Genomic DNA, 70,792 nt, shown 5'->3' with positions numbered 1-70,792 from the left:
ATTGCTCATCATTTAAAATAATTGAACCGGCTTATTAGAATAATCAATTAAAAAAAGAGAGACAATTGAATTCTTTAATTGGTGTAAGGAAAAAAAATTGAGGTCAATGAAATACAAATTAAATGAGATATTATTGGAATTAATGGAAATTATTAAAATAGTAGCAACAATGAGGGTACCATAATAATAAGAGATAATAGGAAGGTTATATTTATATTGGATTCCAAAGAGAGAGCGTGTGAGAGAGAGGTCTTGTACTTTAATAATTAATGTCGTGGATCATGTTTTACCAATTTCTTTTTATATAATATTAATAAAAATATTATTTATATATTAAAATTAGTTATTAATGTATTTATATATAAATATATATTATTTAATTTATTCTTAATATTTAACATATATTTTATACTAATAATTAATTTTAGTGACTAATTTTAATGTATATCTAATGCAGTTGTAATATTAACTATGCTGATTTTCAGATTTTGATGCATAAATTCAGTTAGAAAATTTCATGCACGGAGTTAAAAAGAAATTATTAAATAGTACTTAAAATTACATTAAATTGATGGTGTATTATATATAAGAGGAAGGATACATAAGCAGAAGTACCACCACACTACTCATAAGATGAACAGCACCACCTTAATAATAATAACCTTGTTTTGTGTCTTTCCCTTGGTCTTAGGAGAATTAAGGTTGGGATTCTATAGCTTGAGCTGTCCAAGAGCGGAGGCAATTGTTCGTGATGTTGTGCAAAGGCGTTTCAACACTGACAAATCCATAACCGCCGCCTTGCTTCGCATGCACTTTCACGATTGTTTTGTTAGAGTATAAACCTACTATTTAATTGCATTTTTTTTCCTAATCTTTATTTAGTTTTAATTCTTCTGAAAGAAAAATATAAATGCATGTTTAATATTTCTTACATAGATTCATAAATCTCAATTAATATAAATAGGTATAGGTATTTTAGTATTAAGGTGCATTCAATTTGCGTTTTTACATAAATCTAAATGTTTGAGGAGAAGGACTCCTCACATAAAGTTGATAATTGAAAATTCTTAAGATTTTTCATTATCAATTTCATATGAAATTAATTGCACATAAGTTTTTATTTTTTATTTTTTTCTAAAATTTTTGATATGCTGATTGCTTCTCTGTTACCAGGGCTGTGATGCGTCCTTGCTACTCGATCCAACTGAAAACAGAACATCGGAGAAAGACGCAGGGCTAAACCAATCCGTACGAGGATTCGACATAATTGATGAGGCTAAAAGTGCTTTGGAACAAGCTTGTCCTTCAACAGTGTCATGTGCCGATATCATATCACTGGCAACGAGAGATGCGGTGGCTTTGGCGGGTGGACCAAGCTACAATGTGGGAACAGGAAGAAGGGACGGGCTTGTATCAGACCCAAGAGAAGTGAAACTTCCCTTACCATCAATGTCGGTGTTCGAGGCTCTGCATTTCTTCACCGCCAGGGGCTTTACACTCTTTGAAATGGTGACACTCGTCGGAGGAGGACATTCTCTTGGCTCCACCCATTGTAGCAATTTTCGCAGCAGACTTTCGAGCTTTCGAGGAAGCCTTGATCCCACCATGGATCCTAATATGGATGCAGAATTGGGGAAGGTACCAAAGTATCTTAATTTATTAACGGTAGAAACACAGTTAACTTTATATGAAGTTGTTAATTAAGAATAAGTAGATAATAATTTAGTCAAATCTGTCAAATTATTTAACAACTCTTAGTTATCAACTTCACATAAAATTAACTGCACATGAAATTTCATCTTTATTAAAGGTATTTAAATTTTTGTAGTTATTTTAACGTGAGGTTGATATTTAAAAATCGATAAAATATTTAATAAATTTAACTAAATTATCATATAATGATTTTTAACTATCACTTTTATATAAAAATAACTTTAAGTGAGTCTTTATTACCTTCAAATAAAATTGCTCATCTAATTTAAATTATATTAAATTCTATTTTTTACAAACCGCATGAATTGAATTGAATTTTAGATTCACTTTTAAAAAACTAAACCAATTGTAAAATATAATAAGATATTATTATTTTGTTAGTAAATTTAAATTTGCATATAATATGTTTAGTTTGTTAAAGAAAAATTCATATATTATTATTTCGTAAAATTACTTCTATTTTTTAATAATAGAAGTAATAATAATAAAATTTGTGATGATATTTTAGGTATGTGGATCGGCAAAGCAGCCAGCAACAAGCGATCCAAGTGTGTATTTGGACCAAATCACGCCTTTGGCATTTGATAATCGCTTTTTCAACCAAATTCTTGCGAAAAGAGGCATACTTAACCTGGATCAACAGCTGGCTTTGGACCCATTATCAAGTCACATGGTGTCGGGTTTTGCGGCGGATGGTGAAAGCTTGTTACAAAGCTTTGCAAGTGCAATGATAAAAATGTCTTCCATTAATGTTACACTTGGAAATGAAGGAGAGATTCGAAGGAACTGTAGGGCTGTTAATCATCCTTTATAGAACCGTTATATATTATTAATTAAACGTGTCTCACTCTCCCAAATATGCATGTTATTATCTTTTAAGAAAGTATTGCATATTACTTAAAATAAGATTGACAAAATCATATTGTATTGGATAAAGCTATGACTAGAGGATCACTATAATTTATTATTATTACTTAGTCATTAATTTAATTGTTTTAGTATATATAATTTTTTTTAGTTTAATAATTTAACAATATATTTTATTTTAAATTTTTAAATATTAATAATTAACTAATAATTAAAAATAATAAATTTTAATGATCTTATAGTATTTTTCATTTCAGATTATGGTTTGTAACTACTTGTAACTACTCTATTGTGATCTAATATATATATCAAATATTGGACCTTATTAGAACAGATGTTGTTTGCAGCTTTCTTTATTCCTGTATTTTAGCTTAAAATGATTTGGAAGTCCTTAGCAAAGAGATGTCTCTCCTCAAATTCAAACTCAATACCTTCCTATACTTAAAATTCTTAATTTAATTCTAAAAATTAATATATAGTTATCTTTATATAAAATTAAAAATTTAAAAATTTTAAATATATCAAATTATTTAACGATTATATTTTTAATTATTAATTTTATAATAAAATAACTGTGCTTGAGTTCAACTTTGTTTTAAGTTTTAACACCCAAACAAAGTATTATTGGCAATAATATATAGATTAAAAATATTTTTCCACAACAACAAAATTTACGGAGGAAAACGTTCAAGGGTAACACAAAAATGAACCAAGTTCAGATGATGAATAATGGTGGCAACGTGAATAAGTTATGACTTCTGATAGACCACGCTATCGTGTAGTGTAAATGCAAAATAATGATACCCCCATCCATAAATGTGGCTTTGCAATGTATTTAATTTTTTAAAAATATATATACAAAAATTCAGTCATTAAATTAACTCAATTACAATCTATTTGTATATATATACATAGAATTATTGAATTTTTAAATAGTGTTGACAATAGTCTTCTTGAAATTCCACAAAAAGTTAAGAATCACCACCCTGAATTTACGATCACCGTTACTTTGGGCGTCAAACTCATTATAGTTTTCTTGTTTGATTCTCTTAATATCTATTTTGAATATGACGTTATCCTCACGAGTCATGACTAGCTAGATAGAATTACCTGAAATTGACCATAAGACTTTAAATTAAAATAACCCTTTTTTATATTAGAAGTTTGGAACCAACTAAAAAAGGTCCTTTAATTTTGCTTATAGTATTGGTGAAGAGTAGTGTTAAAGTAAAATAATATTTATAGAATTTAGTTAATAATAATGGTCACGCAATAACACAAAATTAAATACTGATTTTGATCCAGAGATTCGGGGAGAAAATTCCACCGAGTAAACTTCTACTAAATATACTAGTTAATGTTACATTAACATGATGCTGTTTTTGGTAAAAACTCAGATGAAGTCGACTTCAGGTCAAGTGAAGTCGATTGCACTTGAATTCTCACCTTGTCTTTCATATATAATAAGACTAAGGAAACAGAAGGAGCAGTAGCACCACACTACGCTGAAAATGAAGATCACCATCCTAATAATAATAACCTCCTGTTGTGTCTTCCCTTTAGTCTTTGCAAACCTAAGGCTTGGCTTCTATGGTGTCAGTTGTCCAAAAGCGGAGGCAATTGTTCGTGATGTTGTTCAGAGGCATTTCAACAAAGACAGATCCATAACCGCCGCCTTGCTTCGCATGCACTTTCATGATTGTTTTGTTCGAGTATAAAATAAGCTATCCTTTTAATATTATACTAATAAATAATATAGATATTATTGAATCAACTACTTTCATAAGTCTACGAAAAAGTTTAAAATTTAAAATTCTATTAGTTTGTTAGCGTAGTTTAAAATTTAAAATTCTGTTAATTTATTTTGCATTTGTCTCCAGGGTTGTGATGCGTCATTGCTAATAGATCCAACGGGGAACCGGTCATCGGAGAAAGATGCAGTGCCGAACCGAACCGTTCGAGGATACGACATCATTGACGACGCTAAGAGTATTTTGGAACGAGCTTGCCCTGAAACGGTGTCGTGTGCAGATATCATATCACTGGCGACGAGAGACGCAGTGGCTCTAGCCGGCGGACCAAGTTACAATGTCCCGACGGGAAGAAGAGACGGGTTAGTTTCGAACCCAAAAGAAGTGAGGCTTCCGTCGCCGACACTGTCGGTGTCGGAAGCTATGCAGTCGTTCGGCGCAAAGGGGTTTTCGCTGATGGAAATGGTGACGCTGGTGGGAGGAGGACACTCAGTTGGAGTGGCGCATTGTAGCATGTTTCGCGAGAGGCTTTCGAGCTTTCGAGGAGGAAGTGTTGATCCCACCATGGATCCTAATTTGGATGCAAGGTTGGTGGAGTTATGTGGATCGTCGAACCGGCCGGCCACGAACGATCCGACGGTGTTTTTGGACCTAAACACGCCGTTTGCGTTTGATAATAGATTTTATAATCAAATTCTTGAGAGGAGAGGCATACTTCACTTCGATCAGCAGCTCGCTATGGACGAATCATCCAGAGACATGGTTTCGCGTTTTGCGACGGATGGTGATATCTTGTTTCAGGATTTTGCAAATGCGATGATAAAATTGTCTGCTGTTAATGTTTGGCTTGATAATGAAGGAGAGATTCGAAGGAATTGCAGGGCTTTTAATTAATTACTTAATTAATTAATTTCCCCTTTATAGAATGAATGAATGAGTGTATATTGTATAATAATTGTGCCTTCAAGCTAAGATGAATACTAATACTAATGTTGACTATTTGTAATTCCATATTATTGAAAGAAAAAATCTACAGACTAACAATTTTATTAAATTCTAACCACATAAAAAAGTAAGTAATTTTATATTATTAGATAAAATTTTTTATCATTAAAAATTATTTATAATTATTCGATGATTGTAAATCACAAAAATTACTAATTCCTATCACTTCTCTTATTGAAATATATATGCGATGATAAACATCAAGTTCGCTATGCATATCAAACCTTGCCGCTAGGGGCAGACATGGTTTAGATTTTAAAAAAGAAGAATGTTAGGGTCATTAATTTTTGTGATTTGTAGTCATTAAATAACTATCAATAATGAATTTAGTGGTATGAGATTGGCGTGAGATTTTATTCAATAGCTCATTTTTTTGCTAGTCAAAATTTAATAAAGTTGCTGGCCCTTAAACTTTTCCTTTTAAAAATACAAATTACATCCATCTCAAAACCAAATTTATAAAGTGAATTTTATCCAATTTTTTTAAATAATATATAATTTATCTTCTTTAATATGCTAACTTTTTATTGGTTGATATTTTAATTAACTATACTAATAACTTAAAATTTACTCCTCTCTCATGAATTTCACTCCATTTTGACATCATTTTCAGTCATAAATTTTTATTGTTGTAAAAGTTAAAACTTACACTTACTGTTACAAGATTATTAAATTGAAAAGAGATGTACTTTAAATATGATATTGTACCAAATATTGTTATAATAACAATTTTTTATACATATGAATGATGAATTATTTCTTTTCTTAAAAATATTTTTTTTTATTTGGGACTATTTTTTTTTTATCAAATCGAAATCTTCAAAAGTCTCTAAAACTGTACCTAAATACCTTATGTTAAGATGGATTTCTTATGCTTTAATTTGTTCTAGCTATAGAGTCTAATTAATTGTTAATTAGAATCAATGTTTAAGTTAATAAATTTGTAATAGTTCTTCAATAATTTCTTCCATCGATATTATTCCAACAGTTTTTTTTCTTCGACGAAAAATATTTAGAAAAGAGTTTTATTATTAATATTTTAAAAATTATATCATGATTTATTTTGAATAATAATTTAATAAAAAATAATCTCTATCATAATTAAAATATTAATTTTAGTTAAATTTAAGTAATTTAAATTACTAATATAATTAGTAATTAAATTAAAATATCAACTAATCAAAAGTTGACACATTATAAAAGGTTAGTTACATGTTATTTTAGAAAAAGTTGTGTTAAATTTATCATTTTATAATGATAAAAATTTTTGTATAGTTATCTTTATATAAAGTTGTTAGTTAAGTATCATAATTTAATATGTTTGACAAAATTATTATCTAACGATTTTTAATTAGCAATTTTAAATAAAAACAACTGCATGTGAGTTTCTACTTTTTATAGTTTATAAAATTAAATTGGAATTGGATTGAAAAGACTAAAAGAGAATCAATTCTAAATCAGTTTTATTGAATAAAAATTGATTTAAATTCCGAAAACAAGCCTTCGATAACAAAATTAAAAAGAAATGTCACCTTTTTTATTTTACTAAAAATATTCGTGTCTTAATTTTTTATTTTTAGTAGGAGAGTTTTTTTATATATATAAAAAATAAAGATACTTAAATTTACAATCTCTTCAAGTAAATATAGAAAGATTATGCCATTTAAACTATAATCCATTAGTTTAGTAAGAGAGTTGTTTATTTTTAAATTTGTTTGTAGTCTAATAAATTAATGGATAATCTTAGATAAAAGTCTGAGACAGTTAGCTTTTTTTATATATCATATTATCTCCTAATTAATTATTAAGTAATATTAGATAATTGATTTGTTAACTAATATTAATCAATTTTTTTAAATTATTTTTATCATCTTAAATTCTAAATTTCAAATTATAAACCATTAACTCTATATTCTAATTTATAAATACTAAACCAAAAAATTAAGTAGTATTAACATGTGTTTTAAATTACATAATAAATTTATTATTAATAAAAAATTTTAATTTATAATTTTAACATGTGACTTTAGAATATAAAATAAATAAATTTTTAACTAATTAAAAAAAATAATACTACATGTATAAATATTTTATATCTAAGTTCAATTAAGTTAATGCAAAATTTGGCAAAAAAAAGTAAAAAATAAAAAATACATGCATATGTTATTACTCTTTTTTTTTTGTGATTTGTGCAGCACACGCACTTTTATGTGAGAGCACACAAACTTATTAATATAGCCCGCGAATTTTTGAAGCATAGCACAAAAAATTTGATACATAACACAAATTTATCGATATAATATACAAATTTTTGAATATGTCACACAAATTTTTATTGCAAATATATTTTGTTAGTTGGGTGAGTAAATATTTTAGATATGTAATCCTTTAAAAATTTTTATGCTGTACATCAAAATTTTTATACTATGTACTAAAATTTTGTATTGTACGCTAAAAGTTGTGTTGTATACATTTTATTGGTATAGTATACAAATTTTTATATATATCACATAAATACTTGCACATAATTTTTGCTGTAAATTTGTTAGTTAGATAAGTCAATATTTTTTATAAGTAATTTTTAAAAAATTTTAGACTGTATATCAAAATTTATATATCATATACTAAGATTTTTGTGTTATACACTAAAATTTTATGTGTTAGGTATATTTTGTTAGTATAATACATAAATTTTTTCATATAATACATAAATTTTTACTATAATTATATTTTATTATTTGGGTACTACGTGCATTTCCTTGGTTAGGGAAAAAAAAAAGGATGAAAACTATCACGAATATGATGATAAGTTGATAACATACTAAAAGAAAAAAAAAAAATATAATAATAACATCAACAAGCAGAGAAAGAAATGTGCCTATCTGAATCCGGAGAAAAAAAGAAAGAAAGCATGAACGAAGACTTAATTAAAAATTTAATTCAAAATATGTTTGCCGCTTAGTACTTTTAAATTAGAAACTAATTTTTTATATTCTCCTCTTAGTCATTTAATTCCACTTCCTCCTTAACATTTTGTTTCTTCCCTAGTTTATTACATCAGCAAAAAGTTCTCTGTATACCACCTACTCCAACAAATTCAATGAATGACATGTTTGCGTCACCACGCACGTTTTCAGCTTCTTTGCCGGCGGCTGACCCGTTTACCAAAGGGTTTGCATTAAAATGACACAATGGGCTCTTCAATGGGCTCAGGCCCAGGCCCATTAGCATTGTTCCGACAACAAAAATGCTTTTCCTACCAAAATTCTCCAATGTCACTCGGGTTCCTATGAACAAACCTATACAATCCCCAGCCGAGACTTAGTTAAAAACTTAAAATAGCATATTAGCATACTTCTTAATATGTTGCATTTGAGTTCGAATGTTAATAATATTAAATAATAGATAAAAATTCTTAAAAATGTTAGATGTGTGAATATGTAATGGGTATGAGTTTGTATATACGGTCCAAATAAATGTAATTAAACTATATAATAAGAAGATAAGTTAAGTTTGTTTTTTTTTTACTGAAAAAAAAATTCAGTTTTTAACCTATTTGCATAAATTTTATAAAATAATAAAAAAATAATCTGTTTTTAGCATTTTAAAAAGAAAAAAAAACTAAATAGAGTAAAAGAGCTTCTGTAATAAAGTGAACCAAATGCATCCTAAATTCCGTCGAATTCACAAAGATTAATTACCTATTGTTGATCCATGACTTGAGTGATTCCTAATTAGCATGATGGGCATGAATCCCACTAGAGAGTCAATGGAATATTTGTACAATGTGTATAATAAGTTATTTATTTGGCTCAATATAAATTAAAAAATAAACATTTAAGATAAAATACTATTAATTTCTCAAACACAATACACCTATACTATTCAGAATAACGATCCAGATATCAGGAATAATAAACATTTGATATCCTACTGAATCGAACATTCCTAAACGGCTAAACTCCCATTGTACACATTATATATATTGGCTCCCTATACTTCTTCTATGGATATTTACCAAAATTTTATTATTATTATTATTATTATTATCCTTTATTTGTATTAGTATTGTATTTTTCACAAACTAATATTTAGTGAGATTGTGAAACACACAAAAATAGACTAAAAATAAAAATAGAAGCCCGATTCCATAGTTAGACCCTATTCCCACTCTCCATTCCTATTTTCTTTCCAACTCATTTCATATGTGTCTCTCTTTTTCCAACAACCACTGATATCACACTATGATGTTACTATGTTAACCACCTCGAATCTGTAGTTTGTTCTAATTTTTGTTGAAGTCTTTTCCCCCTTCATCTTTTTAATGCTTTGTCCCCCTTAAAGGAAACATCGATAATCAAGTTTTCCGGAATTGTCACTATTTAGATCTATATGCACACTCATATATTGCAAACTCTAATGTTCTTGAGTTTCTAACACTGCTATTTTAACAATGAAACAGAATTATTTAACGATTAGATATTTTTGTCAAATGTCTGTAGCTCGTATTTGAGTAAATTCTTGGAACATTATTATCAAAATGATTGAGAAAAATGTGTCCTCAATTAATGTCATTGTTTCTAGAAAGTCATTACTTTTGTTATTCACAATGACATCAACCTTATTTCTAATGTCTTGGTTCTTTGTTTTGGGTTCCACAAGTCAACCTCAATCCATTGACATCGAGTTAATACCCAATTCGAGACGTTTCTCGAATAATAACAACGACTATGCTACGTGGACACCAGAAAAATATGTCGAGCCCTCGGTCGGAAACCGGGCAATCCTTGTGAATAGTAAAGATGCATCATCATCATCATCACAAGATTCATATGATGAAGGTAAATGCAACAAAAATAATGAGGAAGTTGTTATCAAGATTTTCATGTATGATTTACCATCAAAGTTCCACTTTGGACTCTTGGATTGGAAAGAGAAGAATAGTGTTTGGCCTGATATTAGAGGAGCAATACCTGGTTACCCAGGAGGATTGAATTTGCAACATAGTATAGAGTTTTGGCTGACATTGGATCTACTAGCTTCGGAAATTCCTAATGCTCCAAAGGCTAGTTCTGCTGTTCGAGTTCATAATTCAAGTGAAGCTGATATCATATTTGTGCCCTTCTTTTCATCTCTAAGCTATAATCGCTACTCCAAGATCAATCAACATGGACAAAAGAGTAGGAATAAGGTACAAATTAAATTAGTTTATATATGCATTGTACTCTTTTTTTTTTAATTGGATTTTTCACCATGGAATTTTTTTGTAAAAAAATAAAATAGCAACTTTTATTTGTACTTATTTAAGCGCCATTAAATAAAAAAAATATTTTTTTAATAAATTTTTTTAGTGTATTTGACAAATTTTTAATAGCAATAAAAGTAAAAGAATTAGAAAAATTATAAAAAAATATTTTTTTGAGAAGTTACAATTTATATTTTTTTAATTTTTTATTTTTGTAAAAAAAAGATATGTTTTACATAATAAACAAATAAAAAAGTATTTTTATCTTATTTTAACTAAATCTAATTGATAAATAAAAATTTTTTTTTATATGAAATATCTAAACATAAAATTACTTTTATTTTTTAAAAGATTTTTAAAAAAAATATTATTAAAAAAAGATTTTTTTTGAGAATGAGAATGGTATCCAAACAAACACTTTGTCTAGTAAATACTCAAATTCTTCCCAATGAATTTTAGGTTGAACATTTTGGTTTCCTAATAAGTTTTATTACTTGAAAAATCTTTAAAAATTACTTCGGTTAAGATATTGGCCGCGCTTTTAATAAAGATTTTAATATGTGTATTGGACAAATAAATCATTAACAAATTTATTATAAGACACTTTGGGTCTAAAAAATATTATTATACGGAAAATTAGCTCTTTATACATAAGATTAATCTATCTCGAAGACGGCTAAAGACATAAAATTTTATGTGCGGTCAAATATCTGATTTAAAATTTATTTAAAATTAATTGTGTTTATTCTTAAATATTTTAGTAGATAATTTTTTTTCTAGAAGTTATTTAATGCTTAGATTGATAATTTAAGAAGTAATAATAATTATTAAAATCTCTTGTCTTGTGCTTTTTTCTAAAATGCATTGTCATTAAAAAAAAAGGATCTTTTTGTTTTTTATTTTTTAACTTCAAAAGCCAATAATCCAAACATACTCTCACTCTATATATAAACTTGATTTTATTTTGTTAAATTTCAGTGAAATTTACTTACTAGTAATATCATTTTTTCTTCTTGTTCTTACCTAAATTTATTGCAAAGTGATTTTTATATTATTTTAAATGTGTAACACACACAAACTAACAAAGGAAAAGAATGAAAAAGGTACTACAAGAAGAGCTAGTGGAGTATCTGGCAGGGCAAGAACTTTGGAAGAGATCAGGGGGAAAAGATCATTTGATTTTGGCCCACCATCCCAATAGTATGTTGGATGCAAGAGTGAAATTGTGGCCTGCAACTTTCATACTTTCAGATTTTGGAAGATATCCTCCAAACATAGCCAATGTTGACAAGGATGTCATTGCACCCTATAAACATGTTATCAATTCCTATGTCAATGATACTTCCACCTTTGATTCTCGTCCAACGTTACTCTATTTTCAAGGAGCAATATATAGAAAAGATGTATGTATGCCTCTCTTTCTCTTCAATATCTTTGTTTTATTTTCATTTTTTTGTTATTCAAAGAATTTTTACATTTTAGTTTAAATAGTCCGTCAATAACTCAATATATAATTTTATTAACTTTTTTAACGATTTTTTTGTAGCTTAAAATTTTATAATTAAATTTTTTAGATAAAATTTTTGGTTAAATTCCTACTAACCAATGCTATTAAAAAATTCGAAACATTTTGTTCTAAATGTAAATTTTCTAAACATGTTTGATTTTTTTTTAAAAGTAAGTATAATAAAAAACTAATTTTTAATTAGTTAGTACTAATTGGTTTTTTATTTTAATTTTTTAATTTTTATTTTTTAGCATTTAGAATTTAAGGTTATCCGAATCCGGATTTATCCTTATTCAAACCTGGTCCTAAATATATACTAGGTCTATTTTTTTAGACCCTAATCCGACCTTAAACCTGATGAAACCTAAATATTTTTAGGTCACAATTATATCGAGTGCTTTAACAATAATTTATAAAAAAAAATTTATTTATGATGCACTTATTTATAAAGAAGAAGCTTGTTACAAAAAAGTTGATATCCATATTTGAATTTGAATTTGTCCATAAATTCTAATTTGATGCTTTTTTGATCTATTTTTTAATTTAGCAAGTGTGATTAAAAATAAAACAATAAACTTATAATTAATACAACATAATATTAAAATTAATTTAAAACATATATATCTTTTCTAGTTTTCTTAGAGTAGACATGGGCTAGGTAAAGCCGGGTTTGCCTTGATCCGAACCCAACCTTAAATAATTACCAGTCTATTTTTGAGATTCTTATTCGACTCTAAATCTGGTAAAATCACACTAAATTAGTCTCTAAAATGTTCAGGACCGAATCGAACCATGTACACCTCTTTTTTTAACCGTTGATTTTAGTGTATACATAGCATTTTTGTTTTTGTTGTTAATAACAATGATGAAATTAGTAGATCTGTAAACTTTTTTTTTTATCTAATATAAAGATTCAATTAGAGACACTCTTAAAAATTATAATCACTCAACTAATTATTAATAAAGTAAAAATTCATATGCAATTATTTTCATGTGAAATCATGTAACAATTCTTAAGTAACATCTTCACATGAATACATTTACATGAGTTTTCACCTATCAATAGTTTGTCATGTATTGTTTGTTTAATGGTAGAGACTCATACGCAATTGCTTTCATATATAAAGTTGTTAATCGAAAAATATTAGACATGTTTGATAAACGATTTTTAATTAGCAACTTCTTATAAAAACATCTGCAACTAAATTTTCGCCTTATTTACTTGATGGTGATTAGGGAGGCGTTGCACGGCAAGAGCTATTTTATCTCTTAAAAGATGAAAAGGACGTACACTTCTCATTTGGAAGCGTTCAGAAAGATGGAATTCAGAAAGCCACCCAAGGCATGAGATCTTCAAAGTTTTGCCTCAACATCGCCGGCGACACTCCTTCCTCCAACCGCTTGTTCGACGCCATTGCCAGCCACTGTGTCCCCGTCATCATCAGCGACGCAATCGAGCTCCCATACGAGGATGTTCTCGACTACTCCGACTTTTGCTTGTTCGTTCCCACAAGAGATGCTATTCAGGGAAACTATCTCATAAATTTGATCAGGAATGTTACCAAAGATGAGTGGACCAGAATGTGGAACGGGTTGAAAGAAGTGGAAGCGTTCTTTGAGTTTCAGTTTCCATCAAAGGAGGGTGATGCTGTTCAAATGATTTGGCAAGCAGTTGCACGTAGAGTTCCTGCTGTAAGATTGAAGATGAACAAGTCTAAGAGATTTTCTCGCTGTCCTTCTACTACTACCTCTGATATAGTGGAAAAGTCCATACATGTACCAAGTAATTTTTGGTGAGAAATATTAATAATATATCTATTTTTCGATGTTGCTTGTAAGAGTTTAGAAGGTATTTAGATTTTTTATGTTATATTTAAATAAAAAATCGAAATCAATTAATATAAGGCTAATTGGTTAGCTAAAGAAAATTAAATTAATATATATGAAATATTAAATAAAATATTTTAATCATTTAAAATATAAATTAATAAAATACTAAATAATATTTGCATTGTTTTATTTTCATTACAATAAGTTATGAACATTTCTCCTTGTGTCACGATACCGAAACTTGCAAGCAAAAGTAATATTGTATTGTAACTTTGTAAGTTATTGAAGTAATTATTTTATCTCCTGAAACACTTATAATACATGGAATATTCAAAATGGAATCAAGAGTCAAGACTCTTTAGTATTTACTACTACAACTTTTAAGCTAACTCTTCTAAATCTTTCAAATTTTAATCGAGTCAAAGATAATTTTCTTAATTATTTTGAGTACTAATTAATTAATTAAGGAAACGAATAAAATATACTATACGAAAGAATTGTTAAATAATAGTACTTTAAAATGTCCGATCTTAAACTTTTCCTCAACTTCTTTTATTGTTTTGAATATTGATATGCGCCTACGACAATCTCTTGAGTTTGAATTTGTATTTTATTTTATTTATTTGTGTTGAGTATTTCTGAACCGAAGAATGCTCTGCCAATATTGCCATTTACTTAGGAAGTGATGGAATGCAAATTGTGAGCATTATGATTAGCTGTGTCATTGTCTAAGGGATTGGATTTGTGTCTGAGCAATCAAAACTTACTTGTGTCATTATGAAAGGTTTAATTATTTGTATGGGGTAAAGAAAAACAAAGAATTCATCTTTTTTTGGGAATATTTATTTGTCCAAGAAAGATGCAGACCCCAAAACACAAAAAATGGACAAAAAGGTAAATTAATCTGAATTAATAACAAACTACATCGCTGTCACATATCAGAGACAGACCAAAGATATGCTTCTCTATCTCGAGCTTGCCTCTCATTTGATCTCTTGAACATTTCCTTCTCAAAACCTACAACAAGAGAAAAGCTTAAGTCAATCATTCAACACTAGCGAATAAAATTGTCTATAATCCCCCTATAATAATGAAAGGTAAAAGCCAGGTACAAAAACTAATGGCAAAATGAACCAACCATTACTACGATCAACTCCATCCCAATGTCGTCCCGGCCTTATCCCATAGCGATTTGGTGCAGCATCTAAACCTCTTTTCAACCAGCTGTGATCTGGAATATCTTGCGGAACAACAAAACCTGATTCTTTCATCTTCTCACCTTCTCCCAAATCCGGAAGAACAGGCTCTGGATATTTTTTCTTTACCAAATGTGCCATAGGATCACCCCATCTTAATCTATCCTTGAGCATGTTGTCAAGTTCTGGATCGTCCCTGAAAGAAAACAAACCATATTTAGTTATTTACAGCATCGAAGATGGGCAAAAACAGCAAAAGGATTCATCTTTTCAACAGCAATTTGATGAAAACAACATTACATATCAAGGATAGCTTATGACCTGTTAAAAACTAGGTAGTTATAATGTACATAAAGAGCCAAACAATAAAGGTAAAAAGCCATCATGTAGAGCTGACTATTAGCAAACAACGCATAGCAGGTTCAAAGCTATGCTTGTAGGTATTAAGTTTTGCTCATTTCTCCAGGTTGAGTAAGAAGATTTTTTTTTTAACAAAAGAGGAAGTATTGATGCCAACAAACATAAAAGAGTATGAATAACTAACTATAAATGTAAACCATGATAGATGCACATAATCTGCTTGACAGGTAAAACTATTAAGGACATAGTAAATTAGCTCATCATGTCTCTTGAGTCAAAGTAAAATGAATTAAGAAAACCCTACTCAAGATACAGGATGCCTGCTGACAAGAGAATCAATTAGCAGTTGCTAGATTCCCTGGTAGTACTTGGGAGAAAAATATGAACCCCTCATGAAACATATAAAGCAGCTTACAGCTGAAGTGTAGGCATCAAAATTTACTGAGTGAATGATTGCTTGTTCAAATGAAGTTCTATTTGTTTGAGGCTATCTATTTAGATTTTATGGGACATTATAAACCCAATTACTAAAAATCTATAGAATGTTGAATTATAGCAAACAGTCTACCCCAAGAGATTAAATAAATGACAATCATATTCAAAATGATAGGTCACTATAATAATACAATAACAAAGGTAGAACAATATACAATCAAGTTTCTAAATATTGGATTTGGATCCTCTAAAGTTTGAATTTCACTTTAGAGAGTAAAGTATGATCTCTCACCATTGATTGCATAGGCGGGACCAAAAATAAATATGAAAGAGAAACTATTCAAGGGTAGAAGATCATACTTTATTCTCTAAGGTGAAATTCAAACTTTAGAGGATCCAAATCCCTAAATATTTATTGTAAAGAAATTTTTCATGTACCACTCTTTTTGTGCACAACCCACTATACACCTCTCTAGCAAATACATTTTGTATGGAAAAGTAAATATTAAGTATAGAGAAAAGCATGCATGATCTATAAAAATAAACAACACTTATGTGTTATTATTATTAAAAAGTGTAAAATGAAAAATAGAGATTCACCTATCCAGCGAAATAAATATGCAAAACTACTAAAAGCAAATAGAATAAAAATATTTTTTTAAGTTATACATGCTTTTCTCTATAATGGATGTTTATTTTTCTATATAAAATGTTACTAGAGGTGCATAAAAAGTGTACACAAAAAACAGGAATCCATGTTAAACTATTCTTTTTTGTATACCTGCTGCGTGAAAAAGGCTTGTCCTTCTCGGTTTCTAGTTCCTTCATCCTAGCCTCAGCTTCCCTCTTCTGAGCCAAGCCCTTGCCCCATTCTATTTCCTTCTCCTGAAAATCATGATGGTGGCTAAGAATCAAACTAAATTTTCACACCCTAACATCTTTTGGCTTATAAAATACATAAAATCCTGCAGTATACCTTTGGCTTTTCTTCTACTTTCTGTTTTGACTTCACGTATTCTTCCTTGGAAATGCGTACTCCTGCAGAATTCAGAATTCAAATTAATTCACCAATTCATATTCATTGAAAACATCAAATAGACTAAATAGAAACATCAACAAAAAATTAATTTCAATTCCTTACCTTTTACTTTATCACGATATACTGGTTCAGCACCACGCCCACTGATTGAAGGATCCATCATTTTAAATCTGCATAAAGGAAGATCACAATTCATGACATGTTTAAACTTACACAGCAGATTCTAAATGCAAAACCACTGCCCCCTAAAATCTGAAGCCTTTTTGGCTTGTAGCATGACTTAAGGTAGATATAACTATCCCAATATTCCAAACATCCAGTCAGGTAAAAATGTTTCAAAACTAACAAAGAAAAAGAACCTACAGACATAAGCATGGAAAATAGCAAATAGTTGTACATGTAAAACAGACTGAAAATTATATATAATTGAAAGATTACCTCATCAAATCATCCTTCTTCTTTTTGTCAATCTCTTCTCTGATATCTTTACCAGAAATCAAACCTGTTTTTCTGTCACTGACAGGTGCTGCATTGGACTTTTGGTGTTTCCGTGGTGGAGATAAGTCTGGAGACAAAGTTGGATGTGAAACATTTTCAGAAAGGCTAGGTGAATGACGGTGAGAACGACCAGCCAAACTCCCTCTTGCAACATCCTTCTGCCGTTTCCTTGGGGGTGAAAGGTCTGATTCCTCATATCCATGCGAAGGGTCTTTCATTGGAGAATCATGACGACGACCACGAGGTGGAGAAATATCTTGCAAATCAGAAGTCTTATAATTCTTATTTTTGTCATCATATATTTGGCGCTGAGAACGGCGAGGGGGAGAAATGTCAGGACTCAGGTTATGATGACCTCTGCGAGGCTGTCGTGGAGGTGATAAATCAGCATCTTCAAGATCTGGATCCAATGACCTTGGCTGACGTGCAGGTGAAGGAGTGTCATTTCGAACCCTTTGTTTACGGGGTGGAGACATATCATCGTTTACATTAGAAGGATCAACAGGCTGAGAAGAAAGTGAAATCCAACCACTTCCATCCTCAGATATAGCATGATAAGGACGTCTAGCCCTCAACTGCTCAAGCCTCTTCATACGCTTCACTTCAATGTCTTCATCAACAATTGGCTTCTCCTCATCTACATATACATTTAGATTACGGTTATTGTGAAACATAAAAAACAAAACATTGGAAATAGTATAAAAAACATGAAAAGATATCAATGTTTGTTATTTACCAGACGATTTCTCATCATTTTCTTCCCCGAGATCTACGGGTTTCTGCCAGGTGGGATCTTCATCCACAACTAACAAGCCACTAGGTTTTGGCTGACTTTTCTGCTTCTGCTTCTTCTTCTTTTTACTTTTCTTCTCATCTTCAGTGTTACTTTGATACCTTTTCAAATAATCCTTCAGTGAGTTGGACTGCATTCTTTCAGCCAACAATGGCCGATGCTTCAATCTTTGTACCTACCTACAATAATGCTAAGTTCAATTAGGTGATGATGCTTCAACGATAGAAAGATTTCAGCAGTAAAATCAAAACAGCTTTCGTTACAATTTTATCCAGAGAGTTGGGGTTTTGGTTCGGAGTTCATGCCAATGATGATGACAAGAGGGATGAATCCGTGAATCAGTAATATAGGCAGTGCAAATTTTAACAAAGCTCATCACAATGATTAACAACAACAAAAGGCACTGAAGGAACAGTGAATCAGTAATATAGGCAGTGCAAATTTTAACAAAGCTCATCACAATGATTAACAACAACAAAAAGCACTGAAAGAACAGTGAATCAGTAACATAGGCAGTGCAAATTTAAAATTTAAAAGTTATCAATTTAAAATTTATCATCAAATACAATCAGTGAGCAAAACCAATCAATCAAGCACTGACTGAGCATTCTGTTCTGATTCCGTGACTGGGAAGCAACAAATTTAGCAACAAATTCAAGTTACACCAACAAATTTAACAAATCCTAGTAAAGTCCCGATTTACAGCAAAAAGGCAAATTTATTGATTACCAATTCAGCAACACGCAAAAATACAGGGAGAAGGGAAATCTGAAAAAGAGAGAACACTAAACCAAAACATTAAACAATAATCACAAAACACTAAACCTTCACCCAGCAATTACAAAAAAGTCAGCAATTACAAACATTAGCACATTATAAAACATTCCAAAACACTAAACCTTCACCCAGCAAAACCAGCAACTACAAACAAAGCCATCAGTAAATTTGAACAAAAAAATTAAGAGCCATCATCAACTAACAGAGCCATCGAGCCATCAGTAACAGAGCAAAGAATTGAAAGCAACAGACTAACAGAGCCATCAGTAAATTTGAAAAAAATTTACAGCCATCAGCAACCAGCAAATACAAGACAGATCCATCAGCAGCAGACAATTACAATTTACAAAACATTACAAGAAAAATGGAACAAAAATTGAACTAGGTCCTGCTTTTTTTTTTTTTCAAATAAACAAAACGGCGTCGTTTTATTCGAACCGGCGAGTTACCGATCCGATCCAACCGGCCAGTAACCGTCCGGTTCGACATTTTTTCAAGAAGTTTTCTCTTTAACGAATATAAATATTAGATCGGACCATTTTTATTGTCAGTTTTCAGTTGAACCAATTCGACAGGCTAATCTAATCCGATTTTTAGAATCACATGATTTTATCCTCTCATCATGAATTGGAGGAACCTTTGAGGTTATTTGTAATTTCACCATTACTTTTGTGAGTTTTATTTATTTGGAGAAGTCTTTTACAAATACATAAATAATGAATAAATCTAGAAAATTAACATTTTATTATCTAACATTAATAATTTTTTATAATTAAATTTATTATTTTAATTCTAATTTTTTGAAAGATTTGAAATTTTTTAAAATTAAGATCTAGATTTTAGAAATTAAAATTTAAAATTTAAAAAGATAAGATTAAAAAAAATTGACTCCTAATTAAACTTGATAAAAGATTAACAACATTCTATAAGTTTTTCATTTAGAAAATTCATTTGTCATTGACAACTATGTACATAGACTAGCTCCTCAACTAATAACATCTTAGATTGATGGAATTAGTTCAACCAAAATCAATTATAGCTATATATGCACATACTCTTGGCCATAATAAAAAATCTTGATTACAATGGAAAAGAATGATAATATTAAGGAATATTATGAGTCATTTTATAAATTTTATATTTCTTTATTCTTAAATAAATTTTATTAGGTCTATAAGAATTTTAGTTTAATTGGTCCTTTTGAATAATTAACATGTGCCAATGGTCGTTTATGATAATTTTCTCTTTTTTTTTTTAAGTTGAATATAATTTTCATGTAAATTAAAACAAAAAATGAGAAGGCGTTTTAATTTGGCTAATAAATGGAAGAGTATATTTTCAAATAGTACTAACAATTTTGCGTCAAACTATTTAGTCTTTAAAATTTTTAGGTATTAAATTGATAATTAACTCTTTTTATACATGTGATTGTAATCAAATGAGTCTGATGCATTGGATAAATGAACACTAGCAACAATATGGTTTGATAGCAAAAATAAATATAAGACTTGTTATTGGTATTTTTTTTTTCGTGTTTAAGGGAAGTTGAAATTAATAAAAAATTTAATTTAATGGTTCTTGTTTTTAAATAGAAGTTCATAATTTTTTATTTAAAATAAACTGAAATAAGTGTAGATATTATTCATTTTTTACATCTACATCATTGTGCGTTTTTCACTTAGCTTGTCATGCCAAGGCAAACCTACTTGAAGCAAAAAGTCTTCCAATTAAAAATTTAGAGCACAATCTAAATGTTTATGTTTAAATTCTAAGGAACTAAATTTGTGTTTATAAAATTTTTGTACGTCATATAATGGTGTCAGATATGATCTAAAATTATCACGTCAGTTTTTAAATGATAAAAATATACGAAAGAATTAAATTGAGTCATAACTCAAAAATTAAAGAATAAAATATAAATTGAATCCATTAAAAATTTAAGATAATTATTTATCTTAATTTCTGATAATTTTATTAAAAGACTACGATATTTAAAAAATAAAAACATTTTCGTCCTTAATAATTAATTTCATAAGATTTCTTTAGTCTTTTTATCAATGATTTAAAATGCTTATATGATATATTAATCATTAATATTTTTTTATTTAATTTTTATAAATAAAAATAATTTAAAAATACTAACAAATTTTAATTCAAACGACATAATTTTCTATACTCATATAGAGGTTGTGGTTTTGAATGATAAAAGAAAAATTTTAAAATGACTAATATTGTATTTAATCAATTATTTTTAATAGATAACAAAAATTCTAATAAATTTTTTTTGTCAATTTTAATTAATTTTTAATAGATAAATCAACAATTTAATATATTATATAGATTTATTTTATTAATACAAAAAAATATTAACAAAAAATTAATCAATTTTATAAAAATAAAGTTCAAATTTCGAAAACTAATAAAAATATTCTTTCTATGAAAAATCTCATTATTTTTTAAGATAATTATCAGAAACGTTTGAAATTTTTTATGCAAAAATTTAAAAGTTAAATTGAATCGGATCAAATTTTAGGAGAATTTTGGGTATTAAATCACTGATTATTACGCTAAATTAATTCTTGTTTCGGCGGGTGAAAAAAAAAATCTACTAAAATCTAAAATACCTAAACTGTCCTTGCTCCTCAAAACCATTCGCACCACCGCACTGATGCTAATGTCTCTGCAACATCACACAAAGAGCCTGTACGGCTCTACCCTTCGCCACCAGCCCAACACCTCCGCCGGCGGATCCACCATCTCTGCTCACCGCCGCGCCACCTACCTTTTCAGGTCCGAAGGACCGCCATCTCCATACATCCTGTGATTTATCGTTAACCCACTCTTCAAGTTAATCCTCCTCTTCCTCTCTCGAATTATTCTCTCATCTTCCTTATTTCTCGTCGATTTCAAAAACCACCTCTTCTCGCCGGTTTTATCTGTTGAACACGATGAATGCTTGATTTCCACTGTCTTCTCTTCTAGCCTGAAACATGGTACTCTTCTTCTTAAAGCTGGCAACTTTATTGTTGTGTTGAATTGCACACATAAAAGTTTACAACTTGCGTCGTTTTTTTCAGGAAAAACCCAGTGGAGGTGCTGATAAGTATAATGTTGAAGCCGCGGAAATTTTGGCAAACGAGGCCCAGGTTTGAAGTCTGCTCTTATTTTTTCTCTTTCCTTAATTCTTTACTCGTTTGTGATGTTTTTACTTTCTATCTGTTCCTTAGCATTTGCCTATTGCGGAGGCCACACCCATATACGAGCAGCTTCTACTGTTGTTTCCAACATCTGTGAGTGTTCCTGTTCAGTGCTTGTGTGAATTTATTATGTTGTATTCTTTCATGAGTAAGGATCAAATAACACTGGTGTAAGTTATGAACAGTTAAGCTTATACCTTATATATCATTTATAGAAAATTTCATGATAATCCAAGATTGTTTGCTATACCTTTTTTATACTTGAAAATCAACTTAACATGTTCAGTTCAAAATACGCATAAACACAAGTTCTTCAATTATTACGTTATTTCAGTGTAGATGATCTTCACTATGCTGTAAGTTAACAAGATTTAGTGTTAATAGATCTCTTTTGTGTTGGATTGATAAAATTCGTAATGCATGAGAAGTTACTTCACCAGCACCTTGTATAAGTGGATTACTACTGTCTGTTCTGTGATGAATTACTTCTTTCTCTCTGATATTGTGGTACTGATTGATACCGGATGATGCTTACTTTTGGTGCTTGTGTTACAGGCTAAGTTTTGGAGGCAGTATGTGGAGGCACATATGGCTGTAAATAATGACGAAGCTGTCAAGCAAATTTTTAGTCGGTGTTTGTTGAATTGCCTTCAGATTCCTCTCTGGTATGGTTTTTGTTTAGTGCTCTTGCTGTTTGTTAAACTTCCATTCATGTTACTACTTGGTGTAATTTGTGTCGAATTGTCAATATGCTGTTGTGAACCTTTATTGTTTCTTATGTTAGTGTTCTATTCTGTTGGATCCTTCGACCAACAGTGCATTGCATGGCATTGGATGGGAGGTAGGGCTCTAAATTGCAGTCTGCAAACATTGTGACAGCAATTGTATTCCCACAAGTTTCTGCAATTATAGTAATTGCTATGTAATTTCCCGTGAGTGCAAGCCTAATTTAAAACAGCTTCTGCAATAAACTCATCCCTCCAAGAACTAGTACAGAGTTTCTTGTTGGTAGGTCACTGAGTAGGTTTTGATATGGCTGCTTTAGCTGGTTCAATAGGAGGTTTGTGCAAAAGGATGGGCTACCAGACACACATATGTAGTATACCAATGACATCACAACAATATATATGATATTACAGACAAAAAAATTATTGATAATTGGGATAAAAAGATAAATTAGATCAAATCTGTTTAAAATTTAAAGTTCCCCAATTTGGGGTTAATCGGGGCTTTGAGGGGTTAATAAAATTCTTAAAACTCTTCTCTTCCAAATAATAAAACTTGTGAACAAGATCCACCTTTATAAATAAAAGATGTAGCAGAGTCTTAGTTGTTAATACATCAGTTATGTTGTATTCTATGGTGTCTTTTCTATCCTGGGTTACTTCTATTTATTATCTTTACTAGATTGTTTTTGAAGATGGACGAAATATCATACTTTGTGGCTCTCGCGGTAAATGCAAACTGTGTTGTTGTTGTTTGTGTTTTTCTTATCAAATATTTCATCTTGTTCTTATCTTTATCTTTGCAGGCGCTGTTACATTAGATTCATTAGAAAGGTCAATGACAAGAAGGGCATGGAAGGTCAAGAAGAAACAAGAAAAGCATTTGATTTTATGCTAAATTATGTTGGTAAGTTATTTCCTTCTTGTTTAGACAACAAATTGGAATGTGATTATCTTCTTAGAAGATTCCTTTGTGTTTCTTAAATTAGATTTTTAGAACTTTCTTTCTTCCTATGCAGAAAGACGGTTTTTCATGTTACATGGCTGAATTTATTAGGGACTACATCATTGCTTGTTTTTTTTGAAGGATATTCTTGCTCTTTAAAATTTCTCTTCCCAGTTTGCATAGTGGTTTAGTATTCATGGCGTGCAATGATGTGTGTCTGTAAGTATATATGAAATTAATGTATGTATTCATTAACAGTTATTTCCGATGATTTGCTAACAGGAGCTGACATAGCATCTGGCCCTGTGTGGATGGAGTATATATCTTTCCTGAAGTCCTTGCCGGTTTGTTTCTTTTATCCTTTGTGTTCTCTGCAGTCTTGGTACATAATGTACAATTTATTTCCCAGCCTTTATATATATAAAAAAACCTTATTTCAGGCTATAAATGCTCAAGAAGAATCACATCGGATGACTGCTGTGAGGAAAGTCTATCAGAAAGCTATTGTCACTCCTACCCATCACATCGAACAACTTTGGAAAGATTATGAAAATTTTGAAAATTCTGTTAGCCGTCAGTTGGTAATACATTGGTCTTATATTTGTGGTTAATCTGATAGTGTTCATATTTCAGCTTAGTTTTTTCTTCTGTGGCACTTAATAAGAATTTTATGAAGGCACGGAATTTTATGTTAAGGTGTTTTGCAGGCTAAAGGTCTGATATCTGAATATCAACCAAAATACAATAGTGCCAGAGCAGTTTACAGAGAGCGGAAGAAGTATGTTGATGAAATTGATTGGAATATGCTTGCTGTACCACCAAGTGGATCATGCAAGGTATCTTGTTCTTTGCAAATTTTGCTTATTGGCATTAGCTATTTCATCCTTTCAGGTCTATGTTATATCTTCTGTATCCAAGTGATGTTGTTTTATCCTCTTTTGACCATTCTTTGTTATTCCAACTAGTCTTTGCACCCATCCAATAGATTGGGTGACCATAATTTTCTTCCCACACTAGTTATTAAATTTTAAAATTAGAAGTAATAAAATCATGACATCAATTTAAACATGAAATGAAAAGATCCAACTGGAAAGACTAAGCTATGTAGCACAGTCACATCACACATCATCTGAATTTAAATCTCTTACCAATCACGAGTGAGTCTAAATGAGCACCCTGTTAACATTATTTATAGTTCTATCAATTCTTCCTCCTATATTCTTTAACCTGTTGTTATATTCTTTAGAATTTCCTAAATGTGTGCTGAGTCTGTTGATTAAACATAAAAGAAATAAATAAATAAATAAAAATGAAATAACAATTTAAGATCAGATGGAAGTGGTAACATTCTTGTGTCTGACAGTGCATTCTAGCTTTGGTTAATCAGACAATAAGCTAATTATGGCAAGCATGTGTGTGACAGCTAAGAGAAATAGAAAATATAAAAGAAAATGATAATGCAAACCATAATAATATAATAATGAGAGAAGAATAGTAATTTGGCTAAATGCCGTGAAAATGGGAGGGAAACTGAGACTGTTGCCAGAGCTCTCCTTTTATAGTAAAAAAAAGGTTTATCTTTCTCTCGTAAGAAAGGATTTAACTGTTGGGTTGCATGGTTTATCCATATAGGACTTGGTTGTTTTTTGTTTCTTTGTGGGGATGTCTAATTCTCTTTTGTACTTTTAGATCTGAATTTGAAAGAGTACTTCTATACTTTTACACATTGTTCATAGAGATTGGGGGGTCCTATCTATGGAGTACTATGTTTTAATTACATGTTGTGACAGGTGGTAATTTGCTTATGACTTCTAACAGGAAGAAATGCAGTGGATCGCATGGAAGAAGCTGTTATCCTTTGAAAAGTGAGAAGCTTGAATCTACCCATAGGCTTAAGCTTTTGTGGGATAGCTCACTATATGATCTAAATAAATATTAAATTTTAGTACAAAGATAGGACAGTTCTGATTTTTGTGTTGTTAATACTTTTTACCTATTTTATTCATTTTGCATCAGAGGAAATCCACAGAGAATAGATGCTGCATCCTCCAACAAACGAGTATATATATATATATTGAGAGGAGAGGTTCCCTATAAAGATCACGAGCTTTACACCAAAGACATGCTAGGCGTATCCTTTCCCCTAGAACATGTTTGTTAGAAAATCTGTCATTGAAAGTGCTTGCATTATGCTCCAACCAAATAGTCCAGATAGTGCTACAAAGATTTTGCCTCTTGCAGCTAAAACCTACAAACCTGGTCAATAGAAGCTGATCTAGGGTTGCAGGGCACAGCCAACATTCATCAAAGATGCTAAACAATTGTTCCATTAAATCACATCCATCAGGCAACGCATAAAGATGTGAATTGATTCTGAATTTTTATTGAACAAACATAGCCATTGGGAAATGCATAAAATAGATGTCAAGGTTCTGAGTTTTGCCCCACACATACCACACACATTAGGGCAGATAGCCTTATGTGACTTTCAAACCTGCAACATGTCATTGGTATTAATCCTGTTAAGCACAACTGTCCAGAAAGAAGATTTTATTTTAGAGGGAGTTTTGGACTTTCAAATGGGTTTGTAGATGGAAAGAGGTTGCATTGGAGGATTTATTTAGAAATGGGAAGGATTTACACCTAAAACTGCAAGAGGACAAGAGACCATATCCTTTTTAAGGGTTAGAAGACAACGAAAAATCATCGAGACCTAAGTGCAAAAGTTTAGAGGATTCCATATCATTTAGGTTATGAAAGAAGTAGAAGTCCCAAGAGAAAGAAGAACCCTGTGTAGTGTAAATGGATCGAATAGGAGAATTATGCAAGAAAATAGATGATAAAGACGAGGAAAGACTAGGTTAAAAAGAGGTATCTCCTATCCAATGGTCTTCCCAAAAGTTGAAACGTGACCCATCCTACCCATCCTACCTTAAAGGAAAGCAAGGGTTTAAAAGTAGTGTAACATTGAGAAATGTACTTCCAAGGGCTAGAATGAGTAGCATGGATAGCAGCATAAGTATCCCAACATTGTTTATAATATTTACCTCTGATAACTTGATGCCATAGAGAGTGAGATGCTAAAGGAAAGCACCATAGTTTTTTTCCTACCAAAGAATGTTTAGACACAATATTGCCAAGACCCAGTGCTCCTTCCTTTTCAGATGACATCAAATGAAACATGTACCTCTTAAAATGTTCATATCCATGTGGTGATCCCGTCTAATGGGATAAGACATAGTTATTCTTCTTGATGTGTAGATGTCAAAGTAATTACATTGTCATTCTTATTAATGTTTGTGAAATTTCTTATGCATTGTATTGGTATTCAGTGTCTGATGTATATGTACCATTATCCTGATGTATGGTATGACTATGCTACTTGGCATGCAAAAGGTGGTTCAATAGACACTGCAATCAAAGTATTTCAGAGGTCACTGAAGGCTCTTCCTGGTTTGTAGTATTTTTTGTTCTTTTAATTCTATATAACTGATGTATGTGATAATTCTTGTCCCATGGATTAGCTTGTTACTGGGGATGATATATTGAAGTTATGATAAGGATGCCTTTTCAAATATCCTTTCACAAATTTTTGAGTTATCTCCTAAGTTGAAGATTGATGGTCCAAAAACTGATTTATGTTGCAACATTGTCGTTTGTCAATCCCCCTTTTCTATTGCTTCTTTGGTAATTTATAAAGTTTTGGAGTGACCTTTTGTTTATTTGGGTGTCCCCTTTTAGTGGTACTCGTAGCTTAGATATATGTTATTTTAGGATTTTTTGGTGGAGATCTCTAAGTTCCTTGTAACCTGGAAAAGGGGCTTATTTTTCTTTAGGTGGTTGAACTCCAATAAGCCTCTTTCATACTTTTCTAAATAGCATCCATTTGGAATTCTTATCTTTGTTTTGCCTACCATAATGGTGGCTAATATAAAACATAATGAGGGACTTTGTTTGTTAGGTGGGTTAGTGAGTGTTACTCTCCTGAAAAAGAAGGGGGTTGGGTCTTGGAAATTTGGTGTCTAAAAATATTGTCATGATGGCTAATTGGTTATAGCGTGGATTGATGCACCTAATTGGCTCTCTCTTGTTTAATTGTGTTTTATGATTCATCTTTTTCCTCTCCGAACAGATTCAGAAATGCTACGATATGCTTACGCGGAGTTGGAGGAGTCACGTGGAGCAATTCAGGTACACAATGTTGAATATAGGCTTCAACATTTATTCTTTGTTTTGTATTTAACTCTACATTTGAACTTGTAACAGGCAGCAAAGAAAATCTATGAAAGCATTTTGGGAGATGGTGTAAATGCAACATCGCTTGCACATATTCAAGTATGTGAAATACTTTGTTGACATTTTTGTAGTTTAACTACTTTTTGAATTGCTATAGTTTCATCCAAAATTCAAATAAGCATATTTTGAAATATGAGATGCTTCTAAAAAGATACTCGTAATAGTATATTATAAACCTTGAATAATATATTTATGATCCTATTCTTATATTGTATGCATTTGGAATGAATTTTAGAAATAATTTTGCTTGAAAAATTTAGAAATTCTAATTGTGCAATATGAATGGGTACAAAGTTTGCGTGGGGATTTTACAGGAAATAGTTATTTAATATAGTGTATATGATTTTTGTTTGAGAATTTGCATTAATTCTTTTAAGATCAATCACTTCTGAATTCAGTCAAAACCAAGTGTGCATCTAACCTTGTAAAATCATTTGAAGAATTGAGGGTTCACTGATCTTTTTAGATCTTAGTTAAACTAGTACAAATTTATCATAAAAGACTGTGTGTGTGCATTAGCTTGTATTTTGAGTTAGTAAGTGTAAACTTGTGAAAGCTCAGAGATAATAGATAGTTTAACAATTGAATTTTGGTGAAACTACAAGGACTTACTGAGTAATTTTACATAATTTTAGTGCTCCATACATTTTGGTTAAGGATGATTTCCAAGTATGTTCATTATTCCCATCTTTTTATGAATTGAAAATCATTGATCAAATTTTAGAACATTTCCTGCATCAGAATTTCAAGTTTAGATGCTTTGTTCTGCGTCTTATTTGAAAGAACTCTATTCTTGCCCATATGTTTTGTCTACTGTATTTGATGATGGATTCCAAACACATTTCACTGTCATTTAGATTTACTTGTGGAAGTCATATTTGTGCTGAAAAGAATAAAACTCACATTTTATTCTCTGCAATAAGTTCATTTAAGAAAAATGAAGTTATTTTGTGTAGAGCATTATATTCTTTTTGTCTCCCCGCTAGTTATCCTTGCAAAAGAACTGACATCTCTTTAATGGTACAGTTCATTCGTTTTCTACGAAGAACCGAAGGTGTTGAAGCAGCCCGGAAGTACTTTCTGGATGCACGCAAATCTCCAAGTTGCACATATCATGTTTATGTTGCTTATGCTACAATGGCCTTTTGTCTTGACAAAGACCCAAAGGTCCTACCTGTTTCCTTTTATTTATGTCTTTTGCTTTGTGTATTTATAAAGTTAGTAGATTATTATATGTATTGCATACATTCATGTGCTTTACAATAACTATTCTTCTGGATGAATGCCTTCTAGCGAAGAAGATGAGACTCATTAGTTAAAGGCTAAATGATAATATGATTACTTTTCCGGCTTTTCCGTGCAGATGGCACATAATGTTTTTGAAGCTGGACTAAAACGCTTTATGCATGAGCCTGTTTACATTCTTGAGTGAGTTATATTCCCTCCTATCATTGAGTCAACCTAATCATAAACAACAATCTAATCATAATGATTAAATCAACCTAAGATCAAATTAAATCAACATACCTGGATATTACATCACTTCAACATATCGTTAGTATGTTCTACTAGCTTGCTCTCTTAATATTTGGATCTTTGTAAACATACATCCACTAATGTTGGTTTATGTGCCTCTTATTGTTATGTCTTTGCTGTCTCTGAATAAAAATTGTACTAGTTCTTTTGATCTTGTACTACCTCTTTTTCCCTGAGTTAGATGATATCTTATTGCCTCACTGGTTGTGCATGTCGTCATTTCTATTAAAAATATTTCCTTTCATATTCAAAATATTATTGACGGAGTATTAAGAATGTTTTCATGATGCTTTAGATATGCTGATTTCTTGACACGTTTGAATGATGACCAAAATATACGAGCTTTATTTGAGAGGGCATTAAGTACACTTAAACCTGAGGAATCGGTTGAGGTAGGCCATTTTTTTTTACTTCCCTGTTTCCTTGTTCTTTTGGAGGGAAAAATGAAAACACATCTTTTAAGTACTTCGTTATATGATCTGGCTTATGCTCTATTTTGAGAACAGTTGCATGACGACAGATTTTATATCTTTCTTGAACCATTAACCATGCATGTTGTACACTAGTATTTGCTTGGACTCTATAGAATAAATCTTCTCATTTGCACTTAATAATTCTGTCACATTTGGGCTCTTTACATCAAATATTTGTTTGAATGCTACTTCTCTTTTATGGGGAAAAAACCATCTTAAAAGTGATTTAGGTTTTTTCCTTTTCCCCCTAAACACAACAACTCCTAATGGAAGTCTAGTGGTTCTGCATTCCACCACATGGCTGTTTCCAACAATTCAAATGGAGAAATTGCGTTAAAACAAGTATTTGTAATGCAGAACATCATTGTATTCCTGTGAACTGATTTAAGTGGAGTGCATAACTTAATTCTATTCATTTTGTGACACATTTCAACTTTTCCTTAAACAGATAAAATTAAAAGGTTTTTATTTGTGTTACCATGAAAGAGTTAGCACCTTGAAAAAATTCTTAAAGAGAAGGCCTTTCCATATTGACGAAAGGAAAACAAATAATTCAAGTTTTTCAATGTAATGAATTTTAAACTTCATGTGGTAAATCTACTATCCTTGATTTTTTTTTGTTATATATTGACGAAAGGCTGCATATTGTTTTAGTGATTCTTTGGGCAGGTCTTGAGAACTAATACATTATTTTAGTTTGGTTTGGACAGAGCACAATGGCGTCGTTTGATTCATGTAGCCGACCCCACTTAGTGGGATAAGGCTTTGTTGTTGTTGGTTTGGCATTTCTTTAATATTAAACTTTTGGATTGAAGGCCTTAGCAGAAATCATAGAATAGTAGGATCTTATGAGTTGACATGAACTCATCATTTTTAGGAACTATTGAACATCATTTATGTAAATCTGTGATTCTTTTATTTGAAAAAAAAAAAATCATTTTTAGAAGGATCTGTTCTAAGCGGTGAAAGTTAAAACCATGGTGAAAGGGTACATGAGTTCAAATGAGGGCCAAAGTCGACAAAAAAGATTGAAATGAATATTTTATTGTGTTCTTGGAAATATTTGTGATGATTTTTCCATAATACTCGGTACTTTTGACCTTGTATTAATTTATGTACTTATTTAGGCGGGTATGTTTAATGTGTTGTTGCTCTTTCGTAGATTTGGAAAAAGTTCACTCAGTTTGAGCAAACTTACGGGGATCTTGCTAGCATGCTGAAGGTAGCAACTTTGTTTCTATGCAGCATTTACCCATTTATCTCTAGTTTGCACTGCACCATGGTTTTTTTTCTTATTATTATTTTTCTTTCTTTGTTGAATCATTATCATTTGATAAGAAGAGTCTTGATGGAAAATAATAGGATAGTTGAATTTTGGATAATATGTTGTGCGCTTTGCAATTTGCATGGATTAGTGTTTAGTGATCAGTTGGCATTGATGGGAAGAGGATGATGGCTAAACTTCTCATACATGGGTGATACGTGCAGATAATTATTTAAGTGCTGTAATGGGTAGAGATTCCATGTCATCATTCTCTTTTGTAATTTAATTTATGGATAACAATGTTATGTGCTACAAACAAGAAATAGTAGGGAAAAACAGGATAAACTTTGATTTTCTTTGACAATATTGGGAAACATCTTGAGTGATGGCAAGAAAATGCATTAAAATGATGTTATTTAATAAAAAGGGCACCCAGTATAAACCGTCTCTTGTTATGGGTTCAGGGAAGGACTACACCCAAAGGATTTAATGTAGGCAATCTAATAAGATGCATTCATCGGTAGTTGATTCCACAACTTGAACATGTGATTGTTACCTTAAGGTTATATGGAGATATCTCAACCATTAGCTCCAGGGCTCTAAAATAATGTTACTTATAATAAGTTCAATTTTAAAACCTTTTGTTTCTATGAAGTGCAATCTTATAGTTGTTGCATATGAGCATATTGCACTAGTGTGGGTTGCTTGGATCATTTATCCATGTATAATATACAGGTTGAGCAAAGAAGAAAAGAAGCACTTTTTGGAGCAGGTGAAGATGGAACAGCAGCGTCAGAGAGTAATTTGCAAGATGTTGTGTCACGATACAGTTACATGGATCTGTGGCCGTGCACCTCTAATGATCTTGATCATTTATCTCGGCAAGAGGTACATGTTATTTTATGTTTAAGATGAATATTGAACATATTTCTTAGCACCTATGGACTATGGTGTTGTTTTTTCATTGGATTACTTTTCCCGTCTTGATGATATTATTTCTGTTATATATACTAACTCAATGTTCATTTTTACCCCTCCAGTGGCTTTCCAAAAGTTTAAATAACAAATTGGAGAAGTCTGCTCTACCTAATGGAATGGCTCGTTTAGGTATTAATATTTATATTCTTTCTTATCTCTTGCTTCCTTAGGATTTCAGTTTGTGGTAAATGTTACTTTGTTAATGCAGATAAAGCATCTACACAAAGCGTCTCATCTACCTCAACAAAGGTTGTTTATCCTGATACTTCAAAGATGGTAGTATATGATCCGAAGCATAATCCTGGTATTACTCTTTTCTTTATCTAAATAAAAGTCTTTTTAAGAGGTTTTTCATCTTTCTCAAGTAATAAAGAAGGCATGGTAAAACTCATTTGGATAACACTTTCATCATCCAATACTATAGGGACAGTTCTGAAAAGCTTAATCGAAGGAACCATTAGCTCCGTTTTCTTTTCTATACAAGTTATGATTAAGTGATGTGTTATTGTTAAATTTGTAGGGAAGTTGTAAGACATGGAGCATAAGACACTAGAACTACCAGTTTGGAAGAAATGCTTAGAATCAATATGCTTTCATGTAATAGTGACTAGCAGCACTATGTAAATATTACTAAGAAGTAGGAAATAAATGCATTTCATAGTTACAAATATATGATTAATACTCGGCTATTTCAGAGGGCACACATGTTAATCACATGTAGCATTTCTAGCACTTATTATTCTTTCCAGATCCAACTACATCTGGATTTATTTTAATCTTGGAGTTTATCTGATTCACTTTCCAGCAGCAGGTGCTGGAACAAATGCGTTTGATGAAATTCTGAAAGCTGCACCCCCTGCTTTGGTTGCATTCTTAGCTAACCTACCTGCTGTTGAGGGTAATTTTCAAAAATACTATACGATGATTACTTATGCATTATTGAGTGTCCTTTTTATACCCTTTTTTTTACATGCAATATGGGAATATGGTTACTGATTCAAGCCGTAGTACAACAATTTAATTATCTTCATGTGACCATAAGGTTACGGGTTCAAGCCCTAGGCTGCCTACATTTACACTCTTTGGATGCGGACATTTCTCCCGACCTTGCCTAATGTTGGATGCTTTCTAATGGGCTTCCTTTTTCGGTGGTTATTGTTGTTGGAAGAACAGGGTAGAAATGTTCAAATTCATGACCACTAGGTCAGAGGCGTTGATACCATGTGGTGCATGTCAATTGCCAGCTCTCCTTAATGATTAGACTGTGTTGGGTTAAAGGATGATGTAATGATTTTTTTGTTTTACATACCTATTTGCGACTACAACTTTTTTTTGAAATTTCCAGGCCCAACGCCAAATGTGGATATTGTGCTCTCAATTTGCTTGCAGAGTGACCAGTTACCAGGACAAAGTGGAAAAGGTGGGAATCCAACACCATTGCAAAGTGGTAAAGCAGGGATTCCAGCACAATTGCCATCTGGTCCTGCTACAAGCGAACTTTCTGGTTCAAGCAAGCCTCACCCAGTTCCAAGTGGCTTATCTTTGAAGCCAACCAGTAATCGAAATTATGGGAAGCGGAAAGAATTTGACAGTATGTGCATCATCCATTTCATGCTTTGCATTTTCCATTTTCTGCATGCGCATATTTAAATGGGATAGGATGGTCAGTTTAATCACACTTGAGACATCATTTCTTTTATGCTTGTAATTAGGCATTGTTATTACAAATGATTCTTTGTCAAAATTAGGCATGTGGTCATAGTTTCAAACAGTAGAATCAACCACTGATGCTTGCATTAGGTGAGATTGCCTACATTATACCATTTGTATGCAGCTCTTTCATGAACTTTGCATAATGCAGGATACTTATCCTACATACTTGTGTTTTCGATTTGCCTGCATCAATGTGCCTGTGCTTTGAACTGTTATCCTAATTTTTTTTGCAAGTGCTTACATTTATTGTTAGCTTTCTTCTTTATGCTTTGACATGCTTTGTAACTTTATGTGTAATACTTTTGTTGTTACATAATCTTCAGGACAAGAGGATGATGATACCACGACTGTCCAGAGCCAGCCATTACCTCGAGATGCTTTTCGGATACGACAGTATCAGAAAGCCCGAGCTAGCAGTACTTCACAAACAGGATCGGTTTCATATGGAAGTGGGTTTTCTGGCGATTTATCCGGTAGCACTGGTTGACTCGATATTTTGAACCATGCTTCCCTAGGCCTCTGTAATTTTAATGTCCCCTCATGTAGCATTAGCCTCTCTTTTTTATTTCTTTTCTTAATTTTATTTTATTTTTAAATTTATTGTGTACTAATTTAAGTACTAAATGTGCAAGTACATAAACCCTTCTAAGCAGTTGTTGTCCTCTATAGCTTGGTCAGTTCCCTATTATTAAATTGATATACCTAAAGAAACGACTGTCATGTATTCGTGTATCAATTATAATGTTATTTTTGCCACTCTTTTGCTCTTTTAAAAAGATTTTTATGTTAGTATTATGAATGCAGCATGTAAGTTCCATGATAGCATCTGAAGAACACTTTTCAGCTAGATTTTGTGTGTAGTTGTGTACTGTGTTGTGTTGTCTTCATACTTCATTACTGCCGCAAGCAACTATCTAAGGAGGATCAAATTTTCTATGGGATAATAATCAAATTAATTTTTGAAAAATAATGTATTTTTTAAATTTTTTCTAAAAGATTTTTTCAATCAAATTAGTCATTCAAAAATTATGTATTAATTATATTTGTTTTTTAGTGACCGCATTAACAATTTTTGTCGACAATTGATAACGTAAAATATTAACTAATAGGATATATGGTACTTAACATGTCCAATTGGACGCTGACCATATATTTATGAAAATTTATTAATTTAGTTGTTAAGTTATATTAGGAATATAGAGTCAAATAAATAGGATTAATTTGTAATCTTTGAAAGATCAATTTGATTGAAAAATTCTTTTAAGGATGAATTTGAAGAATATCTCATTTTTCAGGAACTAATTTGATTATTAACCCAATTTTCCATCGTGAATATTGAATAACATATTATTATCTAGATTAGAATGAGATGTGTGGGACGGTATATTTGTTAAATTGAATAATTAAATAAATGAATTAATTTTTGAGAGACTTATTAGTTATGAAATACCCATAAGTCAGCTGTGCGAATTCTTCAGTTTGTGGATTGATGTAAATTTTTGTACTTAAAGTTGTGCTAAAAAAAAGCAAAGGATACATTTTTATTCTATGATGTAGTCAAGGAAGAATAATAAATTAAAAAAAATGAGTTGACTCTCAAATCTAGACTCATGAACTAAAAAAAACACCATATATAGCCTTTATTAGAACAAAAATAATTATATAAATTAGTTATTATTAAATTAATTTTTTATTATTTACGTTGTACATCATATATTTGTCATGATTGAATAAGCTATTATCATATCATATACATTTTTATCATGATTAGAATCATAAATTTTTGTTTTAATTTTTTAAGGTAGATATCAACATCAATTTGCTGAAAATTACGATTAATTTAAAATTATATTACAATAATTGAAAATTAAAATTATTGACAATTAACATAATTATGTATTAAATACTGATTTGATGTATAATTATAAAAAAAGTTATTAATAATTAACATAATTATATATATATTAAATGCTAATTTGATGTATAACGATTGACAATTAATATAATTATGTAGAAAATAAAACATAACAACTAAAATTAAATTTGTTAACTAATTGAAGTTAGGTAGACAATATTTGGTAATTATTTTAGCATTTAATTATTATTATTATTATTATTATTGTTGTTGTTGTTATCAATATAAATGGGTTGTCATTAACGTAACAACTTGCCACTAATAAAATTATTGCATAATGAATGAGAATTAGAATTGTATCAATATAATTAAAATAATTAAAAATATTCATGATTGATAATTAATTTAATAATGTATTAAATATTAATTTTATATAATTATAATAAAGATTTTTTTTAAATTAGTATAATTATGTATTCTTTATTAAATGTATTTATTTTGGAAGGAAAATGAATTTATGCACTTTTATTTAAGAAGAAAAAAGAGTTCATAAAAAAATTGACACCTCATTTTTATTAATTGAAAAAAGAATTTAATTTTAATATATTAAATAAAAAAATATATTCAAGATGATATTTTTAGCTATTATTTGAATTTGAAAAGAAATATTAAAATATAATTAAGATTAAAATTAATTAACATTAATTATAATTATTTAGCATTTATTGTAAAATATTACGTTTTAATTGTCTTAATTATTCTAGCACAGTAGCACCTACTTATACCCTGTATGTACGTTTTATCACTCTTCACTTACTCAATAATACACCTGTATACTCTTGCCATGGGCAGCGATGATCCAGAAACGGTGTTGTCAATCCCACTGAAGAAGACTGATCTGGTGGAGTTGTACCTGCTGTTACGTAAGTTGGTAGCCTCAAAATACTCGGAGAGCGATGCACAAAAAGTTGAAAGCGTTTTGGAAACCTTAAACAAATGCCGCAGGGACATGGTGGAGCGTAGAAGGGACCTCTCCCTTCCGATGCAACGTGACTGCCTCATCCACTTTCCATGGTTGAGCCACTCTTCTCCTCTCTCTCCTCCGACGCCGACCCCATCATCTTTGTCTGGTACGACGCCTTGAACCCTGAGCATGAGAATGGGGTCTCCTCACAGCGCAACGGCATCCAATTGGAGAAGGCCGCTGTTCTCTTCAACCTTGGAGCCATCTGCAGCCAGATTGCTGCCTCTTGCGACCGTACCACCGCCCTTGGCCGTCACCTTGCAATGGAAGCCTTCAAAGTTGCCGCCAATTTCTTCTTCCAACTCTGGAAGGTTTTCGCTAAGGACGTGGTCTCCGCCACCCTCGATTTGACTCTCCTCTTCGTGGAGTTTCTGCACGTCCTCTTCGCCGCTCAGGCTTCCGAGCTCGAATTACAGCAACAACTGAACAACAACGACGCCAGTTACGCTCTCCAACAACACCGATGTGCCCTATCATTTTCATCGGTCAGTCTTCACTCTTCATTGATTTTACATTTAGAATAAATTATTATTTGTACCCATATAAAAATAAAACGATAATTGTAAACATAGAACATGAAAGATGGTTTTCGTATGCCAAAAGTACCAGATATTGATTAAGTAATTAGTCCGTTAGAATATTCTTAGCACACAGAAACTATTTTCTGTGGTTATAATTGTCGTTTTATTCTTGTATAAGTATATTTATCCGCTTTTGTATCTTATATGGGTACAAGTGGTAATTTATTTTTTCATTTTAATGATGATAATGTAGGTTCATTCGCTTTATCTTAGAGCATATTTACTGATACTTACGGTTTCGGGTGCGGCTGCACGGAAACATGTCTACTCTTTTGACCAAACATGGGTAACTCATCTTCACCAGAAGCTGACATTCTTTAAGGCGGAGGCACCTGAAGTATACGCATCGGTCAAATCTTGTGGTCTTGATCATGATGCAGAATGCGTGACTGAGATATTAGTTAGAGGGATTTGAGGGAAACCCAACCTACAACAGATATACGTTGACCTCATCCTCTCCGAGTGCGATCCTTTCAAGATTGTCAAGGATGGAAAGCTGGTGGCTTACCCGTGGGACATGCCTCCTCCTTATCCAACAAATTCGGCAATCCTCTCATCTTCTTTGTCTTCGCGGTTTTCATATATTCTTGCATTCCTTCCTTTGAAGAAGAGTGAGCCCTTGAATCTCTATGAGTCCCTGCGCAATTACTTTGTCCTCAAATACTCTGAGAGCGTGGCAAAGAGAGTAGAAGGCCTTCTAGAAATGCTACACAAATTGCGCAATGAGATGCTGCGTGATGACCTTCTTGGTACAATTGATTGATGTCGGTCTTTATTTGTTAAATTGTTTGATTGAGATGATGCAGGCTTCAGCTTATGTTCAATCCTCAACACCTCAATATCGTGAGTATCTTGAGTCGAAGAGGAAAACCATAAATGTTGAAATAAGTCCGAGTGATGTAAGTCATGTAACTGAACAATTTCTTTTAGGGTATTGCAAGTCTCACGCCCTGCTTCAAGAGGTGTGTCAACCACTATGCTTGGACCTTCTCTCTGAGGCTAGCCCTGTCAAGATTAAGGATGGAAATCTTGTGGCCAATGCAACCTTGGAGGCACCGCATTTGGCATTGGAGAACATGAGCTTGCAGGAGACACTACAGTAACATTACCTTAGAGAAAAACTAAACAAGATTTAGGAATGAACTTGGAACTTTGTTTGTTGATGCTACTAGAATACTTTGTGTGATTTTGTTTGTTGATGTATGCCACTTTCTTTTATTTTCTCAGGAAATATTCTGCATCAATCTTATATTGAAGATGATTTGCGTGGCATTTTCTCCACACAAGGATGAAGTTTGGTTGAATGCATGGATATCAAGATACAAATCCTTGCGATTTTTGGATTTGAGTGATTCTAACCAAACTATCAGGGAATGATATCAGGGAAGACAAAAAATAATAGAAACTATCCAAACTGACGTAAGGTGTTAATGAACAACGAAGGACACAATAAACCTGAGAAAAAGAATAACAAATATAATAACAATAGCTGAACAATCATGAAGTAGAGAGGTTATTATAGAAAAAAGAATTGTCAGATGCAAATACTAATTCTAGTTCCGTTCATGACATACATTTTATTCAAAATTACCATCACAAATTACAAATCATTAAGAAGAAACAATTTTTGGGTCAAATAACATTGCAGAAGTGAAGAATATGATACCCCATTATTTGAAAAGTTTAGAAACCGCAAAACGCACAAAGCACCAAAGAGGCCAGTTTTTGAAAAGAAAAAATGAGAGGTGAGAATTTGCTAATACAAAAAATGTGATTGGAGATGGAGAGTGAAGATGTACCCGAGGAACTTAACCTTGGTTCTTTCCTTTCACAACCTGCATATTTCAGCATCAATCAATAATCATGCCATCAAGAAACTATAAAGCTATAAATCAAAAGGTAAAAATTTTGGCATATTCAAGGTTTCTACTTTCAAATGCAAAGGGATTTTTCTCTTTAAACATACTTGGGTATGTAAAAAATCACAATCCACATGCCTGAATTTACTTTGTTGTTGTAGGAAACAGAAACAAAACATACAAAAGCAAGACTTATGGGGCATTCTATTTCATTATATCCTCCAAATATTAAAATACTGCATGGAACAAACACAAAATACATGCATGAGTTGTATGTTCAGAATAATTACATCATACATAATCAAGAATCATCACTATATTATTTGTTTATTTTTACCCTCAGATATATAAGAGCATAAATCAATCAACAAACTTCAATCACGATTTCAAAAGTCAGAAAGGAAGGCACCGTGCAAAGGTGGAAGAGGACTCTGAGGAGTAATGATTTGAAAACAGAAGTTGATTTTCTAGCAAAATTGATTTCGATATCAACTTGGGATACAAATAATAGCATTAATTTTAAAATGCTAAACCGTAAGCAAAAATGTCATTTAACAATGACGAGATTGCTTGTCCACTCAAATGTATATTGGTCAATAGAGTATTGTTACATTGGATATGAAAACAATTCATTATATGATTAATTTTTTTCTTTTGGGAAATTTTGTTATAGTCTCTGAGATAGAAGTCTAAGCACACATATTATGGAATGTAATGTTATGACGTCCGAAATTCCAGATAAAAAATAAAATGGAAGCAGATACAAGTAGAACACTGTCTATTTTAGAGTCCTCTTTAGTCATTCTAAAAAATGAGCATTGCATAAATTTGTTAACCTTAATATCAGTTTTAGATTTTAATTCAATTCATATATGTTAAGCGTTGGAACTCCATAGTCTTTCTCTCTCTCTCTCTCTCTCTAGAATTTTTTTTCCTTCTGTTTTAAACTTTTATACCACTGCCTTTTAGTTCCACCATGATGCAATTGATGCATTGTACAATAAAATTAGATGAACCAATTTCTTATGGACACATTACTTATTTTGGAAGTTTGAAATCATAGCGTGTTTATTAGGCTACACTCACACAAACTTGTATTTGATAGATAAGACATGGATAAAAATATTATGTTTAGAGATATTAAATTAGTGTGTTTTGTGTGACACTAACAAGAGACACAACTTAGTTTTCATTTTTTTCATTATTCTTATTAATTTTTCATAATTATATTTTTTATTATTATATTTTTTCTTCTTAAATTCTTTGAATGAAAATAAATTAGATTACCTAGGATTGCACATGGATCGGATAATATCCGCATATCCGCGGTAATTATCCGCATCCGATCCGAATTTTACAGATATCATCTAATCCGCAGATCCGCATATTCGCACGTCTCATATAAATAGCATAGTTTAAGAAAGTAAACCCTAATATGATATAAATTTTAGTGTGTTGTTTTATGAATTTTATGATATCTTGTTTTTAATTTTTTATGTTATACTTTAACTTAGAATAATTAAACATAGATTTTGTGTTATTATTTTTCTTTTGTTATTTAAGAGAACTTTTATTAATAATATTTTAGGAGTAAATAGACTTAAATAGGTAAAAAAATAGATTTTCTAGAGTCAAGAAGGGCCTTAAAACAAATCTTTTGAATTATGCGGATATACCCGATATCCGATCTGATCCTATGAGTGCAGATCGAATAGAATTATAAGCTATATCCGATCCGATTAGATCCATGTGCAACCCTAAGATTACCATAATTTGTTCTACTTTACTATCAAACAAAATATAAGAACACTAAATTTTGTGTCTTTATCCTTTATATCTTGTTTTTAATGTCTTATCTTATCCTATTCTCAAAAATAAACGCATCCTTAAAGCTGTTGTAATTAGATGTTGGTAGCTTCCATGCATTCTGTCTCCAAATTGTTGCTGAGTGAAGGTGAAATGGACTTTGGTGACTGCTAGTAAAGTGTTTCCTATTAATGAGAGCATAAGAGGCAAATTAATGGTCCTATTTTACTTGTTCAAGGACCAGCAATTTTATTTTTTGTTTTAATTTGTTACTTATATTTTGTATTTATCTCTAGTTTTCTATGTTCGCTGAGAATTTCCAAGAGTCAGACATCACTCAATCAATGAGAATTTCATTTGGAATTAGAATCATAGAATAGTAAGCAAGAGTACCAGCAAAAGAAGAATAAATAATTTACAGATTTTATGTCAACTTTACATATAAGACAAGTAGTTTAATTTTAACGAGGGTTAACAATATTATTCTGGATAACCTTTTTCGTGTATTAAAGTAGCCTTTGAATATAGACAAACCGTAATATTTTTTTTCTCTCTTTAAGTGGTGCAATCCTTTTTCTAAATTTGTTATGCTTTCATCAATATCTCTTCAAAAATAACATAAAAATAACTATTACCCATTTTTTAAAAAAATAAAATAAAATTGATTATATTATATAATAAGATAAATATAGTTTTTTCTAAATAATTAAATAAAATTTTAGTTGACCTAATAATAGCAATAAAATAACATAAAAATATCAACAATATTTAATGTGTGTGTGAGAGTGATCAAACAGTGTAAATTTTATCTTGTAATTTATTATTTGTACATTTAAATTTGAGGATACAAAATGAAATAGATAAAATTAAATGAGAATTATAATTTAATTAATAATGGTAAATAAAAATAAATAAATAAAAATACCAACTCTTGAATTCCAGGACATCATTTATGAATTGTAAAAGGCACGGAACTCCTTTTGTGATCGGCCAATTTTATGGTACTTTTTGTTTGGTGTCTAATTTTTGTCTAAATTATTTTTTATAGTAATTTTAAAATATTTAAATTTTTTAATTTTTACACTTTTAAATTTAGAATTAATTATTTTACCTATTTTAATAATTAGGCAATACTTTTTAGGCACTATAGCAAACACCTTTATAATAAGTAAATAGTAGTAACATTAAATAGTACATAGGTTAATTACGATTTTAGTCTCTAAAGTATAGGTCGAAAATATTTTTCGTTTCTAACTTTTTTTTGCATTTAAAATCGTTCTTTTTACTTAAATATTACAATTTTGGACTAAATTACCCATAGCAAAAAATTATAAAATAAAAAAAGAAAAAATAAGAGAAACTGCGAAGGGAGTAGGGAAGAAAAAGAAGCGGTCTACAATTCACCTCTGTCTTCGCTCCTGACACCACTTCTATACGATTTTGGTCCCTAAGATAAGGAAGATTTTAAAATTAAGTTAAACCTTAAAGACGATTTTGTATAAAAAAAAGTTCATAACAAAAAAATTTTTCAACTTATACCTTAAGAACCAAAATCGTAATTAACCCATTTTACATCGACCAAGCTGAAATTCTCGGAAGTAGTAGACACTAACAAAATAATTTAGTATTCAAAAGTAAAATCAAAGCCCAATGTTTCCTATGATCAAATAGAGAGAAAATGGACAAAATCTATCTCCAAGTAAAATTGGAAAATTCCATATTCCTTACCACCTTAGCAAGAGCCATACACATGAATTGTCTAAGAAGCATTATTATGCAATGAATGAATGCATGTTCATCAGTAACAATGTTAATGGTGACCCACCATGCTTCTACTTCCCAAATCAATCAACCTCTGATGCAATTGTTTGTTGGGGAAACCTATGCGACACTTCTTGTGATCAGGAGTTAGGAACCGACCTTTTCAACATCATAAGGAACTAGGATATTTTCTATATTCAATTTGCTTCATTTCATATATAATTTTTCATTTTCCATCATATATTCATATGCAGGGCATGTGAATTATTATTTCTTCATTTATTTATTCATATTTGAACACTTTATTATACATACTGAGTTTAGTAGCCAGGGAAAAACAAAACTCAATACGTTCACAAATTAAAGGAGTAAATAATTAACTTGATTTCTCAAATTTTATGTGCAAGTCAAATTGATCTTTCAATTTAACTAAAATTCATTGTATTAGGTAACGTTTGTTTTGAGGTATTGAGATAGAGATTTGGAGACTAATATTCAGTATCATATTTGTTGATTTAGAGACTGGTACTAAAATTTTTATCTCTATTTCTAAAATTTCAGTATTTCAGTACCTCTAAAAAAATAGAAATACAGGGGACTAAAATTTTTAGAAATGGAGATTTAAACTTTAATAACATTTTATACCTAAAATATCCTCATTTTAATTATTTAATTCCAATTTTACCCTTTGTACAAATTAAATTAGAATTTCATTCCTGTTTCAATTTTTGTCTTTTACTTTGTACCAAACAGAATACTGAAATTTATTTCAATCTCTATCTCTTAGTATCTGTCTTTTAGTCTAAGTCTTTCCGTCTCTGTCTCTTCACCGTCTAACTTATTTTTCATTGTTTTTTAACGTCGATTTTTCATCATTCACCATCAACATCGTAAACAACATCTTTTTATAGAAAGGAGAACAAATGACAATATAACATCAATGTTTATGCATAAACGATAATGTTCGAAAGATTAAAAAAAACTGACAGAACTTATTTTGTTTAATATTTATTAATTATTGTAATAATTAATAAATATTAAATAACATAAATTTTAGCTGTTTTTGACTTTTTTTTTTTTGTTAACAAATATTTTTGATATACAAAATGGACCCTTTTTTTTTGCACTTTCATACATTGGATGATTGTAATGTTTGTGTATCAAATGGGACTTCCCCCCCTTCCTGATTTCTTGAATAAAAAACAAGACAATGCAAGAATTATAAGGCAGCCACGTGAATAGAAAACTCAGTTAGAAAGGATAAAGGGTGAGGAATGGTCAATTCTAGAGTTTGGAAGCCACCCCTTTAAGGGGGGAAATTAAAGTAGTCTACTACTATTTCACACAGTTATCTTATTTGGATACAAGTCTAGAAGATGCCAAACCAGCTTTCGGTTTTCTTTTCTTTACATCAAAAAACTGTTTTGGGTTTTGGCATAATCAAATAATGTTAGAACAATAAGGCTTTGAGCACAGTGATATAGACATATTTCCATCTCATGAGGAATTTCGGTTTTACTTAGAGAAGGGAATTAGTTAATTAAACCTAAAATAGTAGTTAGTCCAAAAGCGTCTCTCTCTTAGAAATATGTCTGATCCATAAAGAATATAATCCTGATCATATCATAGAGATTATTTGTGCTCTTAATTTTTTGAGAAAATGGTTTTATATTCAGAGAATTTTTTTATAGTCCAATTTTTAGATTGGGCTTAATACAATAGCTGAATAAAAAAATAGTTAAATTATACGATTAGTCCCTACACTTTTAGTGAAATTACAAATTGGTTCCTACATTTTAAAAGTTTGTAATTGGGTCCCTAAAGAGAATTAAAATTACAATTTAGTCCCTGTCAGTCAAAAAGTGTTGATTTAACCGAATATTTTTAAAATATGCTAAGAATATTCTATTAAATCCAACTCTTTTTGAACAACAGGGATTAAATTGTAAATTTTAATTATCTTTAAAAATATAATTACAAATTTTTAAAATATAAGGACTAATTTATAATTTTATTAAAAATGTAGAGACCAACTATGTAATTATGATCATATTCACGCAGAATCTTGCGTATATCCAATATGAACTTATCTATATATATTTTGCAAATATTCCACTTCAAATACTATAAATAAAAATTTAACACACATTCAAAATATGTTACTTACTCTTAATCTTTATATATCTTAGATTAAAACAGACTTACGTCAAAATTTGTTACAAAGTAGATAAAAATTTAACAAATAATAAAAGATATTTTTTTTACCACCTTTTTAGGCTCTCTATTTGGCTTGGCGTTATTCTGCTCCCTCAACCTACTGCTTTGCTTTGAGCTGAAAATTAAAGGCATATTCAAGTTTGTTTCAATAATTGATGAGACAGCTGCCAACAACATGTATATGGCAAAGCTGCAACCAAAAACTATGAAATACAAGATAAGTAAATAAAAAATCCCCACCATCATTATACTTGCATTGATATCGTAAGGTAGATAGGAGAAAATGCTGAGAGGTATGTTCATAGGTTTGGCAAATGTTTCAATAAAGATGAAAATTATTAGTTCAGGAGTGGAAAGTGGCATGATTAGTATTTAGCTTTTAGAGGTACTATTTGAACATTCATTTTGAAGACAAGCCATGAGGCACTTTCTTTCTTTCTTTCTTTTCTATATCTATGGTCTTTTAGGAATAATATTGGGACAAGTATAAGGAAGTAATAATACTAAACTAATATGAATTTTAGATATGTAGTTTTTAAATTTTGGAAATATAATTTTTTTTAACTTTTGAATAAACAAATTTTTTTTTTAGCTAACTTTTATTGTTTTTTTCTGAACTCTTTTTTTTAGTTGTATTTTCCTTCGTAAGATTTTTTATTTTCAAAGTAAATTTTTCTTAGAAATGATATTTAAATCTATTTGTGGTAAACCAAATTATGAATAGAAAAGAAATACAAGCTTAGTTTTGATGAGAAAAACAAATTTCTTCCTTCTAAAATGCCTAAATGATATTTTTATTTTTTTCTTCTATTTATAAAATATATTCTCTTATTTATGAGATTAAAATAAAATAGACTAAAATATATGTTACTTTAACAGCAGAAAGATGTAAAATTAAAGATATGGTAGAAATTCACGTACATCTTCATGTGAAGTTACTAATTAAGAATTGTTAGATAATGAAAATTCAATGCAGTCGACTTTACGTGAAGTTGATAGTTGAAGTTGATAGTTGAGAGCTATTAGATAAAAAATTAGTCAAATCAGTCAAATTATCTAACGATTCTCAGTTATCAACTTCATGTGAAGTTGACTATATGAATGATATTTTTGTTTTGGGTTTGATTGGTTTGTGATTGACGAGAAGACAAATTAGCAAACAGTGGCAGTGGCACATACAAGCATCTACAAATATGAATCACAAGTTCAGAACAGCTCCAATCCGATCCTGAGTCTTAATTTGTCAGTTACACTTTCAACATCCCTGAGAAAAGAAAAACAGTGTCTGCAAAATGGAAAGAGGAAAAGTGACCAACACCTCTCATCATCATAACCCAAAGTCACCACCCACCACTACCTTGCCACATAATAACAACAATAATAATTCACCTCATCACCTTAACAAATGCCAACACCACCAAACTATTACACCTCATAATCTTCATTCAAACTCTGCACTCACCATTTTTAATTCTCAAACCTACTTCAAAGAAGTCACCACCACCACCACCACCAGTAGCAATAACAATACAAGAGTTTCTCCTGTTGTTGCTACCATGAATTCCCAACACAAGAATAATAATAATGCAGAGCTCTCAAAGACAACCATGAAGACGACGAAGACGACGACGGAGCTTGATAATCGTCCACCGAGAACCGCGGTTTCTGTCTCCGCCTTGAGCAATAACCGTTTTAACAAACCGAAGGCGGCGAAAAACAGAGCTTCGTATTGTCCAAATTCAAAACCCGCATGGCTTTTACGAAAATGCCCCTGCTTCTGTAAAACGTCTGTGCAAGTTAAACAACCCACGCCAAATCCCAAATCCAAGACTCCATTTACCAAAATACCCCCAACATCTCAATCTCAACCGCAACCGCAACAGCAGCAACAGAAATCAGTTACGATTTCCGTAACAGAAAATTCCGAAGAATTGCAACCCGATATGGACACGGTTCTTGGAAAACCAACCACCGAAGGCTTCACTTTTCCTTCACTGGCAGCAGCAACACCAACCGCCACTTCCTGCCATGGCAAAAAGCAGGTTCTAAACGTAGTTCACGAGGAATATCCAATTCCGCCACGTCACTCGATGGAAGTTTTCCAACCAATAATAACCGTCGATAGAGAAAGAGAAAGAGAAAACAATAATAATAATCGTCGTCGGAACTTGGCGTCGCCGCCGAGTCCATTGTCACGTGACGCCGACGACGCGAGCGATGCGAGTTCTGATCTTTTCGAGATCGAGAGCTTCTCCCTTCAAGCAGTAGCAGCACTCCTCACGTGTCCACAGCCGGTTGTCACCATGGCACCCACAGGTTCAGAGGTCAACAACGACGATAATAATAAAACTTCGGCCTTTGACTTGAGCTTGGTCTCCGGCGCCGGAAAGAGCAGCGGCTCTGAGTTTTTGGCCGCGGCTGCAGAGCAACAGCGACAAGGGGCCGCAAATAATAACAGTACAAAGAATGCTGAGGATACTGCAAAATGAAGGCTATAAAGTTACAGATTCCTTATTTGTACATAAGAGTTTTTATTGCTGTATTTTTTAATAATTTTTGTATGAAATATTAATGAGTTTAATTTTGAAGAAGTTTAATTTTGATGCATTTTAAAATGCTCTACGCAGACAGTGATACAATCACAATTATTTTTTTATAGGAATTTATACAGTTAATAAAAAAATAATTATTTTTATTAATATGACGTTATATAATTAGATCTACGTATAAAATAACAATGTATTAAAATTAATTTTTTTATTTTGATGTACCCATAAATAAAATGATGGTGAAGACTCAATTATTACATAAATTTAAAATCGTTAGATAATTATTTAGTCAAACTTATTAAATTATTTAATAATTTTTAAATATTAATTTCATATAAAGACAATTACATGTAAATTTCTACTTAAAATGATTTCCATTATTACATTGTTAGATTTATGGGTTTAGACTTTAGATAACACATTTTAATAGGAAATGTTAAAACTAGTTTATAAAATATGAATTAAAAATGCAGTAGTAGCATGAAAATTTTAATTTTTTGATGCAACAAAGAATAATTTTCCATGTGTATTTAATTAATTATATGCAATATGTTTGTAAAGATAATTACTTTTTATATTAATTATAAAATAATTATCTAAAAAAATAAATATAATTTAGTGACTGTATAAAATAATTTTATTATTAGTGTATTAAAATTAAATTCATGAATTAGATTAATGAACTCTTATATCTTTTTATTAAACCAGTGCACAAATATTTGAATTTCATTGTAAGAGATTTAACAAATTACTGTTCTAAAAAATTTTAAAAAAAAATTTAGTGTGTGTTTTTAAGTTTAACTTTGATGCATTATGATAAAAAAATGAATTTAATTTTAATTTTAAAATCACTTTTGTTATAAAACTAATTTCTTTTAATTAACAATAAGCTAATAAAATAGTGCACTCGTAAATATTAAGAGTTTAAATTGTTATTGTAGGGAGACGAAGAGAAAAGTTAAAGAAAAAAATGTTTAATAATCTTTGGTCCAAAATAAATTGGCTTTTTGCTCATGTAGATGCTATATATATATTAAAAAAATAGATGCACATAAAAAATAGTTATTAAATTAGTTATTTTTATAAAATATATTAAAATATAAAGTGCATATTATAAAGGAGTTAACCAACATATACATATATACACAAAATCATAATATATATTAAAATTATTTTTTTATTTTATTTCCAAAATTTAAATTCAATATCATATATAAATTAGACATTCATTTGATGCTATATGAATTTGTTTCTTAAAATATTTACTTAAAAATTATTTATTCGCATTTTTATTAATGATGAAGTTATAAAAATATTATCGGGTATCAACTAATATTTTTAAAAATACCATATCCTATATTCTGACTTTACTCATGGAATGGGTAGAGAAAATAAATATTTTTCTCATATTATATACATTTTTTTTTGAGAATCTAAAAAGTAGTTTGTGTGTGCATATGTCTGAATAATTTAATCATTTCCCCTATTCATATATGAGTCTATGTAATAATTAATACTAGACACTACTCTTTTAGTAAATATATGTAGGCTACTTTTTGTCTTAATAATCTTTGTCACTTATTATTTGTAGATAAAAATTTATATACAGTTGTATTTATGTGAAATTAATAGTTAAAATTTATTAAATGATAATTTAATAATTAATAATTTTTAATTATTAACTCCATATAAATATAATTACATATAAGTTTTTACATTATTTTCAACAAATATGTAAATATCAACTACATATGTTACTTAAGAAAACTAAGGATCATTTATAGTGGAGTCAAATTCTTTCTTTCTTTTTTTTTTTTTTTTCACAATAGGGAGTTAGAGTAGACCCTACTTGCTTCTTGGAAGGGTGTCTCAGTAGCTTGGCTTGCGTGTCTCTTTTTATTGCAACATAGGGGATAGATTGGTTACTTTATGTTAATTCCAGCTATGCTTAGATTGGATTCATGCATGTCTTCATGTATGGTCTTGCTCGTTGCTAACACGTTTAGTCACTTTAAATTAAATTATAAGGCACCAAAAATCAACGTCAATACAATCCTCATCATGCCTCATCCATTATTGTTCTTTCTTTCTTCAGTTTCTGACGATTTAATTTTTTTTACAAAAATAATTTTTTTTTCCTTGTTCGTATCTTTGCCAAGATTACAAGTTTATGGAATTTTGAGTCCCTAACTTAGATTATGTTGACACTGGAAGAATAATCTATCAAGACATTCTAATGTTAAAATTAGTAGCTTTTTTTAGTAGTTGTAGTGAATTATATCTTACTTCATGAGTTTTTTTTTTATTATTATTACACATCTCTGATATAACTGTTAGGTATTTATTGTCTTTAAAATACGTTTTAATGTCATAAGATAATAGTTTTGCGAGATAATAATTTTATGAAAAAATATTGGTAAATAACTCTTAACCAACCTATTTTAAACAATTACAATTAATAATCATTAATTTTATATTTTTTAAAAAAATTTAAATAATTACTAATTAATGACAATTAATTCATTAATTAGTATGGAGTACAATAAAAAAATATTTATTAATTTATTATTGATTAGATTTTTGTTAGTTACCTAACAGGATTGTAATTTTGTTCATTTTAATGATTTATCAGTTGACTAACGAGCCAATAACATGATATTCTCACTTAATCGAATTCTCAAAATGTTATTCTTGTCCAGAGCATTACTAATAATCAGTTAATAAAAATAATAATTTCTATAACCAGCAACATTGAAAAGTGATTAAAAATCACAAATTATATTTAAAAATGGTCGAATAATAACTAAATTTACTCATCTCGCCTTGACATAAAATTGTTTCTCACTTTTTCTAGGATATATTTCACATAATTTTTGGGGGCCAAATTAGGAGATTTGGAAGATAATCTCAATTTGGAAGTGGATCAACTTTCATGAAAATCAAAGCCTTTCTTCATTATATAATAACTTTCAGTCATTTTAGCATATTCATGGGATAATACTTTAGAATTACCCCATGCATGCATGGACCATAATATATTCTATTGAGTTGAACTGGGATATAATAATATTCTTTCAACAAAGATAATTTATTTTTCTATATAGAAATTCAAATTAAACCCAAAATATTGATCACTTTTAACCCACCCAAAATATCATACTACTTTATCATATCCTTTTTGAGATGAATATATGGGAACCTCGACCTGGTTGTTAATTATCCATATTTATTTGACATGATGTGGACATGCATGAGCATAATAAACAAGTCTATGTATTATAGATTTATAGGCATAGCTCAACAAAGTGTGAATTGGGGTGTGGAAATGGTGAAATTCTAAATCAAGTACCTATTAATTAAAAGGTGATTGACCTATATGGAACACAATCATGCATCTCAACTATTTCGAAGTACGATACAAAACCATAAAAGCAGACAAAGACTTTGGGTTTAAAGTGAAAAGGACATAATGAGTGACCTCAATCAGGTTTGGCTAGAAAAAAAAAATTTAACCAACAATTAAATAATAAATAATAAAATTAGATAAAGTATAGGGAGTTAATAGAATGTTTGTACAATGTGTACAGTGGAGGTTTAGAGAGTTTTAGAGATATAACCATTAGTTGAAGCTTTTGGGATGAGTGGTATCATGACATGGTATTAGAATTCTAGATCTGAAAGGTCAAGAGTTCGACTTTTGGTGAACCATAATATGGATGATGTTTATTTTGTAACTCATTGTACACATTGTACACTTAGACCATTGGTTCCTTAGTAGTACTCATAAAATTAAAAATTTAAATTATTTTTATAAAAAAATTAGTTAATTGTTAATAAAAAATTAATATTCAAATTCTCTATAAATATACAATCATAGTGCATTTTTTTATTTTTTTATTTGACGATTATTGTATAAAAATTAACGAAAGATTTAAATTATTATAAACATGATATATAATAAAATACAATAATATTATTTGATTTATGTAATTTACCTAACAAAATAAGGTTTTGTTATTCTGTTGAATAAATGTTTGGCAAATTTTTTTTTTTGAGTTTATAGGAGAATCTAGATTTTCAAGTGGGAAAAGTAGATATCATGTGAGAAATTAAAGCCAATTTGCTGGCTAAACTTTTCTCTGGCTTTAGCCTTCCCTTGATGGATGACTAGATGTACCTTTAATTTGTCTATAAATATTTTCTTTTTAATGGTTTTTATAGCGCATAGATCCTGTTTTGGCCATGTGCTAGCTACTCTACCCTACTTAACCACAAGAATAATTAGGATAATTTCTGTAAATGTTAACTTAAATTAGAGCCTATCATTCTATCTAGTATTGCTTATAAAGTTTGTAATTTATAATTTTTATTTTAGTTTTTATAAAAAAAGAAAAAGAAAGTATGCTAGCCCTGGTAGACCCATTAGTGTGTTTATGTTTGGGGATTGGTAATTGACAGTAGCTTTAAATATAGTGTCAAATCTTTCACAAAGATGAGTTGATTTCTAATATACTAGTTACTTTCTCTTGGATGTATGTAAGGACTTTTAGAAATTAGTTGTTTTTTTTCTCTATGGAGTTAATATGTTGTGTTTTTTTTATTTTAATAAAGAGTGATAAAATTTACTTAAGCCGGAAAAAAAAAGTAAAACAATTGCAATATAATAAAATTATACATATTATCAAGATACATGTTGATTTGCAAGTTGTCAAAGTTTTGATGGAATAATGCTTGGGGGTATCTAATATTATGATCATACATATTTCATTTTTTGCAAATTATAAATGTAAAGGTCTCATAAATTTCGTTTGAGTGTCTTCATTAGTAGTTGAATACTTTGCCTAGCTTCTATTCTTTTAAGTTATTTTGGCCTACCAAGCTTTCATATATAGAACGTAAGAAATAAATCAAATAATAATGTCTAGGGTTTTTTCTTTTCACATATTTACCGGGCAAACCACATGAATTTAGGGGCAGATCTTTGTTTTGACAATGGCCCCTCAAATTTTTTAGAAAAAAATTAGTAGTTTTGTTACACTAGTATTAGTTGTTCAATTAGTTGATGTTTTTGGTTTTCTAACTCAAGTATTTTACAGTATTTAGGTTTAAATTCATCTTAATTATAATAACGGTAATGCTAAGGAGGAAAAAAAGTCAAAATTTATCTTATTTAACATTCATTAATACTAAATAAAATAAATTTTAACTATTTTTAGCTAATTTATTTTGGTAAACAAACATTTTCATTATAATAATATACAACATATTAGACTAATAGCTGAAATAAATTTAGATAATTGGACTTTTTAAATTTTGACTGACTAAAACACTCAATTAAATAAACACAACCACAAAACCCATCCAAACTTTCATAAACCTTTTAAATTCTTAATTTTGTAAACTTTTTCTTGGAGTATAATATGCTGAAGATGCCACCAAAATAAAGTGTATCAGTAAGAACTTTGATACTTAAATATAACAATATACTGAAGTATAATTACCCACAAGAATTACAAGGATCAACAAGAGAAACAAATCAATTTCTAGTTACCCTAAATACCCCTCCTCTCTTCCTTTTTCTCTCAAAAAAAGAGAAAAGAAGAAAAAAAGAAGTTTTCATAATTTACTATCAAGAGAAAATCCAATTGTCAACTAGAACTAAAATTACAATGGGATGGGAAAAATATTAAAGTTACATACATGGACGCTATAATATAATTTATCTTTATCCAGGTCAAAATAAATTTCCTTGCCTATAAAACAATGACTTGATCTCGAGCTGTGAAAATCTCCTATCAGTGATTCTCAAAAAGAATTGGCACTAAACCAGGGCAATCGGACATTCAGCTAAAACATTTGAGCATAAAAAATAACATTATCTATATCCATCAACATCAAATCTGGTTTTACAGACAAACTGATAGTACTCTTCCTGTCCATAAAGTTCCCTGCAATAACAAACAATGCAACATCGTAAGAAAAACCAGAAGAAAGCTGTCATGTACTCGTGTGTTTGTCTAACCCAAATACAAAGACAGATTTGTTTCCAGTTTCCACCCTTTCTCGGAAGCTAGCAGCTAATAGCTAGCAAGGACGATTTTCAGCAATCTTGGTAAGCCCAGAGTTTGCCTAGAACCTTGTTTTATAGGAAAGTTTTCAAGTATACTGGTGCATTAGAGTTAAAAATGACTGAAACACCGGTATACCAGTACACTTGAAAATTTTCCTGTTTTATAATGTTCAAGGGTTTTGACCTATGAAGCATGATTACTACCAGAGACACTAGACACCACCATACTAATTTCAATTTATTGTGAGAGCCAGGGACACAACATACATATAAAATATAAAGATTTTTTAAATAAATTATAATAATGTCTTGGTATTTTAATAATATAAAGTACAAACTAATTTTTTTAGGTGGAATCTATCATGTCTAGGTTACGTGGCTATGGTGGCTAAACAGCTTCAGCAATATTTAAAAAGTATTACTAAAATTAAAGTAACACCTTTATACATTTATCACCTTTCATTTTTATTTTTCAAATTAAAAAGCATTGTTAAACAATAAAAGAAACACTATTTTAACTTGCACCTTTTTTATTTGTTTTAATGTCTTTTTCAATTAGATGAAGTATTTTAGATCATTTTTATATTAATAATTAATGATACACATTCTTTCAAGAAAATAGGCAAAGAATAAAACATCAACACACAGTCATATTTGAATGTGTCTAGGGGTGTCCGGAAAAATTTTTTAATTAAGATACAATTGGACATGAAAGACACATATATCATATGAGTGTCGTATCTGAAATGTCTCAGACATATATTTGCAAATGACACTTGTTGAAAAGACACAGAAATCTGATAGAGTCATAAAATTGAACAAAAGTATCGTTCAGAAGCCAATCGGCATGAAAACAAGAAATAAAAAAAAAAAGTAAACTTACGCTAGATCTGCCATAGACTCTGACTTGTTCACAGCCTTCCCTTCAGGGAACTCTAGGCAAGAATAATGCATTATCATTTCCTTTATTGTTTGCTTGGTACTTTTCAGATCATTATCCCACAAGATGCACTGAAATCAAGAACAACATTTTATAGTTAATAGCATGATACACACAAGCTCAAAACCGTCCACCAATATGAGAATTTGTAAAACCATTTCTCTAAAATGAAAACTCCACAAGGCAAATAGAATAACACCACGAAGTCTTAAAACTACATATACACAACACAATCACTCTTCTCAAGGAGAATAATAGAAGGTTCCCAAGTGTGTAATTGTGGATAATATAGAACAAAGAAACAACATTACCTTCCGGAGATACTCTCTTTTCACATCTTCATAAGGAAGTTCTCCTTCAGGCAAAAATACGGAAGCATTCCAGAGAGCGCCTCGAGCAACCATCACCGATGCGGCACCTTATGCAAAGTCATACTTAAAATTTAATATGAATGAACAAGTAGCGAGTTTATAATGACAGAAATAAATGCAAATAAAAACTGTTGTTACATGTTATAAACAAAGCGTGGCAAACAATAGGAAAGGAATTTCCCCAGAAAATTAGATTAAAAAAGGTTACTTTCTCAAGGCTTTCTATGAAATACGGGGAACACCCAAACCTTCAAATTCTTTGTACCAAAATTTTAAAATATTTGGTCCTCTCCTAGAACTTTTATGCTTGTAGTATGAAATACCTAAGCTATTAAGTCTGATGTTCAGCCAAACCATCTACAAAAGGCTTAATAGTCCAATTGCATCCTTTTCTTCTAGGGATAATTACAATTTACCCGCTCTAAGCTTTACCCCGTTTACATTTTAGCCCCCTGAACTTTGCAAATACGCAAATGAATCCCTGGGCCTTTCATAAATGCACCATTAAACCTTGTTAACAACGTGAAAAACTGAAAATTGCCAATATGATCAATCTGCATGTATGGGAAAGCTGAGGGAATTCTTTCTTTGCACATTTTTAAAGTCCACGCACTAAAGAGCACCTAACATACAATTCAAAGGGGGTAAAGTGCAATCAACCTTTTTTTATTATTTTTATGGTGAAAACTCAAGTGAAGTCGACTTCATGTGAAGTTGATATCTGAGAGTTGTTAGATGAAAATTTAGTCAAATCAGTCAAATTATCTAACGACTCTCAACGACTCTCAAGTATCAACTTCACGTGAAGTCGACTGCACCTGAGTTTCCACCTATTTTTATTAATTCCTATTTTTTTCTTTATTTTTCTTTTTTTTTTCCATGTTATACCAGAGTTTTTTTGTAACTAAGTCAAAGAAAATGCCTTTTTACCAGAGTTATATTAGTCAACATTTTATGAATTCATTTCAGCTACCTGTAGCAGATTTGATACGCTGGATATCGTTGTACTCAAATACATCACCATTTGCAATAACTGGAATAGATAATGCTGACACAATATCAGCAATTTCACTCCACTTAGCAGGATCCCTGGGCCTATCTGGGACTTTTCTGGTAAATAGATTAAAAGAAAAGATAAGGTATAAGGCATCTTTAGTGCAAACAAAGATAAATTGATTGTCATATTTGTTTCCTCATTAAATTGTGCACCATTTGTGGTGTGTTTGCTTTTAATTGTTAGCACATATGTCCTATGTCACTTTTGAAATTTTAAAGCATCACAATTTCCATTATAAAATATCCCCACATTTTAAAGCATCATAATTTCCATTATAACTAACTAGATCATTCTGGCTGTCTTGGTTGTTGAGTGATTAAGAATGATAACTTTCTTAGTTTGTGTTTTGGAGGGAAAGGGAGGAAAGAGAAGGGAATTAAGAGTAAAATGGACTCCGCTTTACTCTTCAAGCCCTCACTTCGTCTCCTTCCACTACAAAATTCCAAATCACAAACATATCCTCAGACATTACATAGGCAGGTAGGGGTTCCCAAAGGAAACAAATGGTTTACCTTCCATGGACAGCAAGAGCAGAAACACCAGTTTTCTCAATTCGCCTGGCCAGTTCCACCGTGTCATTGGGTGATTTTAGAAGTCGAATCTTACAGGTTACTGGTGTGCTCAAATTCCTCCTTAATGTTGTCAAGATCTGGTTTGTAATGAGGATGAATTTTTTAAAACAAAAATTTGCAGAATTACAATTAGAACAACTATAGATTACAAAGACTTACATCATGAATAAGATCTGGCTTGGACAACAGGGCAGAACCCATGCCACCATGGACAGAAAATGACTTTGGGCAACCCATGTTAACATCTATTGCAGCAACATCCTTAGCGCTGCATCCCACACCCAAGAAACTTAAGTAAACATAAAAATTAAGACGATGAAAAATAATGTTATTTCTTCCTTTAATCATTTGTTGGATGTTAGAAAAGACACATGTTGATCTAGTTTAGCATGTTCCAAATGAAAATATAATCTACTTCACTCTTAGAAATTTATGCATTTTCATATGATATATTAGGAATTGGTAGAGATAAAATATTTTCCTCCTACAAATCATGCAATAATTAAGATTGCAATGCTTTAATATGATATATGATTATATGAACACAACTTTTGATTTTTTTATTTTTATCAACTTCAGTACCAAGAATAAGAAACCCACAGGTACCATTAACTTACACTAATTGTGCAGCAGATAAGGCCCTCACAGCATCAGAAGTCCCTATTTGAAAAACAACCCGATTTCTTTCTTGATCACAGGTTCTAAAAACAACACCTTCTGTCCCCTTCTCCACAAAATCAGTGGTTCCAATGAGTTCTGATCAAGAAGATAAAGGAAAACCAAACTAAATAAGTGCATGATTGGATATCCACAAATCTTCTGCATAACTTTGTAGCCACAATAAAAATCAATAAACAAAAGCTCTATGAACATTAATATGGAAATATGAAAAAAAGAAATCAAAATATTCAACGATCAGTTATCATCCAAAAAAATAAAAAACCAGAAATGAAAAGTAACCAAAACCCAACAAAGGGCAAAAGTGCTGGGTTGCCGTTATCGTATTTGCTATCAGTTATAAAATATTGATTCAAATGGAATACATAGGGAAATGGCAGGCCTTAAATCATTTTATTTGTTAGTGACTTAGTACACATATATAGTGATGATAAACTGTGCAAGAACAAAAAACAAAAGTATTGCCAGTCCCAGATGTATGATATGAACAAAAAACAGTCTTCAAATTTCTAATCCTGATACTCATTTCGTAAAAGCTTTCCCTCAAATCTACATGACTACAAAATCTACTTCATATGCTACAACCTTTCATATTCAACAATCAAATGTTCATGCATTTAAAATAGAATAAAAAAAAATTTACACTTCTGCCGTGTTCTCATTCGTTTAAAACCTTCTAGACTAAGTTCTAAAAACCTAGATGTACAAAAAATAACCACAATTTTCAAGTACCAAAATAATTCCAAACTGTCCAAACTGATGAAATGATGCGAAACTCAAAAGATTAATTGATGTACCATTGACTCGTCGTTCACACTTGAGGATCTTATGATCAATGATTTCCTCGCCATAAGTGATATCTGCACCATATTGAGCAGCTAGTAATCTTAATGGAAGAGTGCCCTAACAGTAATTAATTGATTAATCAATTAATTAATTAATTATAATGATAGTTAATTTATATTATAGGTAATGAGAGAGAAGGAAGGGAAACTCACGACGCGAACCATGGGAGCAAGAACGAGTTTGTTGTTGTAATCCATCAAAACCTGACCTTTTTTGCGGCTTCCGCGATGCTCGGAGGTCTCAAGTCTTAATCGGATGAAGGGAGGGAGAAATTCAAGACCCCAACCAACAACGGATTTACGGTTTTCTTTTTATTTTTGGGTCGGGGTCAGAAGAGTACAAAGTGAAACACAGAAACATGGGCTGGCCCTAATATTATTTTCTCTCCCCCGGCCTAGTCGAGTCGGACTTTAATTTTTACGAGGCTGATTCATATTATTATCTAACAAACTAAATATTTTATACAAATATATATTGTAATATATAGTTTGTATATAAAATAAAGCTAATCAATGATATAGCTAATACGTAAATAATTTGTTAACCGAATTATTTATTAATTTGCCAAGGTATTTTTTATTGAATTTGTTAGATAATATATTACTAATATTCAAAACAAAATCAATAAAGCTAATCAAAATTAGTTTATATATTAGTTATAGATAATATTTAATACGTAAAATGATATAGCTTTATTATTTTAATATATAGTTTGTATAATATATCATTTAATATTTAATATATGGTCTAAGTTTATCTCGGTTAATTTTTATAGGTTTGAGTCATGTCTGTTTAGAGTTCCACGAGTTTACGAATTTATTTAAAAAGCCTATTATGTGAATTATAACTCAAAACAATAAATTTAAAATATTTTAAATTGACATTAAATACATTCTAAAATTTATAATAAATAATTTATAAAGCATAATTTATTTATATATCAATTATTAACCACATATCATAATCTTACTTATAATTTATAAATTTTTTTTAATAAAAAACCTATAATCTTAATTAATATTGACTAATAAATTTTTTAAATTTTATTTTGTGTTTAATATAAGTGAATAATTAAATGTTTAAATTAAAAATAATTTATTTTTTTAAAATATTTTGACCCAGCAGTTTTGTAGGCTTTAAAAAGCCTACAGACTGGCTTTATTAACTAATAGACTTTATAAAAAGTTAAAATCTAATCTGTATAATAAAACGAGCCGAACTACAAGTCCCATTGAATAATCCGACCTACTTCCATCCCTAATTAGGAGTTTATAACAGTTGACAGGATAATTGTGACGGAGACATTGTACCAATGGTCAATATATTTTTGCCTCATAATAACCACATCCCAGGTTCAAATAGCTGGGTTGTGATAGAATCTTTAGTGTGTGTGAGTGTATAACTGTTTGGTAAGGTGTAGTTTATGAGATGAAAATTTCTAATTCTCAACTCTTTCTTAAATACAATATCAAAATATCCTCCTTTCGAATAGTAGCATAGTGTATACTTTAGAAACTAAACTAGTATTTATGGTTCCTTATCTTATAAAATACCTTTTACGTTGGATAATTAGATTTTTATCAAATCTCCTTATCCTACTTCATCTCATCTCATCTCATCCTTCCATTTCATAATCCAATATATTTATCCTTCTTCATCTCTTATCCTTTAAAACAACTTATTGTTCATGCTTGAGAGGCATTTGAGAAATGACAGGATATCCACTTGCAAGTTGCACCTTCTAAAACGGAATTGCTGTATAAGATTTAATCTAATAATATAATGGCAATATAGTGTATATATTTTAGAAAGCAGTATTTGATTTGCCTTATATTTTACTACTGAGAATGCTTATAGTTGTGTCAAGTAAGCACAATTTCATTAGCTCGCTATCTTACAAAATATTTTTTACATTAGACAATTTGATTTTTATCAAATCTCCTTTTCCTTCTCTGTCTCATCTGATTCTTCATCTTATCTCATCCTTGTCATTTCATATTAATATATCATACAATCTATTTAATCCTCCTTCATTTTTCATCCTTTCAAACAACTTATCATTCATGTTTAGAAGGCATTTGAGAAAGGACAAAATATACACTTAAAGTTGCACCTTAAAAAGCTGAATTGCTGTATAAGAAACTGAAAGGTAAGATGTAGTTTATGAGAATAAAATTTCTAATCCTCAACTCTTTCTTAAATTCATTATCAAAATATCATTCTTTAGAAACATATTTTTATTTTCACTGTCTTTAGAAACATATACATATGATTATTTTTTTAAAACAAATTACTACACAGAAAGTTATCTACAGAATTATGTCATAGTGAAACAACCAGAATTGGTACTACTATTGCAAAACAAGCTTTATGTTCCATTCAAACATGTGCTTGCTGCTCTGCTTTCTGCATAAACTCTCCTTGCCCGTGTTAGTTCTAAATTCTAATAGTTTCTCCTAAGGCAGACTCCTTCGAAATTTCTCACTACTGAACCTCAACTTGAACTTGAACTTGAACTATCTTCCATCATCAGTGCCTTTGTTTTTGCCTTAGTTGATGAGTCCTTATTGCCAAGCATGCTGGTCTCACCTTCATAGCTGCTTTCGCTGGAAGATGTGTCACTCATTGTATGGAACATTGTCATGTTCTTGCCCCGTGTCCCTTGGAACGAGTAGCTTTTTGTTTTTCCTGTTTGTAAAGGAAGAATAGATCTTGCATGTGAATCACTTTTATCCCTTCCCAAACTGTAGGTGGTTGATAGCTTCCTCTGAATGCCTTCCCTTTCTTTTGACATATCAACCAGTTTATCTAAAACCTCTCTGTCTGCTGCTTCCTCTGTGGCTTTTCGCTCAAGCTCAGTAATTGTCCTGTCCAATGCTTTCTTTTTGAGCTGAAGAGAGCACTGAAAGGTGAAGAAAAAGCAAGTGAAGGAGGAGTTGTCTACTACGTCAATATTTAACAAAGCAAATTAACAGCAGAGACCAAAACCAAAACTTGTAAATTTTCTACTATCAATAGAGAAAATAAAGTTGTTTAAGAGTAGGAAAGTTCCAAGGATGTAAAGGTTATTTAAGTCGAAGATAGAAAGCTTACTCGCTTGGCAAGGAAACTTCCAAGGCCTTGGTCTTGAAGCTTCTTTTTTGCCCAGAATGAACAGCAGAATCTTACTAGTCCAATAAGTATTGCCAAAACAGTTGATTCAAAGAGCAGAAACAATGCTATCACCCTTTCATTTCCTGCAAGAATGATTAAGACCGTATTCAGTTTTCGAATTTTGTACAGTCTTGTTAATTTTGCTTAGTTGAACATCACCTGTGTAGATGCTGACAAGCTTGGTTCTTGCTTGTGAGCAGCTTGATGCAAGCTTCTGACCTGGAAAATGATAAAAAAATGTCTAGAGAAACCATTGCATCATTGTTTAACAAGAAAAAATGGTCAAATTAACCGAGGGGACTAAGAATAATCTTTCAGTGAAATCAGTTAGTTTTAGGACTCCGAAGAATTCAGAATGTGTTTGAATTTCACTCAGAAAAAAGCCTTCTAATGCTGAATATTGAGTATATTGTAATGGAGAAATCAATTACAAAAATTTCAATTTTGGTTAATCTATAGACACAAAATGGTTTAGGTTTCTGAAAGTGCCTTGGTACCATAGAGTTCATATTTCTTGTAACTAAACTGCATGTTAGAATCACCAGTGTTTGTATCTATCCAGCAAGATGTACCACATTAGATTCAAAATCAGAACTTGTGTCACTTCAAAGTTCAAAGGGGTCTTTTACTCTTTATGACTACCAAGCCAGGGTTGGTGATTACATTATAATACAGAAACCAAGAAAAAAAATTGGCTGACATGCTTAGCGAGTTGATAACAAGACATTTAAGGATCAAAGATCAATCATAAAAGCAACATTTCAGACAAGTTATTTATACTAATCATAAAATAAACTGCTTATTTATGTAAGAGAAAGTGTACAAAAGATGTTGACCTGTAGTACGGCATTGCAGTAGGTTGCCAGTCTCTGCATTATATATTGGGACCAAGCCATCAGCACATTTACGTTCAAATAATTGCACTAGCCACAAGAAGTAAAATTTCAGTTGAGCCCTTAAATGAAAACTTTTGTGAAATCCAACAAGCTCAACCTGAAAGTGTTATTGGGAACCAATATTCTCATATAAAGATGTCTTCATCTGAAGATGATAGCTGACAACATTAAATAGTTTCACATGATTGACTAAACTACTTAACACGTATTCACATCTTAGCTATCATCTTCAAGTGAAGATATCTTCATATGAGCAGCCACGATTGTTGAATGTTAAGTGTCAGTGTACCACTCACTCAATGATCTCAAAAGACACAACTATTATGCTTGGGAACTCTTACTTGAGGCAGCAAGGAAAGCGAGAAGAATCTCCTCATCTACTAAAAACTGACTTAGATCGCTTTTGGATAATGAAGTTGTAAGTTGACCTATTTGAATCAACCACTCAAAATTACAGTCTATGCAAATTTATTTCCAATACCAAGGGTTATGATGAAGGAACAAAGAGGACAGGTACCAGGATTATTTTCAGACCAATAGATTGATCCAGTTGCAGGAACTAACATAGTTAACAATGCAACTTTCGGTCGAATTGCTGAAACAGTGGCGAATTCACCAGCAGTGTGGCTAACTTTTCCTTCCATCTCTATCTGTGAAGTATAGACAGCAAATCCAGAGCAATCAAGAAAAGAACCAACTTGAATCACATAGTTATCTGTATTTCTTCTTGAGAATTTCTTAAGATCCCCAGTTGGTGAAAATGAGTAAAGGAATCCATCCAATGAACCAATAGACACCCATCCTGTTGCGAAAAATGTGCTTGAATGATGTAAGTTTATAAACTGCAGATAATTGGTTGTGTGATATTTCTGATTGTTTGAAAAGTTTAAAGATACTAGGGGCGAGTACAAGGGAAGATGGATACTGCATTATCATGCCGAAAATGTTATGATGGATACAAGTGAAAATTAAAGGACTATTGTAAAGAGAGTAAGATCTTGGAAAGCATCAGTTCAATTAGTATAATCCTAACTTCTCTTAGTAAAATTTTCATATATGTTTGCATAACATTGATCCTTTACTAATTGAGAGACCCATATAAACTAACCGTGATTGACAATAAAACAGTATCTTCAATTAGTAAGCCTTATAGGTTAAAAGTTAAAACTTACCATTAGAATCTACTACGGGTACAGAGTCAGCTTTGCTTAATGGGCCAATACTTCTCTGCCACAAGACATTACCTGAAAAGACATCTAGAGCCAATAAAAGAGCCCTCACAGGAACTGTTACATACAAACGACCATTGTTCCCGGCGGTGATGGTGAAATTTCTGTCTAAATAACTAAAATCCTGTATCCATCTAAAGTGACGGCCGCGAATAGACAAGCAATAGAGCTGTCCTTCTGTATTTGAGATCTGAAAATATAAAAAACATACACACTTCAAAGAAGTCACATTAATCCTGGGATATCAATGTAATGAATACAATTGGGTTTGACCCAATTAATAGAAATAAGTTTTATTAGATATAGTTAGAGTAGTATATGTAGGAGTATTACATATAGGCTTTTTTGCCACTGTCTATTATATCCAAGATTAAGCAGACATAAAAACTTTATTTATCAACATAGCAATGATTTCAAAAACCATCTGTTAATATGTATAGCATACTTGAGCCATGGTTTTCAATAAATGTTACAATAAATAATAGATGGGTAAGCCTTACATATATACTGCCCTCGCATTGATCAAGCACCGGGACCGATGCAAAGGAACAATCTGTAATGTTTTTCCGGCATCCTTGATGGTAGCCAAATTTATAAAGCACAGGTCCAATACTCCACAGTAAACGTCCATGTGACTTATATGCAAAGAGTCCTCGATTCTTGATGTTTATAAACACTGTTGAGGTTACTGTGCTTACCGAAAGCCCAATAATTTCAGTCTCTACCTGTTGACCAGGTCCTGGACCAAAGAATAATTCTGCTACAGGCTCAGAAGTTCCACTGTTTTCCAGTTTAACCATTAATATTCTGTTATCAGCTATCAAATATATCTGCAAGTGGCAGGAACTAATAAATAGCACCACTATTAAGAAAACTAAAAATTAATAAATAACAAAAAGAGAAAGAAAAGAGCCTTTTCTCACAAAGTTGAAAAATCATCACAGTCAAGTTTGTGTGCCTCTTCCTTAATAGTGTTCATCTTACTCCAATTTTCTCAGTGGTATATACAAGTTTGAATTGAGGATCCAAACCCTTTGTATTCATATTCCATCAAGCAATGATAACAACAATAGGCAACAACAAATTATAATTTTTTTGGGTATTCCATTAAATTATTATGGATTAATTTTCTCACTTTAAAGGATTCCAAACTCCTTGTATTCATATTCCACCATAAGTCTACATGATTCAAATGTTTGAATGCCTATTTGGAATAAGATAGCATGTGGGATACCAGTGAGTCAATCTACATGTTTATGGGAATCCCGTGCCTTAAAAACAAATTAGCTAATTAGGGAAGCCAAAATACTTAAAACTCAAGGAAATAGGAAATCTAATTCAGAATGATAAACATAGTTTGTTGGACACTTTTCAATTGCTACAATAGACAATAGTTTTACACCAGAATACATGGATCGAAAACTCAGATAACTTCCATGACAATAGGTTACTGCAAGTAATTCCAACTTATCATTTATGCAGAAAACATAATTTCAAGAAGATATTCATGAAGAGTGGCAAATCGAACCGGATGGTTAGACTGTGTTAATCAGAGACAATCAGATCACAACTTGGTTGCTTAGCGGTTAAGCAGCTCAAAATAATAAAACACACAAAAATTTAACTATAAAAAAAGAAATGCAAATCTTGAATAAACCAAATTACAAGAAATAAACAATTGAAGTCTAATCTCTAAAGTAAATCATTTAAGAGATGATTATCATATATTCATATTCTTCACCTGGTTCATTTGCCATAAAATATCCATGACTAGAACAGATCAACAAACCACAACAATAACAAAAACAATTCAATCATTCAAGAACACCAATTCCAATAATTCAATGATTAAACAAAACTATGAAATAAAGCAATTTAGTATTTGTAGTTCACAACACTATAACAGTATAACACACTCAGGATATAATTTTCAGTAAAATAAAAAAAAAAAAAACAATTTAGAGTCTTGAAAACAACAACACAACAGAGAGAGGAGAGATCGAGAAACAAACCTTGCCAAAACCTCCATGAACAGGTGCCACAGCAACATTGCATTTATAGTCTATATGCATGGTCCATGAGATGCTACCATTGCTTTCAAATGCAAAAAGCTTCTTATTGGAACAAACATAAATTCTTCCATCATCTCCAACAAGAGGTTTCGAAAGCCGATCGTACGCAGAGGAAGGGGATAATGTAGCAAGTGCAAACACAAAGATAAGTAAATGAATCATCGGCATAGTAACCGCCATGGGAAGGGAACTCAGAACACAAGAGAAAAAGGAAGAAGTAACCGCCATGGAAACTATGGAAGTTGCTGCTGGAGTAACGGCCATGTTTATGTTGTTATTATCTAAGTTAAATTTAATTAGTAGATTAAATACAATAACATATTTAATTAATGTTTTTCTATTTAAATAATTTGTACATTTTAAAAATATTTTAAAAATATAATAATAAATTTTTTAAATACTTTTAATGTATTTATTAAATTAAAAACGTAAAAAAATTAATTGTTATAAAATATTTTTTTATAATATACTTAATCTATTAGCAAAACTTTCCTTTTTATGAAATTTTCTTAATGATTGGTATGTGAAAGTCTACTATTTTTATATTTTGAGAGTCAACCAGTAATTGAATAATTTGAAAAAAAATAGGATATTATCATGTATATTTTAATAACGTTATTTTTTTTAAAATATTATTCATACATCAAACACTTTTAATATTTATATAAAAATATAATTATTACTAATTAATTGTATATTTAAATTATTTTTTTAATTAATAAAATAAAAAATATATGTTTATTATTAAAAAATATTAGCGCTAAAACTGTGTTTATTATAAAGAGTGTATATGCAGCAAAGTTTTTTTTATAGGATTATGCAAATGTATAATACAAAAAATTATGTGTAAAGTGACAAAAAAAAAATAAAAAAGTCATCATTTTCTTAGTTTGATATTTACATATCCTTTTAAATTTTAATATTATCTTGCTCGTGGTTGTATTGGTATATACTCTAGATAATTCAATATGTTTTAAGTATTTTATATCAAATAAATGTAAATTTTTATGATGAAATTAAACATAAAATCAAGCTTGTTTGTATTTATTTTAAGATCTTAATTTCAGCCATCGCAATAAAAAAAAGTTTGTCATAGTATTAGCTAATAAATTATTTTCAAATGAAACTATATAGTTGGAATGCTTAGGTGATATACAAAGCTAAAATTAAATAAGCATGACTAACATCATTGTTCATAACTAGGATATTAAGTTGTGTTTAAATTCTACTTCTAAGATACAGAGACAGAAATTCATTTAATTATTAAATACTAAGAAAAACAATATCAACAAAAAATATGGATATAAATATCTGTTTAATTTCTATCTCTACTATCTCAAATACAGAATTCAAACACATCTAGTGACTAAACCAAATAGATACAAACTCTTGGCTCCTGTGGAAACTTCTCCTGCATTATCTCCTCCAAATCATTGTCAGTGTTACAAAAATATCTTTGTTTTGCCCATGTTGCATGCAAACTTGATGATGGATCTTCAAAAGTGGAAACTTGAGTTTCATTTTTGGTTCGTACAAAAAAAGAGAGAAGAAGTACAAGAGAAGCCATGGAGAATGAATGAAATCAATGAATTGGTATAAAATTATTAAAGGAAAGACACCTCTAAATATCTTTGCCAGTGGTTTTGTTTCTGGTTTCCATTATTACTAGAGAAATTTCTTAACATTGTTGCCGCACAAAGTGGTTGGAGTTGTTGGTAACCTCTTTCCACAATTAATGAGAAGAAGAAAATCAAGTTAACATTTTTGCCTGAGGGTCCTTGACAATTTTAACTTGTTTGGTGAGCTATTAATAACTTTTTAGCTTTATAAAATTTATATTTTTCTAATTCATATTTTTTTGTTTGTGCAATAAAAAAATGACAGCTACTAGTTTGGTTGATTTTGTTAGTTTGATCTATTAATTACTTATGTGTTAGGTTAAATTCTAAAATAATAAATATTTATGTGATAAAATCTACTTTGCTTTCTCATGAAACATATTATAGCTTACTATAAATAAATGTTGCGTACTATAATGAACTCAAATACGTAATAAAAATTATCAAAATTTACTATTAGAGCAAAATGTCAATTAAGCTGGCTGCTATATATATATATATATATATGTTACGGCCCAGCCCAAAACGACTAGCGGGTCAACCCGACCCAATGATGATCCGACCCAAACGGCCGGGTTCGAACGGTTCACCTCGCGACCCGTACACGCGTTCCCAACAACTCCTCGCTACTACCATGAGGAAGCTTCGAGGAAGGTGGGCCTATCCCCTTAGGGCCCACCTCTGACATGATATAAATAGGGAAGGACTTGCCCTTCCCTAGAGGTACGTCATATCCTTTCACCTGACCATTTTGCCCGCCTGCACATCGCTGACTTGAGCGTCGGAGTGTTTTTGCAGGTGGCACCCCCCTCATCCTCTCTTTGTACAAGTGCCCGGCTACTCGGCAAACCCAACTACCGGCCCTTCGGGGGAACAGGCGGCGATAGCGCCATAATAATGCAGGAGCTACGCCACAGGGTCCAGAACTTAGAGCGACAGCTGGCCGACCGGGAACGGGACGGACGAACTACCGATCCCAGCTACACCCGGTCCCCCGAAAGCGAGGAGGGAGACTCTCACGGAAGCCGCCTGCGGCGTACATCCGCATCCCGAACGGAAGCGGAGAGCACGCGGGAGGAGTCTCCCATACCGAGAAGACGAAATGACACGGTCATCTACTCCCGTGGAAGGCAAACCCGTCGAGCGGCAAGAGGTCGCGAAGACGGGGAAGGGAGATCCGAGAGAACGCGACAACCTGTGATAATGGGCGTCACCCCATTCCACCGATCTATCCTCGAGGTCCGGTTGCCGAAACATTTCGACAAACCAACGGACATGAGGTACGACGGAACTCAAGACCCTCTAGAACACCTCACGGCCTTTGAGGCCAGGATGAATCTGGAGGGAGTGGGGGACGAGGTAAGATGCCGTGCCTTCCCGGTAACCTTAGCAGGGCCAGCGATCAGATGGTTTAACGGCCTCCCACAAGGATCCATCTACAGTTTCTCGGACATAAGCCGCGCATTCCTGGCCCAATTTACAACACGGATAGCGAAGGCGAAGCACCCTATCAACCTTCTAGGGGTAACCCAGAGACAAGGAGAACCGACCAGGAGGTACCTAGACCGGTTCAACGACGAATGCTTGGAAATCGATGGCTTAACCGATTCGGTGGCCAGTCTTTGCCTGACAAACGGCCTCCTCAACGAGAACTTCCGAAAACACCTTACCACGAAACCGGTTTGGACAATGCATGAAATCCAAACAGTAGCCAAGGAGTACATAAATGATGAGGAAGTCAGCCGAGTTGTGGCCGCCAACAAACGGCAGCCCAGCTACAATCAAGTCCGGCAACAGGGCAATGGGGAAAGGCCGAAAGGACAATCCAGGGAAGAGGCGCTGAGTAAGGCACCAAGGACATTCCCCCGAGTTGGAAAATTTACCAACTACACTCCGCTCACTCTCCCCATCGTGGAAGTCTACCAACAAATAGCCGAAAAAGGAATCCTGCCGAAGCCCCGACCACTCAAAGACCGCACCGGAGGGAGCAAGAACCTTTACTGCAACTACCACAAGGGTTATGGTCACCTAACGCAGGATTGTTTTGATCTAAAGGATGCCTTGGAACAGGCGATAAGGGAAGGAAAGCTAGCGGCCTTCTCCCACTTGATCAGGGAACCGAGGAGGCGACATCGCGACCAAGACGAAGAAGGCAAGACCCGATCGGCAAAGCGGCGACAAGAGCCAGAGGACGGAGAACACGGCCTCACCGTGATAAACGTAGTAACGGCCAAAAACGCCGCACCTAGATCCAGATCCGCACACAGGAAGGACGCGAAGATATTGTCGATCTCCTCCTCCTTGACGCGAAACTCTAGGAAGCCTCCATGCATTTCTTTCGGCCCAGAAGACCAATGGTTTGACGACGTCCCGGACAATCCACCCATGGTCATAACGGCCCGAGTAGGGACCGGTCTCGTCAAGCGCATCCTTGTTGATACGGGGGCGGACTCGAACATCATGTTCCGCAACGTGTTCGATGCACTGGGACTAAAGGATGCCGATCTAACGACTCACCAACACGGGGTCATTGGACTGGGCGACCACTTCATCAAACCGGATGGGATAATATCCCTCCCGATCTCAGTAGGACAATCTCAGGGCAGGAGATCGGCGATGGCCGAGTTCGTGATCCTCCGTGACTCCACCGCCTATAACATCATTCTGGGAAGGAAAACGATCAATGATTTCGAGGCCATAATCAACACCAAGCTGCTAGTCATGAAATTCGTTACCGACGACGGATCCATAGGGTCCATAAGGGGAGACCTTGAGACGGCGGTCGCTTGTGACAACGCCAGCCTCTCCCTTAGAAAGAAGTCCAAGGAAGCGTCCGGTGTGTTCTCCCTCAGAAAGAAGTCCAAGGAAGCGTCCGGTGTGTTCCTAGCCGACCTTGATGCCAGAGTAGACGACAAGCCGAGACCAGAACCAGAAGGGGACCTGGAGAAATTCAGAATCGGTGACGAAGAGGAAAAGTTCACGTTCGTTAACAAGAACCTCCCACATGAGTTGAAGGAGCCTTTGGTCGAAATGATAAGAGCCAACAAGGATTTGTTTGCCTGGACCCTAGCCGACATGTCGGGCATAGACCCAAAAATCATCTCGCATCACCTAGCCGTCAAGGCGGAAGCGCGCCCGGTGGCCCAACGGAGGAGAAAGATGTCGGCGGAAAGAGCAGAGGAGGTGGCCAGGCAGACGGCCAGCCTCCTAGAAGCAGGCTTCATACGGGAAGTGGACTACTCGACATGGCTCTCGAATGTAGTATTGGTGAAAAAGCACAACGGCAAGTGGAGAATGTGCGTAGACTATTCTGACCTTAACAAAGCATGTCCCAAAGATTGCTTCCCCCTCCCTAACATTGATGCACTCGTCGACGCTGCGGCGGGATACCGGTATCTAAGTTTCATGGACGCCTACTCCGGTTACAACCAGATTCCGATGCACCGTCCAGACGAAGACAAGACGGCGTTCATAACGCCAGGAGGAACTTTCT

The 70,792-nt window shown here is 31.6% G+C and overlaps 9 protein-coding genes across 15 annotated transcripts; 6 read left to right on the top strand and 3 right to left on the bottom strand.

Annotated features, from left to right (window-relative positions):
- Positions 1-585: 585 nt before the first annotated feature.
- On the top strand, positions 586-2,683 carry LOC107471758 (peroxidase 44-like; the record flags this gene model as incomplete). The annotated part of the gene is made up of 3 exons (XM_016091247.3): positions 586-834; positions 1,174-1,638; positions 2,222-2,683. Coding segments are annotated over 3 exons (1,020 nt in total), but the record flags the coding sequence as incomplete, so codon positions are not given.
- A 1,408-nt stretch (positions 2,684-4,091) lies between these two features.
- Positions 4,092-5,303, top strand: LOC107471763 (peroxidase 44-like). The gene is made up of 2 exons (XM_016091253.3): positions 4,092-4,292; positions 4,461-5,303. The coding sequence occupies exons 1-2, from the start codon at positions 4,092-4,094 to the stop codon at positions 5,223-5,225; spliced, it is 966 nt and encodes a 321-aa protein (XP_015946739.1). The 3' UTR covers positions 5,226-5,303.
- Positions 5,304-9,876: 4,573 nt separating this feature from the next.
- Positions 9,877-13,885, top strand: LOC107471612 (probable arabinosyltransferase ARAD1). The gene is made up of 3 exons (XM_016091106.3): positions 9,877-10,527; positions 11,685-11,984; positions 13,325-13,885. Exons 1-3 carry the CDS (start codon positions 9,877-9,879, stop codon positions 13,883-13,885), a joined length of 1,512 nt encoding a protein of 503 aa, XP_015946592.1.
- An 841-nt stretch (positions 13,886-14,726) lies between these two features.
- On the bottom strand, positions 14,727-18,443 carry LOC107471973 (uncharacterized). Its single transcript, XM_016091536.3, has 7 exons — positions 18,183-18,443; positions 17,387-18,083; positions 17,051-17,118; positions 16,886-16,947; positions 16,691-16,794; positions 15,057-15,310; positions 14,727-14,935 (listed from the first exon to the last, which is right to left on the bottom strand). Exons 1-7 carry the CDS (start codon positions 18,373-18,375, stop codon positions 14,850-14,852), a joined length of 1,464 nt encoding a protein of 487 aa, XP_015947022.1. The 5' UTR covers positions 18,376-18,443; the 3' UTR covers positions 14,727-14,849.
- Positions 18,444-21,654: 3,211 nt separating this feature from the next.
- LOC107471902 (cleavage stimulation factor subunit 77) lies at positions 21,655-34,880 on the top strand. Its single transcript, XM_016091432.3, has 23 exons — positions 21,655-22,009; positions 22,094-22,162; positions 22,244-22,306; positions 22,769-22,878; positions 23,745-23,845; positions 24,167-24,228; positions 24,325-24,465; positions 24,592-24,720; positions 25,703-25,749; positions 25,901-25,970; positions 27,217-27,337; positions 28,017-28,075; positions 28,151-28,219; positions 29,207-29,347; positions 29,544-29,608; positions 30,012-30,108; positions 31,352-31,411; positions 32,189-32,341; positions 32,494-32,560; positions 32,640-32,735; positions 33,237-33,329; positions 33,777-34,022; positions 34,468-34,880. Exons 1-23 carry the CDS (start codon positions 22,007-22,009, stop codon positions 34,629-34,631), a joined length of 2,226 nt encoding a protein of 741 aa, XP_015946918.1. The 5' UTR covers positions 21,655-22,006; the 3' UTR covers positions 34,632-34,880.
- Positions 34,881-36,843: 1,963 nt separating this feature from the next.
- Positions 36,844-38,825, top strand: LOC107472041 (vacuolar-sorting protein BRO1-like). 4 transcript variants are annotated; one of them, XR_008004409.1, is made up of 3 exons: positions 36,844-37,508; positions 37,798-38,447; positions 38,535-38,825. XR_008004409.1 is itself a non-coding variant. In XM_052255769.1 (2 exons), exons 1-2 carry the CDS (start codon positions 37,071-37,073, stop codon positions 38,017-38,019), a joined length of 549 nt encoding a protein of 182 aa, XP_052111729.1. In that variant the 5' UTR covers positions 36,844-37,070; the 3' UTR covers positions 38,020-38,825. The 4 variants fall into 4 exon arrangements, 3 of the variants coding, with proteins under 3 accessions (XP_052111729.1, XP_052111730.1, XP_015947099.1); XM_052255769.1 differs by having other exon boundaries at positions 37,909-38,825; XM_052255770.1 differs by having other exon boundaries at positions 37,818-38,825.
- A 7,643-nt stretch (positions 38,826-46,468) lies between these two features.
- Positions 46,469-47,772, top strand: LOC107471611 (uncharacterized). The gene has a single exon (XM_016091105.3). It carries the CDS (start codon positions 46,540-46,542, stop codon positions 47,734-47,736), a length of 1,197 nt encoding a protein of 398 aa, XP_015946591.1. The 5' UTR covers positions 46,469-46,539; the 3' UTR covers positions 47,737-47,772.
- A 5,474-nt stretch (positions 47,773-53,246) lies between these two features.
- LOC107472010 (uncharacterized) lies at positions 53,247-58,677 on the bottom strand. The gene is made up of 9 exons (XM_016091582.3): positions 58,483-58,677; positions 58,282-58,387; positions 57,424-57,562; positions 56,966-57,074; positions 56,747-56,883; positions 56,151-56,287; positions 55,118-55,224; positions 54,750-54,877; positions 53,247-53,744 (listed from the first exon to the last, which is right to left on the bottom strand). Exons 1-9 carry the CDS (start codon positions 58,525-58,527, stop codon positions 53,672-53,674), a joined length of 981 nt encoding a protein of 326 aa, XP_015947068.1. The 5' UTR covers positions 58,528-58,677; the 3' UTR covers positions 53,247-53,671.
- Positions 58,678-60,579: 1,902 nt separating this feature from the next.
- LOC107472044 (protein GAMETE EXPRESSED 3) lies at positions 60,580-65,989 on the bottom strand. Of its 4 annotated transcripts, none has more exons than XM_052255148.1 (9): positions 65,621-65,989; positions 64,109-64,438; positions 63,552-63,798; positions 62,897-63,181; positions 62,721-62,807; positions 62,320-62,406; positions 61,643-61,702; positions 61,424-61,566; positions 60,580-61,232 (listed from the first exon to the last, which is right to left on the bottom strand). In XM_052255148.1, exons 1-9 carry the CDS (start codon positions 65,942-65,944, stop codon positions 60,825-60,827), a joined length of 1,971 nt encoding a protein of 656 aa, XP_052111108.1. In that variant the 5' UTR covers positions 65,945-65,989; the 3' UTR covers positions 60,580-60,824. The 4 variants fall into 4 exon arrangements, with proteins under 4 accessions (XP_052111108.1, XP_015947103.1, XP_052111110.1 ...); XM_016091617.3 differs by having other exon boundaries at positions 62,320-62,352; positions 65,621-65,988; XM_052255150.1 differs by having other exon boundaries at positions 64,109-64,347; positions 65,621-65,797.
- Between the last annotated feature and the right edge of the window lie 4,803 nt (positions 65,990-70,792).

The sequence above is a fragment of the Arachis duranensis genome, chromosome 10 (assembly GCF_000817695.3).
Source record: "Arachis duranensis cultivar V14167 chromosome 10, aradu.V14167.gnm2.J7QH, whole genome shotgun sequence".
In the NCBI taxonomy this organism is placed as follows: Eukaryota; Viridiplantae; Streptophyta; class Magnoliopsida; order Fabales; family Fabaceae; genus Arachis; species Arachis duranensis.
This window is presented reverse-complemented; position numbering and strand designations above follow the sequence as displayed.

What these genes read in the sequence shown, in the direction of transcription:
- LOC107471763 (XM_016091253.3), top strand. Translation starts at nt 4,092, where the DNA reads ATGAAGATCACCATCCTAATAATAATAACCTCCTGTTGTGTCTTCCCT. An exon ending in TTCATGATTGTTTTGTTCGA is followed by an intron (nt 4,293 to 4,460) that starts GTATAAAATAAG and finishes ATTTGTCTCCAG; the next exon opens with GGTTGTGATGCGTCATTGCT.
- LOC107471612 (XM_016091106.3), top strand. Translation starts at nt 9,877, where the DNA reads ATGATTGAGAAAAATGTGTCCTCAATTAATGTCATTGTTTCTAGAAAG. An exon ending in GACAAAAGAGTAGGAATAAG is followed by an intron (nt 10,528 to 11,684) that starts GTACAAATTAAA and finishes AGAATGAAAAAG; the next exon opens with GTACTACAAGAAGAGCTAGT. An exon ending in GAGCAATATATAGAAAAGAT is followed by an intron (nt 11,985 to 13,324) that starts GTATGTATGCCT and finishes GATGGTGATTAG; the next exon opens with GGAGGCGTTGCACGGCAAGA.
- LOC107471973 (XM_016091536.3), bottom strand. Translation starts at nt 18,375, where the DNA reads ATGCAGTCCAACTCACTGAAGGATTATTTGAAAAGGTATCAAAGTAAC. An exon ending in AAGAAGGATGATTTGATGAG is followed by an intron (nt 17,119 to 17,386) that starts GTAATCTTTCAA and finishes TCCTTTATGCAG; the next exon opens with ATTTAAAATGATGGATCCTT. An exon ending in TGGAGTTGATCGTAGTAATG is followed by an intron (nt 14,936 to 15,056) that starts GTTGGTTCATTT and finishes CTCTTGTTGTAG; the next exon opens with GTTTTGAGAAGGAAATGTTC.
- LOC107471902 (XM_016091432.3), top strand. An exon ending in AGTCACGTGGAGCAATTCAG is followed by an intron (nt 28,076 to 28,150) that starts GTACACAATGTT and finishes AACTTGTAACAG; the next exon opens with GCAGCAAAGAAAATCTATGA. An exon ending in TAATGGAATGGCTCGTTTAG is followed by an intron (nt 32,561 to 32,639) that starts GTATTAATATTT and finishes TTGTTAATGCAG; the next exon opens with ATAAAGCATCTACACAAAGC.
- LOC107472041 (XM_016091613.3), top strand. Translation starts at nt 37,071, where the DNA reads ATGGTTGAGCCACTCTTCTCCTCTCTCTCCTCCGACGCCGACCCCATC. An exon ending in GTGCCCTATCATTTTCATCG is followed by an intron (nt 37,509 to 37,797) that starts GTCAGTCTTCAC and finishes ATGATAATGTAG; the next exon opens with GTTCATTCGCTTTATCTTAG.
- LOC107471611 (XM_016091105.3), top strand. Translation starts at nt 46,540, where the DNA reads ATGGAAAGAGGAAAAGTGACCAACACCTCTCATCATCATAACCCAAAG.
- LOC107472010 (XM_016091582.3), bottom strand. Translation starts at nt 58,527, where the DNA reads ATGGATTACAACAACAAACTCGTTCTTGCTCCCATGGTTCGCGTC. An exon ending in GTGTGAACGACGAGTCAATG is followed by an intron (nt 57,563 to 58,281) that starts GTACATCAATTA and finishes CTTCTTGATCAG; the next exon opens with AACTCATTGGAACCACTGAT. An exon ending in AAAGAGAGTATCTCCGGAAG is followed by an intron (nt 54,878 to 55,117) that starts GTAATGTTGTTT and finishes TCTTGATTTCAG; the next exon opens with TGCATCTTGTGGGATAATGA.
- LOC107472044 (XM_052255148.1), bottom strand. Translation starts at nt 65,944, where the DNA reads ATGGCCGTTACTCCAGCAGCAACTTCCATAGTTTCCATGGCGGTTACT. An exon ending in TTCATGGAGGTTTTGGCAAG is followed by an intron (nt 64,439 to 65,620) that starts GTTTGTTTCTCG and finishes TGCCACTTGCAG; the next exon opens with ATATATTTGATAGCTGATAA. An exon ending in GAAGTTTCCTTGCCAAGCGA is followed by an intron (nt 61,233 to 61,423) that starts GTAAGCTTTCTA and finishes TTCACCTTTCAG; the next exon opens with TGCTCTCTTCAGCTCAAAAA.